Source organism: Lathyrus oleraceus, chromosome 3 (assembly GCF_024323335.1).
Source record: "Lathyrus oleraceus cultivar Zhongwan6 chromosome 3, CAAS_Psat_ZW6_1.0, whole genome shotgun sequence".
NCBI lineage: Eukaryota > Viridiplantae > Streptophyta > Magnoliopsida > Fabales > Fabaceae > Lathyrus > Lathyrus oleraceus.
The window spans coordinates 529,034,787-529,106,875 of record NC_066581.1 but is presented as its reverse complement, the minus strand read 5'-3'; the positions used below and the strand labels follow the sequence as shown (position 1 = coordinate 529,106,875).

The window sequence follows — 72,089 nt, the reverse complement described above, 5'->3', positions numbered from 1 at the left end:
TTCATTTCGAGTTTATTGATTATCACTATTGGTAACTACTTCTGTTTCTATGAAGTGATTTACTAGAATTATGATAAATTAACATGACTGTTCTACTTAATTCATTGACGTATAACTCAATTTTCTTAATAAAAACACTCTAATTCCTTAGAGGATTTTGAAGTAAAAACAAGTAAGAACGCTCGTTAATTTCTTGATAAAAAACTTATAATTATTTATTCATAAATCAATTACTAAGTTTGAACAATTATCTTGTTTCAAGTTCACAATGTTAGGGCCAGTAATCACTACGAATTTAATTTCAATTCATATGCTCGTCAACACACAAATAGAATTAAGATCAAAGATGACTGAATAATAACTAGAATATCAAATCATGAAAAATAGTACAATGCTAACTACATAGTTCAACATATCATATCAGCTTCGTCTAACAAAATCAAAAGCAAATTAGCTACTCATAGTAATACAAGTCAATATCACGAGTTTAGAAGAAAAGTACATCAAAATAAATGAAGAATTGGGTCTTCAATGGCTGAAAACTCTAAAATTCCTTGCTCAAAAGTTGCCTTGTTGCCACTTTCAGCTCCAAAATTCATAACTACTATAAAAACATGCCTCTTTTCCTTTTAAAATATCAAAAATGTGTTAGATTATCTCTCTGTCATGATCACAATCACTATCATCGCACCCATGATGCACTGGAAAAGGTAATATCATGGCCACGACGCTTTACACCGCGCCACGATAGCGCCGCGATTATTCTAGGGGCAATTGCTCGTTTTTATTCATTTTTCTTCTAAGTCCCAATATTTTTCTCTTTTCTATCTCTAATTCTATTCTTCATATTTCTTCTCTATATTCTCTCATATTTGCTCGAAAATAACTTAATTACATCGAAGATGCTCGTAAAAATTATGTAATACAGAGGGTCATCACAATCCCAAGCTTACTATGTGTCTTGTAAACATATAATTTTAATAGAAATAACATGCTTACCATTACCAATGAACTTGACGATTCTCTTTTCTCTGGTCATCACTTCCGTTCTCTGCTTAAACCTAGAGTAATTCAAAAAGTTCTTCCAACATTCAAATGTACTCAACATGTCTCTCATCTCACTTTTTTCACTCAAATTGAACAAGGTGATCATACAATCAACATACAAAAGCATTTTACCCTAAGTTTGCATAATTTCTAACAAAGTCAATCAAAGTCGTGTCTAAATACATACTTTTAAGGTGTTTCGAGGTTATAGTAGGGCTTATGTCAGGTAAGATATTTTACAGATGGTAAACTTAAACCGTTGGAGTTAGGTACATAGCTTTTCTTATGTCACGATGTTTCTTTCATAACAGTCTTCATTGGATCAACCAATACTAGAGCATATAATTTGTTGGTCCTTCTCATTTATCATTCTTTTTTTGAAGAAGTCATTTTAACTTCTTTATTTCCTATATATATTTTCTTAATATTGACCTTTTTTTCTTCTAGTACCCCAACCCTAAACTTAAACGTTGCTAAAATTTGTAAAAGGAGATATGAAATTGAGATGTGTTAAAGAAAACTAGAGTGAACTTTTGTAACCGTCATACCGCGGCCACAATGAAAAGCATCGTGTCACGATGAGGATGTATCGTGGCCACGATGGTCCTATCGCGATCACAATTTTTCCAAGGGCCATTTCATTATTTTTCCTTCAGTTTTTTTACATTCTCATCTTTTCTCTTCATTCTAGCTACAATTCTTTCGTACTACATGCTTCAAAATATTAAAATCGTCTAAAAACAAAATAACAGGAAATAAAAATGTGAATGAAATAAAAAATTTATCTAATGAGTTTCCTCCCATTAAGCGCTCCTTTAACATCATTAGCTTGAGTACTTCCCGTCTAAGGTTCTGCAAGTACCAGAGACACCTTTGTATCAGGTATTTCACCGCCAATATATGGTTTCAAATTTTGGTCATTCACTGTAAGTGTGTGTGCATCTCAAGGATTATGTATCTCTACAACACCACTTACAAACACTTTAATAATAATTAACGGACCAAACCACTTTAATTTCAACTTACCTTGAAACAACCTCGACCTAGAGTTGTAGTGCAGAACTTTCTGTCCTGGTTGAAAGCCTCATTTCATCAAGTTTTTACCATGATACCTCTTGGTTCTCTTATTGTAAATAACTTCGTTTTAATAGGCTTGAAGTCTCATTTCTTCCAACTCATCTAATTTCAGTAATTTTTCCTTCCAGCTGCTTTTTCATCAAATTTCAAGAATTTTACTACCTATTAAGCTTTATGCTCAAGCTCAACCAGTAAGTGACAAACTTTTCCATTGACCAATTTATATGCAGATAATCCTAATTTTTTTTAAAGGTTGTCATATATTCCTAAATAGCATCATCTAGCTTTGTAGACCAATCCTTTTTCAAAGTAGAAAATGTATTTTCAAGAATTTGCTCCAACTGTATATTAGATAGTTCTACTTGTCCACAAGTTTGAGGATGGTAAGGTGTGGATAATTTGTATTTTACATTATATTCTTCAAGAAGACCTTCCAAATATTTAATGCATAAGTGCACCCCCCCGTCACTGATCAAGACTCTAGGGAATCTGAACCTAGTAAAAACATTATTTTTCAAAGGTTAGAAATAATGTGGGCATCATTAGCATTACAAGAGAGCGCTTAAAACCATTTGGTCAAATAATCCACACATAAAAGAATGTAAAGATGACAGTTAGATGGTGGAAAGGTACCCATGAAGTCAATTCCCCAACAATCAAAATGTTCTACTTCCAGCATAACTATTAGGGGCATTCTGTCTCTTTTGGAGATGTTACCTATTTTTTGACATTAAAGACATTCTTGAACATATAACGTACAGTATTTAAATAAAATTGGTCATCAAAATCCACTTTGAAGTACTTTAGTTACAATTATTTCCTTACAGTGGTGGCCTCCATAGGTTGAGCCCTAACAATTCCGTATAATACTTCTTGCCTATTCACCTGCAACACACCTGTGAATCAAATCATCAAGACTAAATTTAAATAGATACGGCTCATGCAACAAAAATTGATTACCCAATTTATAAAATTGTTTCTTTTATTTCCAAGTGTAATCCTCCGAGACATTCTTTATGGCTTTGTAGTTGGGCATATCAACAAACCAATGCCGTTCGTTGATTTCCATTAAGTGCTCATTGAAAAATTCTTTAGTAATTTTCTTTTCCTTCTAATCACTTTCTTATTCTCCATCCTATATAGGTGATCAACAACTACATTTTCCACACCACTTTTGTACATAATCTCCAAGTCGAACTCTTGCAACAATAGTATCCATATGAGTAATCTCAGCTTAGAATCTCCTTTGTTAAAGAGATAATTTAATGTTGCATGGTATGTGAAAATAACCATGTTTGGACCAATTAGATATACCAAAAATTTATGAAGTCATTTTATTTCACTAGGATATTTCAAAGAGGTTTTTGCAATATTTGAGAAGTCCTTTATGAACCGTCGGTAGAAATCGACATGTCTTAGAAAACTTCTCAATCCTTTCACATTAATGGGATGGGGTAATTTTGTCAATGACCTATATTTTGGATTGATCTAATTCAATATCTTTTTATGAGATTTTGTATCCTAAAATGATACCTTCGGTCACCATAAAATGGCTTTTTTCCCAATTTAAACTAGGTTTGTTTCAGTACTTCAAAATAAAATTAAGGTGATCAAGACATTTATCAAAATCACTACCAACAACATAAAATTCATCCATAAATACTTCAATGGAGATTTCAATCATATCAGAAAATATGGAAAGCACACACCTTTGAAAAGTTGTTGGAACACTGTATAATCCAAATGACATCCTACGATAGGCGAACACTCCAAAAGGGCACGTAAAAACGGTCTTCTCTTAATCGGTAGGATCCATAACAATTCGATTGTATCTCAAATAGAAATCTAAGAAACAATATTAAGACTGACCTGTTAGCCATTTCATCATTTGAATAATGAAAGGTAACATAAAATTATCTTTCTGAGTAGTTTGATTTAACTTCTGATAATCAGTACACATATGCCAACCCGTAACCGTTGGAGTTGGAATTAACTCGTTCTTTTCATTTCGGATGACGGTCGTACTTCCCGGCTTTTGAACTACATGCACTATGGTTACCCAAGAACTATAAGAAATATGATAGATCATATAGGCTTAAGTAGCTTCAAAACCTCTTTTCTCACCACATCTTTCATGGTAGGATTTATTCTTCCTTGAGGATGAACCACCGACTTGAATTCATACTCGAGTTTAATCTTGTGCATGCAATATGTAACACCCTGAATTCAATTAATTAATTAAATTGAACAATTTAGAATTTTATTTGATTAATTGGTGTTTAAAATTATTTGTTGTGTGATTGTGGGGGTAAGTGTCCTTGAAGTAGAGGTATATAGAGAGTAAGAGCTTGACATATTTGTTTAGAAATTAATGGGAATTTTAATTAATTATTAGAATAAATAGTATTTTTTATTTGAATTAATTATGTAAATAATAAAATGATGAAGTTGGGCTATTTGTGAGATTTGGAGGAAATAAGGGGTAAAAATAGAGAAACTATTATTGAGTTAACCAAGTTTCATAATTAGACAAAGTAGTGAGGGAGTATATATTCTAAAATTAGGGAAAGATCTAGGTTTTAGAGAAAAATTCAGACACGTAGAAAAGAGGCAAGTGAGGGGAAGTGGAGCAAGCTAGGAGATTAAGGAAAGAACTCATAGAAGTTGCATAAATCATCATCAACGACTGAGAATCAGGTAAGGGTGAGAAATTGTTTCAATAATAAGGAGTGTAATGGAAGGTGTGAGACCCCAATTTTGACCCTAAGATCCCTCATGGCATCATAACATTTCATTTACATTGCCTCAAGGATCATAAGCATCTTGGTTCCCTTTGCCTTTAGGGTGGGATCCCCCTTTGTGAGTGGTTTGAGATCACCAAGCATACTTGAATTGTATATTATTTCTTTTCTCATTTTTATTCACTAACCAAAAGCACAAAAATATGCCACTAACATCTCTTGTTTGTAGCTTGAGCAGTCACAAGGTCTAAAGCTTCTAGGAGATCCTATATGCATTGATATGGCCAAGAGAAGATGAAAGCAAGAAATAAAATGGTTCCAAAAGCTCTCATCCATCAAATATGCCTCCCAAGTATCTCAATTCATCATTTTTGATCAAAGCAAATCAAGGGGTTTGAGGCTTGTTTCTCAAGGAAACCCTAATTCATTTATTCATCAACTGTGCCTTGCTCATGAAGCAATCTCAACCCATGGTCAAATACAATCAAGGGAAGTTCTTTAATTCATCATTTCATGCATATTTGAACTTATATTAGTGTCCTCAATCATCAATTCATCAAGATATGAATTTTGGACTTGAGAAGTTGATCAGTCAATTCATCTGACTATTTTTGAAATACACTGAGACCTAACATTTTATGTGTTTGTCAAATGGAGATGACCCCAAGAGAAAAAATGTTCTTAAGGACAATATTAACAACTTTCATGTTCATCAAAAATTGATTTGAAGCTTGTAAGGTCATCATCCATTCCAAGACATTATAGGTCATTTTGACTGAAACCCTAATTTTGGGTCAACTTCCCAAGGACATAACTCCTTCATTTTTCATGATTTTAATGTGAGATTTAATGAATTGGAAATCTTAATGTGTCTACTTAAAATGTTATATTGAGTAAAATTTCAAAATCTCAAAAGAAACACATGTGATAATGCAAAACATTATAGGTCACTTTGAACCAAATGCATTGAAATGTGAAAAAGTCCAACTTCAAGTGCTCATAACTTCTTCATCAAAAATCTAAATGATGCAAACTTTAAGTCCAAATTGATTGTCTTGAAAATATCTACAACTTACATGTTGAATATTTTGTCATTTGGAGCTTTCATCATTGAGACAGAAGGGCTTGAACTTTGGCCAATTTTGAAAATTCCACAAATGCATGTTTTGCACCCTACACTTCAAGCTCAATTTTCACTAATTTCCAAGGCCCAAATGGAGTTTTGATCAACATGACATTTGTTCCTTATGCAACAAGCTTTCTAACCATTATTAATAAGGTTGCATTTTGATTTTGGACATGGCATTTTCGAAGGCTTCAAGGTAATAGTGCATTTTGTGAAAATCATTTCAATTGCCATGGATGATCCATTAATACACAATCTGCACGTCCAATTCATACACGATGATGATCAGCTGCCAAAACCAAGTGGAATTGGGCCCTCCATGCGCCTGTACAGGCCCATGCATGGAGGCCCTTTCCATTCATGCAAATTTGAAATCATGCATTCAGCATTGCCTTGCCTATAAATACATTGCATATGAGCTTCATTTCAGCAACCTGAAGGCGCTCTACATGCTGTGCAACTGAAATCCCACCCTCACACCAAAGGAACTATCTCACTTTTCTCTCAAATTTCAGATCTGAATTTTGATTTCCTCGATTGAAATTTCAGATCTAAAAGTTCCTAGACCTCTTCACCTTGATCCATAGTGTGAACTGTAAGCTTTAGCACCAAGGAATTGTGAATCCAAGCTCTGCAAATCAGAGGTTTACTTTTGATTTTAATTTCTTCGAATCAAATCATATATTGCTTGTTTCTTGTTGTTGTGTTGTCTGAAGTCCTCCTCATAGAGGCAATCATTTCATGCTTTGAATTTTCAAAATCCAACAAGTTTCAGTTGAACTCCATGAAATTCAACCTCTGATTTCTCTCTCAATAGGAATCTAGAGTGAATTTGGTTGGTACAGGAGTGATGTACATCACTCCACCTTTCGTTTGGTACCTGAATCACACATTTTGGTTAACATTTATTTCTCTGTAAATTTGGACCTTCGCCGGAGTTGGCCGAAGAAGACGGTGGCGCTGGTCATCGTCTGGTCTCCAGATTTAATTTGAGCCATCCATTTTCGTTTCCAGATTTAATCCAGGTTGTCCAACATTATGACTTATTTTAATGCACTATGTGATTCAGTTGACTAGGGTGTATGGTGAGCGTGCGCTTCCTGGCCACGTGATGAGCCACGTCAATTAAAGAAAGTGCATCAGACGGTCCACGCTTTTCCTGATTTTAAATTCTGATTTTAATTTCCATTTTATTTCTTTTATTCCATTTTATTTCTAAAATTCATATCTCTCTCATTATTGGTCCAAAAATTATGGGACCAATTTCATTCTTCTCCTTTTAATTTCTATTTTCTAAAAATGATTTTTAATATTTTTTATTTTATAATTTGCTATTTTTTAGTATTTTTCTCTTTTGTGGTTATTTTTAATACATTTTAAATAGTTTTTGAGATCCAAAAAATACAAAAATATTTTCTCAACCTGTTTGAATGATGATAGATCTATGAAAAATATTCTTATCAATTTATTAATTAATTTGAGATTTATTTGAGATTTTAGTTCAAATAGGCTATTTTTATGCATTTTTAATTGATTTAAAATAGTTTCTGACTTTTAAAATTGCTAAAAAAATTTGTCAAACTTTGTTTGACCTTGTTGAACTTGGAATAATTCACTTGGACTTTCCAAAGTTGATTTGAAGTGAATTTGAAGTTTGACCTTTCTTTATTATTTTAATTCAAGTTTTATTTTAGATATTAAAAAATGCCAAAAATATTTTGTTTATTTCTTGACTTCTAATCTTCATTTTACTTCTGTTTCCTATTGTTTGACCTTGATCTTCTCTATCTTTGGTCATAGCTTGTTGTTTGTCTCATTCCGTTTCATTTAGTGCACTTTAATTCTTCATTTTCTTCTTCTTCTTCTTCTTCTTTTTCTTTTTGATCAATGAGTTAAAGATTGGTGGTTAGCATTGATTAGGGAGGTTTAATCTTCCTTGATTCAAATCTAATTCATCTTGATCATAGATCAAGTGAATGACTTTGCATTAAGGATAGATTGCTTCCTAAATCATGCAAAGGACCTAAATCAATACAAGATCATTTCTCATCTTCTTTTTGGCATGGCAAGTTGATGGAGTTTGATTCACTAATCAAGACCTCTAACTTGTGTTGTTGCCTACATTATTCTTGATCGACCTCAGATAGTTGTGACTTCTACATAAGTCCAATTACGATTGCTTAACATAGCGCTAAATTTGCCTTATGGCACACTAACTGCTAACACTAACCATTAACCATTAACATTTAATTCTTGCTCTTTACATTTATGCAATTTACTATTCTTGTACATATTATTCATTTGCTTTTTCCCTTTTGCTCATTTGAGCACATGTTTATGTTAATGCAATTTGCCTTTTGCTCACTTGAGCACATAATTGTGTATATATCATTGTGCTTGTGTTTTGTTTTGATTGTTGTGGACCAAATGTAAAGAAATGGACAAATGGACTTAGTTTCTAGGACATTCCGTATACAAAATTGGAGTAAAAGGACCTTAATGTTGAAGATGGATTAGAAGGACTAAACCTCTAAACTCACTCTTGTCCATTCTTGATTTGCTTCATAAAACTCTTTGATGTGTGTGCTTTTGTGCTAGGGAATCCTATGAGAGATCAAATTGAAGAATCATTGCCATGTTCATCCAAAGTTAAAGATACAAGAGGCATTGGGGATCTTCTAAGAGCTTGTTTGATTGTAGTGATTACTTGAGCTTACATTTATTTTGCTTGCATATTCCAAAGGATGGGAGCTACTTGAATCATCAATATGATCTCAAGAGAGGAACTCCATTTGTGGTCTTGTTTCTTATCCCTCATCTCTTGTATGATTAGGACTTTAGCCTTTCTTCTTCTTCCCTCCACTCTAACCCAAGCCAAAACTTTTTGTGCAAACATTTAACACTCGTTTTCAAACATTAGAAACCTAAGCCTTATGCTTTTGATTTTCAAACTTTCTTTTCATAACACTTATTTTGAATTGAATCCTTAAGTCAACTTTGACCATATTTTGTAAATACTTTTCATTGGTAAATACCACTCATTCAAATACCTTTTTTGTGGTTTCAATGGCCATTCTCTTAATCAAAATTTTTCATAACCTTTAGCTATTAGGTTTGAGTTATCCTTGAGGTAGATGTAATACTCACCTATATCCTTAGTGATGGACAATGAGTCTTCCATGCTTATTATAGGGTTAACCCCTCACTAGCATGTTGAAGCTATCCTCACATGGTGGATTTGTGGTTTTAGGTTGAGTTTTCTCCCTTGGATAACAAAAGACCTTAAGGCTTTTGGACCAATCAATTCACCAACTCATTTTGAGATTTTTACCCCGAACTACGAGGTTTTGATCCTAATCTTTTTTAAGATGGTACGTAGGCAATGGGTTTATCCATCCAAACACAAAATGTAAATAACTTGTATATTCTCTTCTCATCTCTTCAATCATGTTTGCACAAATAAATTTTCACAAAATACCAACCTTACAACAAATGTGAAAAGGGCTCCCTAGGAGTACCTAGGATGTTTTGGGTGCTTAAAACCTTCCCATTGCATAACCAACCCCCTTACCCCGATCTCTGACATTTTTACTAGTTTTTGATTCGATAAAACTTTTAGGTTTTTGTTCGCTTTCTAACCATTCCTTTGGATAAATAGAAGTGCGGTGGCGACTCGACTTGTATGGTTTACCTTAGATTTAGTCAATATCTCTAATGGTAACGAATACCCCGCTACAGAAAAATGGCGACTCTGCTGGTGAAATTTGCCTAGTGGGTTTTGCCTACTTTTCATATTTGTTGTATTGTTGTGTATATTGTCTTGTGACATATTTTTGTGCAATTTGGGATTACTGTATTGTATGTAATGATTGAATTGCTTGAATATTAATTCCTTGTATGCTTGGTGATCTTTGTGAGATGAGTTCTATACCCGAACTCGAGTGCACTTAGGATAGGAGAATGGCATAGTCTTGTTGACTTGTGTGGAGTTATTCCTTAGCAAGTTGACTTGCAAGCCCATTCACTTGGTGGAGGTCATGTTGGGATCAATAATGTCACACAAGTAGTTGTGGTTAGACATTACTCTTTCCAATATAGACCTTAGAAGCCAAGGACCTTAGTTTACCAAGCCCGTCTTGGCTTATTCTTAGGATGTAGTGCGAAGGTCGTTCAAGTGTAAGATTTGATATGATTGTTACGCGATACTACACTCATAAGAGTCTCTCTTGAGAATATTTTTGAAATAAGAGTAGTCGTTTATCCGATAATATCCGAAAGATGGGATGATGACTATGGGAACCTCTTGTAGAACATGATTGCCAGGTTTAACCATAGTACACTCCCTTTGGGTGGTTCTTAACCGAGACTCCATGCTCGTGACTTGCAACAAACCCTTGATTCATGGTTGATCCGTTCTTGTGTATCCTTAATATCAATGGAACTTGGGTGTTGATAAGGTGTAAACCATAATCCACCAAAATGGATGATTGATATTAAGGACGACTTGATCCATCCCATGACCTTTGTTTGGTGTGCTTTGCTTGATCCTTGAGTGTGATTGTTGCATTCATGCATTCATGCACCCATTTGCATCCATATCATCAATAATGAGAAAATTTTCAAGGAACTTAAGAGGTCTATTTGCAAATTTTCAGACATGGAAAGACAACGAAGGAATACGAAGAAGTACAGTTTCAGACAACCCGAATTGAAAGAGCTAAGGAATTTGACATCCTATGTATTAGATCCCTTGGGTTTCAAGGCTCGTTTTGGGAAGCTTTTATCTGTTATGACTACTCAACTGGACGAAGGATTGATGAGTGTATTGGTGCAGTTCTATGATCCCTTGTACCATTGCTTCACATTTCCGGATTTTCAGCTTTTGCCCACGCTTGAGGAGTATGCCTACCTTGTGGGTATACCTATTCTAGACCAGTTGCCATTCAGTGGCTTAGAGAGTGTTCCTACTTCTCAAGAGATAGCTGTTATGTTGCATATAGATGAATCTCTGGTTGATGCTCATATGACTACCAAAGGTGGAATTCAAGGTCTCCCTTCTGAGTTCCTCATTGCTTAAGCTACTATGTATGGGAAGGCCATGAGTGAGGACGCCTTTGAGGCCATATTTGTACTTCTCATCTATGGGCTAGTGTTATTCCCCAACATCGACATGTTTGTGGATGTGAACGCTATTAGGATTTTCTCTACTCTTAATCTCATTCCGAATCTGTTGGGTGACACTTTCTTTTCTTTGCATATGAGGAATGCAAAGGGTGGTGGTACCATTGTGTGTTGTTTACCTATGTTGTACAAGTGGTTTATTTCGCACTTGCCATAGACGGTCGCCTTCAAGGAGAACAAAGGATGTCTACGGTGGTCCATGAGACTTATGTCTCTCACTAATGATGATATCTTTTGGTACAACCGTGTATATGATGGTGTGCAGATTATCGACTCTTGTGGTGAATTCTCCAATGTACCTCTTCTTGGTACATGTGGTGGGATTAACTACAACCCCGTTTTGGCACGTCGTCAGCTTGGGTTCCCCCTAAAGGATAAACCTAATAACATTCTGTTAGAGGGTGTGTTCTTTCAGGAGGGTAAAGATCCCCAAGGCTTGAAGGGCAGGATGGTCCGCGCTTGGCGCAAGATCCATAGGAAAGGAAGGAAGGAGCTAGGTCCGAAGAACTGTATCGCTTTGGAACCTTAGACCCCTTGGGTTAGGAGGAGAGCTTCCGAGTACCTCATGCCTTATGAATATCCAAGACCTACATCTTTGGTTGTGGCTGGGCCTTCAACCCTCCCTGACCAAGGAGTAGAGGAGTTGAGAGACGAAGACCGTTTGCGTGCTTGGATCCGTGAACGAGAGGAGTTGCTTCAGCAGATCAAGGAGAAGGATGCTTTGATAGAGTTCCTCGAGCACCGGGTTATTGATGATCCTGATGACGCATGGACTTCTCTACTTCCTCAATCTTCCAAGTTTTGGAAGAGGAAGTATGATCAACTCGCCAAAGAGAAGGCAGACATGGAGGCAGCCTATGAGAGGGAGGTGAAGAGGCTTCGTGCATCTTATCTTCCAGTCTCCAGAGCTTTAGATGATTGCTTCTAGGGATCCGGAGGATGATCATTTTCCTTCTTTCTTGTATTGTATTTGGTTACCAAGACTGTACTTCTTTGGTGTAAAATATTTTCCAGATATTATTGACGAGATGTTTCCCTATATGTCTAAATGATTAACATTTCCAATATTCACAAATAGGACTCTAAAGTTCCTCTGATATAAAAAAATTAAATCATATGCATCGCATGCATCATGTGCATAAGCAGGTTTTGCTCCAGGCTTCTTGTTCTATGGTCTAACTCTGTGTTCTTCATTTATTTTGAAGACAAGCTGACTCACCGGTACTACACCCGAGCCAACATTTCAAGACTGATGGATCATTTGGAACAAGAGAACTGCGAGCTTAAGGAGGAAGTAGCCAGATTGACTGCCCTGATGGAGTCATTCATGGCTGCCCAGAGCCAGTCGTCTCCGACACCTTCAACTCCTCCCCAGAGGACAGTCATCTCTGAGATTGTCTCTTCAACTGTGCCTGCGGCCAGCGCACACTTTGCACCAACTGCTATGCCAGCCGGGTTTCCGTGGGGGATGCCTCCCAACTTCATGCCTGAGGGTCCTGCACCCACTTTTGCTTCTCTGCCGGCATCTAGCCTGGTCCTAGTTGTTCCTCCTCCTGTCGTGCATACTATGCCTAGAGTAGACGACACCATCTATCATTCTGAGCCGTCTAAGGGCCCATATGTCTATGAAAAGATGGATGCTATGAATGATCAATTTCTTTAGCTCCGCAAGGAATTGAAAACTCTTCGAGGGAAAGACCTTTTCGGCAAGTCTGCTACTGAACTCTGCCTGGTTCCGAACGTGAAAATCCCTGTAAAGTTCAAGGTACCTGACTTTGAAAAGTACAAGGGAAATACTTGCCCTCTCAGCCACCTGGTCATGTACGCCAGAAAGATGTCGACTCAGACCGACAATGACCAACTTCTGATTCACTACTTCTAGGACAGTTTGTCCGGTGCTGCCCTGAGATGGTATATGGGCTTGGACAGCGCGAACATCCGATCCTTCAATGACCTTGGCGAGGCCTTCATCAAGCAGTACAAGTATAACATGGATATGGCTCCTGATAGGGATCAATTGAGAGCCATGTCCCAGAAGGACAAGGAAACTTTCAAAGAATACGCCCAGAGGTGGCGAGAGGTAGCAGCACAGATTGTGCCCCCTGTAACACCTCAAAATTTGCCCTCCTCTCTTGGGACTAGCTTAACATATTGCATTTCATTTGTAGGCCATTAGGCATTGCATAATTGCATATCATGTGGCTACATTGAGCAAGTCATCCTCCTAAGTCTTGATCAGAAGATAAAGAGGTTGAGATGCAAGCTAGGATTTCATTGATTGAATTGATCATTAAATCATCTGAGGATGTGTGATCCAAATTAGGTTTTCTTGATTCTCAAGGAGATTGAGTTTCATCTTGGTTGCAATGATACATCATCATCATCATGGTCTTGTTATCACCAAGAGATCACCAAGAGATTGATCAGATACCTTGAGATTAGGGTTTTGGCCACTGGTCAACCCTAATCAGTTGTATTGGGCCAATCAGGGCTTGGCAAGGAGATGGGGTCTACAATGGATATGGGGATCATCATGTGATTGTTTTGAGATTATGGAAATTAGGGTTTCATCATTGAGCCATTTCATCAGGAGTTTGAGGCTCAACTTGATCAGTGCATAGCCAAATTCATCTATCAGTCAGAAAAGTCAACTGTGGTCAACTGTGCCTGAATTGATGGATTTGGAGGAGGGAGAGGGTTGGATACACTTCATTCATGTTGAAACAAGTTTCATTTGGCATTTCAAATATCAAGAATGAAGAAAATAAAGTCAGATGGAAACTTTCCAAAAATAGAAAGTGACTTGTAATTGAAAACTGCCAAAAATGGAAAGTTTTTCACCTCAAAATTACATGTCCAAAAATGCTTTAAATGAAATTTTGTCCAACATGAAAGTTGTAGATCTTGATCTCACCTTTCCAAAAAGTCCAAGAACACTCATTTCTCATGTGTGGTTGGCAAGATATGGTCCAATCATTTTCAGAAAATGCCTAAATTCAAAGTGGCATAACTTTTGAATGGAATGGCCAAATTGGGTGATCTTTCTTTGAGCAAACCACATTTTACATGTACTTTCATGATGCATCATCACATTTCATCACAAATCATCATGGCAAAATGGCATTTTTCAAGTGAACTATTTGAAAATTGGTGGGAAAAGTAGGCAATTTCCAAAATACATGGCATTTCCATACAAAACTCATTTTAACACATTCCAAATGACATTTAGAACTTGTTTGCCCTGGTTTTTACTGTTCCATTGGATGCATCTAGAAAAGGCCATTTTTGACATTTCACTTAAAATTGCATTTGTGCTAATTCACTCAATTTTGCTAATTGTGATTAACAAGTGGATTAAGGCATGGTATAAGATGTTAATTGTAACAGAATTGATAATGGCACTTCACATTTTCAGATCTAACCAATTTTCCCTCCAAAAACCTCCAAATTCTCTCAAAACTTTCACACACTTTTTCATCATTTTCATCAAGATTCATCATCCATAGTGTGAATTCGTGCTTGATCTATCATCTACCAGTGATTGTGTGCATCTGTTTCACAAATTCGTGGCAAAAGAGTGGAGAATTTGGACTGTTGAAAGCAAGCTCATCCATGGCAAATCGAAGGTTCTTGGATCTGAAGCATCATTGAGCTAAACTACTCATTCCATTCAACTTCCACATCATTGAACTGCTTCTGTTTTGGTGTTTTGGACATTGAGGAGCACAAATTCTCATCTGCCATCACCATAAGGTAAATTTTCGATCTCAACCATTGCTTGAATTGTGATATGGCTTAGATAGATCTCTCAACATAAAATAGCATGCAACTTGTGGTTTTGAATTTGGTTGAGAATCGAGTGAGATATCTTGATTAGAAGTTTGGATGTGAAACCTTTTTTTGCTCGATCCGGTTGATATGTTTAGAGTTAGGTCAAATGCTTGCCATATCCATGATGTACATGCTTAGACGGTTCCAACCATATATGATTTGTCCATTTTAGTGAGAAAATGTTCTTGACAATTTTCTGGAATTGTTGTTGTTGTTCTTGATCAAGAACGCGTCTCCAGTTGCGTTTGATCCGTGTTTGCCTGGCTGTGTTTAAATTTTGTGTTTCTCGCTTCCTTCAACCAATAGCATAGTGCCACCAAATTAATGAAAACGCTGTGTTTTGGTGTCGTTGTTCAGAATTACCAAATTGCCATTATTTCATTTTAATTCATTTCATTTCATTTCTTTTTTTAATTTCATTTCATTTTGATCAATGAACTTCAAAAATTCATAAGTGATTCATTTTTTGTCCAAATTTGATGAGACTTTTTGCATTATTCTCCTTGTGATGTGTAGTTTTTTATGGTGATTTTTATTATTTTTGTGCACGAGTGGAAAATAAAATTGCCTAGGGTTTGATTGAATGTGTCCAATTTGTGTATACCATGCCATTTCACTCATAAAATGATAATACTTCCATAGAAATGCTTGAAATTTTACATGCCTATTCTGGACTCTTTGCTGGTGATTTTGATATGTGGTTTGCAATTTTTGGATCCCTGGTTGATGAGATATGAATTTTTGATTAGAGGTGTGACAATTTGTGTCACACCATGCTTAGTGCAATTTCATGATTTTATTTGATGTGCTTAGGGACATTGGATTGAGTTGAATTTTTGCATGATTGAGCATATGTATGTTGAGAATACATGAGAAGTTTTATGGATTTATTGATGGCATTTCCTATTTGATTGGAATTTTTCCCCCTGTTTGGACTTTTGTTGAGTTTTTGTGACACATGTTTGTATTTGGCTTGTGAAATTCTGGTCATTAATTGGATGGATGTGAAATTTGACATGTGTATTCTAGACACATTATAGGTCATCTTGGCTTTGATCCCATTCATTTATCATGTTTTGTCACTGTTTTATGATTGGTGGAAGTTGATGCTTGTTTTGATGCTTTGTATGAGCTTGTTTGAATTTGTGTGGACTTTATGAATTTCATTGACCTACTTCCCTTGATCCAAATGAGCTGAAATTTGGTGTGCTTGACATGTTATGTGTTCTGTTTAGGCTTGAATTTTTGTGGAATTTATTGAGCTGTTTTGATATGGATTTGAGTTAAGTCATTCTGTTTGGTCCTTTGAGGTTGCAAATTGCATGTTTAGTGCTATTTTGTTCTTGAAATGATAATGATGAATGATATGAGCTTGGGACCAATTGGATTTGTTTCTAAATTGTTTGATTGTGGTTTTGGATAATTTTCACTTGCTGTTTTGGATTTTTCATCTCCTTGTGACCCTAGGCTTGTCCTAGTGGTCTAGTTTCTCATATTTGAGTTTGGCTTTTCAGGATAAGATGCAAATGCTTTAAGGAGGATGTTAATTCAAGTTGATTGAATTTGGTTAATTGTTGTGAACTAACTTGTGTGTTTTGTAGGATGCTTGGCTCACTTGCTTTGAGCTTGTGCCTGGCTCACTTGAGTTGATTGTGCTTTGCACATTGCATTGTCTGATTATACATTGTCTGTTGGTTCTTATGCTGTTTGTTTTGACTTTGTGATTGGTGTACTGACTGAATTAGATTGATTTCAGGTACTTTAGTCGCTAACAGTTCATCTTTGAACTTGCTTTGTGCTGCTGCTTGGTTGTATAAACCAATTGAGGTAGACTCTCTTGTCTCCATGTAGTCTGGAAGACCTGGCTTGTTATTTAGCCAGGCAACTGTCTGAAGTCCTCCTTAAGAGGCGATGTTTGTGATTGTTTAACTTTGTCCCCAAGCAGGAAAAGACCTTGATTAAGGCAATTGGCAGATACAAGAGGTGTGTAGTCCACCTCCTGCTATTCTGTTGAGTCATCCCTCTGCTCACACAACTGGTGTTGAGGCATTGTGGATCCTAACCCAAGATCCTTGTACAGTTGTACAGTTGAGTCAGTGTCATAAGTGTAGAAGGGTTCCCACTTTCTGGACCCACACTTCTTTGTCTGAAGCTCTCCCTGGCCAGGGATAAGAGCTGTGAGGCACACCCCTCACTCCCATTTCATCTGGCTTCACCTTGACTCTCAATGTCAAGGTTAAGAGCTAACATCACCTGACACAGTTGTGTTGCTTTTGCAACTTAACCCTTGATTGAGCCCACCTTGTCTGGATATAGTGTGTGCTAATTGCGAATGTTTGCTTTGTTTTGATTATGCTTGCATGCTTTGTTTTGCCTGTTTAGGTTTAGCTTGCTACCTGTGCAAGTTAGGATAGAAACCATAACTTAGGGATGATATGCATGATAACATCTAGGCTCGAGTCCAGCTCCCTAGTAGTGTGTCTCCCTTTGTATCTGGTTAGAATTTCTTTCCCGTTCAGGGGAACTACGTCGCCCTGATCCTCATACCAGATGAGGTACGTAGGCAGGAGACCGTGCGAGGTCTCTCCGGGCACTTTTTTTCTTTTTGCGTGTGTTTGCTTGACAGTTGCTAGGCTCGAGTGCCTGACTCCTTAGCAACTTGTTGTTTGTTTGTTCTTGTGTGCCAGGATATGGATGTAAGCCCAGCGATTGGCTGTCCGTATCCTGATTGTGTTCGTTTGGTTCAGAAGCCGATGTAAGTCCAGCGATTGGCGTTCGGGTTCCAAGTTTGCCTGTGTTTGTGTGTGTCTTGTTTGGCGTGCGTGAGCCGAACTACGGCAGCTCTGATTCTCGTTCCAGACGAGATACGTAGGCATAGGACGCGATGTCCTAGCGAGCCCTCTTCCTTTTCCCCCACCTGTGTTGTCTTCAGTGTGTGTGTGATGTTTGTTTTAGCAACCTTTTTCTATCTTTTGAGCGTGGATCCCGTCGAGTACGACGGATGCGTAGGGATGCTAATACCTTCCCTACGCATAACCGACTCCCGATCCCATTCTCTTTGGTCGCGAGACCATGCTTTTCCCAGGTTTACTCTGAGCGTTTCCTTTCCCTCTTTGGGATAAATAACGCACGGTGGCGGCTCTGTGTTGTTTTTGTTTCAGCTCGCCGGTTGTTTTTCGCGGATGCGACACCCCCTCTAGAGGAGAAAGAGATGACCAAGATCTTTCTGAAGACCTTGAGTTCTTTTTATTATGAGTGGATGATTGCCATCGCTCCTTCTGACTTCACCGAGATGGTGAATATGGGGATGCGTTTGGAAGAAGGAGTCAGGGAAGGGCGCCTGACCAAAGAAGAAGGCTCTTCTGCCAAATGGTATGGGACATTTGTGAAGAAGAAAGATGGTGAGGCACATGCTATGACCTCCCATGTGAAACCAAGAAGACCCTCAGTGAGGAGGAAGACCGTGCGTCCTGCCAGTAACCAGCATCAGGTGGCTCACATAGCACCTGTTTTCAGAGATAATCAGCAGTATCAACATCATAACAATAATCAGCAACAACAACATCCGCAATATCAATAACAGCAGCATCGTCCTCAACAGCAGGCCTACGAGCCTCGAAACAGTAATCAAGCCAGTACAACTTATGAGAGGAAAAGGGTCACCTTCAATCCTATTCCTATGACATATGCAGAATTATATCCCTCTTTGATAGAGAGGAAGTTGATTACTCCACGAGACCCACCGACTATACCTACCAACCCCCAGTGGTGGTATAAGCCCGAATTACACTGTGTTTATCATTCCGGTGCTCCCGGACATGACGTGGAAAATTGCTACCCACTGAAGACCAAGGTTCAAGACTTTGTGAGATGTGGTATTCTGTGTTTCGAGGACGTAGGTCCTAATGTGAAGAAGAACCCATTGCCCGAGCATGGGAAATCTGTCAACATGGTCCAGGGCTTCCCTGGTAAATACAAAGTCAAATATGTCAGCCATATTCGACAATCTCTGGTCGAGATGCATAGATTGCTGTGTGAGTACAGTCATTACGAGCACGACCATGACAGATGCCGAGTTTGTTCTGTTAATCAAAGAGGATGTCACAGAGTGTGCAAAGATGTTTAAGAAATGTTGGATGAAGGAGTCATTGAGATACTTCAAAACAGAAATGTTGATGAAGATGCTGATGAAGTCAATGTAATTTCTCCAGTATCCCGGATCCCTGAGCCTGTTATTATCAAGTACGATGGTAGCAAGCAAAAGGCTTCTCCTTCTTTGACCATTAAACCAGCTGGCCCTGTGCCTTATTCTTCTGAGAAAGCAGTTCCCTATCGCTACAATGCTGTAGCATTAGAGAATGGGAAAGAGGTGCCCCTGCCCTCTACATTTGTTGTTAATATTGCCGACGTCAGCGGTTTGACCCGCTGCGGTCATGTCTTCTCGGGTCCGCCGAAACCTCAAGCTGATGCTCGAAGAACTGATAATGCTGATTATGCTGAACGCCTAGTTAGGAATTCTGTGAATGCTACGAATCTGGCACTTGTTTCCAAACCTACCTCTACGTTGAAAACTCATGTCTCTGTTGGCCAAAGTGGCAATACGAAAGAAGATTGTGATGAGATGCTGAGGCTCATCAAAAGAAGTTAGTACAACGTGGTAGATCAGTTTCTACAAACAGCATCCAAGATCTCCGTACTATCCTTGCTGATGAATTCAGAACCACACCGAGAAGCTCTATAGAAGGTGTTGGATGTGGCGTATGTAGATCATGACGTCACAATTGAACAATTTGACAGTATTGTTGCAAACATCACCGCTTGTAACAATTTAAGTTTTTGTGATGCTGATCTCCCTAAGGAGGGAAGAGACCACAACTTGGCATTACACATATCTATGAGTTGCAAAGATGATGCCATGTCCAATGTGCTGGTGGACACTGGGTCATCATTGAATATGTTGCCAAAGTCCACTCTTGCAAAGCTTTCTTATCAGGGGCCTCCCATGAGGCAGAGTGGAGTGGTAGTGAAAGCTTTCGATGGGTCTCGTAAAACTGTGATTGGAGAGGTTGAGCTCCCAGTCAAAATTGGACCAAGTGATTTCCTGATCACCTTCCAGGTCATGGACATTAACCCATCGTATAGCTGTCTATTGGGCATACCATGGATTCACGAGGCAGGCGCCGTGACATCCACCCTACACCAGAAACTGAAATTTGTCAAAAATAAGAAACTGGTGGTGGTAGGGGGAGAAAAGGCTCTCCTGGTTAGCCATTTGTCTTCCTTCTCTTATATAGACGCTGAGGATGAAGTTGGAACTCCATTACAAGCTTTATCTATTGCTGAGCCTATTAAGAAAGGAACTTCTTCATTTGCTTCCTATAGAGATGCTAAGTTGGCCATTGAGCATGGTGCAACTGCTGGATTGGGGCAAATGATTAAGCTGGAAGACAACAAATCCCGGGCTGGCATAGGGTATTCTTCTGGTGTCTTGAACGAGCAAGGGTTGTTCAAGAGTGGTGGATTCATCCACACTGGTCAAGATGAGGAGGCCACTGCCATTTTGGAAAAGGATGCAGAGGATTCTGGCAACTTCGTCATCCCTGGATGGGTCTGTAATAATTGGGTCGCTGTGGATATTCCAACAGTTATCCATAAGTCAAAGTAATGTTCATTGTGTTTGAAAACCCTCCTCCCATGCCAAAAGGAGGAGTGATGACATTGTTGGATCATAAATACAATGATATTTTCATTCAATAAATTCATATTAAATGTTTGTTTTTCCATTTATTTTCACTTTTCATTTTTTGCATGAAATTGGTGATCACATAAAACCCTAAAAATAAGAATAAAATCAATATTTTCATCTGCATAATGATTTGCTTTATTTGAATTCTAAAATCTCTTTATATCCAAAATCATTATGCAGGTTGATCAAACCCATTGAACATAATGATCCAACATCATCTCCCAACTTTGAGTTCCCTGTATTTGAGGCGGAAGATGATGATGTTGAAGAGATTCCTGATGAGATTACCCGTCTACTTGAGCATGAAGAGAAGATCATTCAGTCACATCTTGAGAATCTGGAAATAATCAACTTGGGGTCTGAAGATTGTGTGCGAGAAGTGAAGATTGGGGCACTCCTGGAAGAGTCTGTTAAGAAGGGGTTGATTGAGTTTCTACGAGAATATGTCGACGTCTTTGCCTGGTCATATGAAGACATGCCTGGTTTGGATACTGATATCGTGCAACATTTCCTGCCTTTGAAGCCTGAGTGCGTGCCTGTGAAGCAGAAGCTCAGAAGAACTCATCCTGATATGGCAGTGAAGATAAAAAAGGAAGTTCATAAGCAAATTGATGCAGGGTTTCTGGTGACTTCTACATATCCTCAATGGGTGACCAATATCGTGCCTGTGCCTAAGAAAGATGGAAAAGTCCGAATGTGTGTGGACTATAGAGACTTGAACAAAGCTAGTCCTAAAGATGATTTCCCTCTACCACATATTGATATGTTGGTAGATAATACAGCTAAGTTCAATGTCTTTTCATTTATGGACGGATTTTCCGGAAATAATCAGATTAAAATGGAACCCGAGGATATGGAGAAGACAAAATTCATCACTAGGGAAGACTCAATGGGCTGTGTCCTTGGTCAGCAAGATGAACTAGGGAAGAAAGAGTATGCTATCTACTACCTGAGTAAGAAGTTCACCGATTGTGAGTCTCGATACTCGATGCTTGAGAAAACATGTTGTGCTTTGGCTTGGACTGCTAAGCGCTTACGCCAGTATATGTTGAATCATACGACGTGGTTGATATCCAAAATGGATCCAATCAAATATATCTTTGAGAAACCTGCTTTAACTGGGAGGATTGCCCGTTGGCAGATGTTGTTGTCTGAGTATGATATTGAGTATCGAGCTCAGAAGGCGATTAAGGGTAGTATCTTGGCTAACCACTTGGCACATCAACCAATTGAGGATTATCAGTCTGTCCAGTATGACTTCCCGGATGAGGAAATTATGTATTTGAAAATGAAAGATTGTGATGAGCCTACGCTCGATGAAGGGCCAGAGCCTGGTTCCCGGTGGAGCATGGTATTTGATGGCGCTGTGAATCAATATGCAATTGGTATTGGGGCAGTGATTATTACTCCTCAGGGCACACATTTTCCTTTTACAGCAAGGCTAACTTTCAAATGCACGAATAATATGGCTGAGTATGAGGCCTGTATTATCGGATTGGAAGAATGTATTGATCTTAGGATCAAACATCTTGATGTTTATGGTGATTCGGCCCTTGTTGTTAATCAGATTAAGGGTGAATGGGAGACGAATCAGCCTGGTCTCATCCCATATAGAGATTATGCGAGGAGGATTTCAACATTCTTTACTAAGGTTGACTTCCATCATATTCCTCGAGATGAGAATCGGATGGCAGACGCGCTCGCTACGCTTGCTTCGATGATTATGGTTAGACTTTGGAATGAAGTTCCCAATATCACCGTGATGCGCTTGGACAGACCAGCTCATGTATTTGCAGTAGAGGAAGTGCAAGATGATAAGCCATGGTATTATGATATCAGGTGCTTTCTTTAGAGCCAGATCTACCCGCCTGGGGCATCTGCAAAAGATAGAAAAACTTTGAGGAGATTATCAGGCAGTTTCTACCTCAACGGCGATGTGCTTTATAATAGAAATTTTGACATGGTTTTGCTCAGATGCGTGGATAGACACGAAGCAGACCTGTTAATGACTGAGGTCCATGAGGGTTCATTTGGTACTCATTCCAACGGACATGCTATGGCTAGAAAGATGTTAAGAGCATGCTACTATTGGTTGACAATGGAGTCTGACTGCTGCAAATACGTGAAGAAATGCCATAAGTGTCAGATTTATGCGGATAAGATTCATATTCCCCCGACACTTCTGAATGTGATTTCATCACCATGGCCTTTCTCCATGTGGGGAATTGACATGATTGGCATGATAGAGCCGAAAGCGTCCAACGGTCACAGATTTATTCTCGTAGCAATTGATTACTTCACCAAGTGGGTTGAAGCGACATCATATGCAAACGTGACCAGGCAAGTGGTTGTGAAGTTTATCAAGAATCAACTCATATGCCGTTATGGTGTGCTGGATAAGATCATTACCGACAATGGATCTAACTTGAACAATAAGATGGTGAAAGAGCTATGTAGCGAGTTCAAGATTGCACATCATAATTCTTCTCCTTATAGACCCAAGATGAATGGGGCTGTTGAAGTTGCTAATAAGAATATCAAGAAGATTATCCAGAAGATGGTTGTCACGTACAAAGATTGGCATGAGATGCTGCCATTTGCTTTGCATGGGTATCGTACATCTGTCCGCACTTCAACAGGGGCAACCCCTTTTTCTCTTGTTTACGGTATGGAGGTTGTACTCCCAGTAGAGGTGGAGATCCCATCAATGAGAGTCTTGATGGAAGCCAAGTTGACTGATGCTGAATGGGTTCAGAGTCATTATGACCAACTGAATTTGATAGAAGAGAAGAGATTGACTGCCATGTGCCATGGTCAGTTATATCAGCAAAGGATGAAGAAAGCCTTTGATAAGAAGGTCAAGCCTCGTGTATTATGAGAGGGTGACCTTGTGCTCAAGAAAGTCTTGTCTTTCGCGCCTGATTCCAGGGGTAAGTGGACTCCAAACTATGAAGGTCCATATGTTGTTAAGAGAGCCTTTTCAGGCGGTGCCATGATACTTACAACTATGGATGGAGAGGATTTCACTCGTCCTGTGAATTCAGATGCAGTCAAGAAATACTTCGCCTAAAAATAAAAACAGAATAGCTCGCTAAGTTGAAAACCCGAAAGGGCGGCTTAGGCAAAAATGAGCGTCTCGGTGGATTGAAAACCCGAAAGGGCGATCCAGGCAAACATTAGAGACATAAAAAAATGAATATGTATCCCGCTAGATTGAGTACCTCACCCTGGGGAAATCTAGGCAAAAATTAGGGATTTGGCAAGTAACTGCATCCTGACAAGACTTTGTTCTACAAACTGTCATCTGTCAGAGATTCTCGCTCAATCATCGTCAACTGAAGCTTCAAATACATCGGATTCAGAGTTGGTGGAGAAATGGTCATTATGTTCAATGTATCCCTTTTCCAATATATATCACCAATTTCAAATTTGTAAAAATATATGGAGTCTCGCCATTTGCAGACTACCATTCCATCAAATAAATTTGAGCCTTCATCCAATTATTTGCACTCTTATTTGTTTCTATTCAACAAATGTTTTGCATGTTTTAATTGAGAAATATCGTTGTTTTAAACAAATAAATTTTTCATAACTTGTTTTTAAACAAAGTGGACATGCACAATGATGAAAAGATACTTGGGATATCTTCAGTGCTCTCCCAAAGATGGTATGATTCCCAACAGGGTGAGACATTTGTTCATATTCCTGGCATGACGGTGTCCTTTCTTTCAGAACCTTTGTGGTTTTTTCCTCCCGAGCAGAGTGGTTGATGAAGAAGTTTATCTTCCTTCAGCGGAGTAATGATCCTTCCTCCTCTGCAGATGTGATCGCTTTGGTAGTGCAGTTATGATGGTGACCTTAGAAGCTTCTGATTGGTGGTTGTTCCCCACAGAGATCCATCCTCCCCTTTGGTAATTTCTCCAGTAGAGTTGCTTCTGCGGCGGATTTTATCTGTGTGATCCTGTCCCCAGCTAGAATGACTGATGTTCATTCTCCTGCAAAGATTTTTGTTTCCTGGTATCTCTGATCCCTAGCAGATTGGATGTTCTCCAGTGGGCCTGGCTTTCTCTCTCGAGATGTAGTACCAGATGTTTGTGCATCGATCGTTGGACCTGTTTGTGTTAGATATGTTTGTTTCGTCAGCATTCATCATACATAAACCACACATATGCATATAATTTTGACATTCAGATATTCATGTTGCATTCTTCGCCATATATCTTTGTTTGTTATCTCCTGCTAGTTGGTAATATATTTCCCAAGCAGATGTTTGTGTCTGGCCTCCCCCATGTAGAGTCAACCCCATAAGCAGAAAGTGTTTATCCTTTCTTCCATATTCCCCACTGAGTTATGTCCTCGTGGATGATGGTTGTTTCTGTTTCCTCCCAACACATATATTGGGATGGAGTTACCCCTGAGTTATATCCTCATAGGGATGAGTCTTGTTTCATCATGCCTCTCTAGTTTGTTCCTAGATTGACTTTTTGTGATTTTTCTTGCACTTCCCCGTAGTTTAGATGAAGGATTGCTCAGAAACCAGCAATTGTCCATCTTTTCCCCGACGGATTCTGTGGTTCTCTACCCTTATACCGGTAGTTGTAAACCCTATTTTTATCCCCTTGCAGAGTTAACCTCGCTTGTGTTCATCCTAACCGATGACGGTTATTCTTCCGTGGTTTTCTACCCAGTATCCGGTAGATGTAATCCCCTCCTTGACGGTTATCTTTATCCAATATTCCTTCATTTTGAGTATATCTCCCAGTAACCGGTGATATATCTCTGGGATCATTGCCTTTGTCATAGTATCCCCAACGGGTCATCTGTCATTTACCTTTTGTTGGTAATGATTGTTTCTCCTTTTGATTGGTCGTCATGGTATACCTAGTATTTGGTATCCCGATGCCATTTTCCTTCGGTCGATTTATCCTTCATTAACCCAGTAACCAGTTGTGGATAATCTTCCATGCGAGTATGTTATCTACGTTCTGACGGTAATAGATAATATATCTCATGCGCTCTTTGGTCGAAGTCTTTTGCTCTTCCCCAATCGAGTAAGATTTGTATCCTCTTTTGTGGAATCGAATGCCCATCCTGTAATCGAGTCTGCCTTTTAGCCCTCTTTTGGATGATGAGTGTCTTGGAAATATTCCCCAATTCACGCTTGGTCAATCACCTATTATATGCCCAGTAATCGGTATCCCTGGTGTTTCCTTCTTCTCTGCTCCCTATTATGACTTTTTTGTCCCCTGTGGAGTCAGTTTTTCCTGAGTTGAAATATACCTTTTTAGGTTTTCCTCAGATGATTTTGGATGTTTGATATCTCTCACCCTTATACCGGTCTTAGATATTCATTCTCCCCGAGCATGTTGTTCTTTCACCCTCATACCGGTGTTTCGACCACATGTCTCCTTGAGCTTATTACCCAGTAACCGGTAATACCTCGCCCTGGTGTTTCCCCAGAGGAGTCCTGTTTGGACATTCCTCAAACGGAGTCCCTTAGTGGATTTTCCCCATTTTGAGTCCGGATTTTCATCCGAAGTATCCTTTGTGGATAGTTCCGCTGTATTGGCATATTCCCTAATACATAAACCTTTGAGTCAGCTCGAGTCTTTCCCTTGATTTATTTTCATGGGATTCCTCTCGTGTCTCTTAGTAAGTTCTAAGTTGTGACCTGCTCACGCAATTTATCTCCTTTCTTATCCCCATAACAGTCTCAGGGTCTCTGTCCCATGGAGTGTATTACTCATGTGGATCGTCAGTTTCTCCAAATTTCTTTTCTTCTTTGTGGATACATATCTTCACAGAGTATTACCTTTTGCATACATACATCTGCATCATGAGGTCTCTTAGGGACCAAAATTCGTCCCTTTGTTATTATTTAAGCCCATTCTACCTCGTCGAGACGAAGACTTTAACCTTCACTTCTTCGGCTAGAATGACCTTAAATAGGGGCATCTCTGAGACCCCAATTTTGACCCTAAGAACCCTCATGGCATCATAACATTGCGTTTATATTGCCTCAAGGATCATAAGCATCTTGGTTCCCTTTGCCTTTAGGGTGGGATCCCACTTTGTGAGTGGTTTGAGATCACCAAGCATGCTTGAATTGTATATTATTGCTTTTCTCATTTTTATTCACTAACCAAAAGCACAAAAATATGCCACTAACATCTCTTGTTTGTAGCTTGAGCAATCACAAGGTCTAAAGCTTCTAGGAGATCCTATATGCATTGATATGGCCAAGAGAAGATGAAAGCAAGCATGACAATGGTTACCAAAGCTCTCATCCATTAAATATGCCTCCCAAGTATCTCAATTCATCATTTTTGATCAAAGCAAATCAAGGGGTTTGAGGCTTGTTTCTCAAGGAAACCCTAATTCATCTGTTCATCAACTATTCCTTGCTCATGAAGCAATCTCAACCCATGGTCAAATACAATCAAGGGAAGTTCTTTAATTCATAATTTCATGCATATTTGAACTTATATGAGTGTTCTCAATCATCAATTCATCAAGATATGAGTTTTGGACTTGAGAAGTTGATCAGTCAATTCATCTAACTATTTTTGAAATACACTGAGACCTAACTTTTTATGTGTTTGTCAAATGGAGATGACCCCAAGAGAAAAAATGTTCTTAAGGACAATACGAACAACTTTAATGTTCATCAAAAATTGATTTGAAGCTTGGAAGGTCATCATCCATTCTAAGACATTATAGGTCATTTTGATTGAAACCCTAATTTTGGGTTAACTTCCCAAGGATATAACTCCTTCATTTTTCATTATTTTAAGGTGGGACTTAATGCATTGGAAATCTTAATGTGTCTACTTCAAATGTTATGTTGAGAAAAATTACAAAATCTCAAAAGAAACACATGTGATAATGCAAAACATTATAGGTCACTTTGGACCAAATGCATTGAAATGTGAAAAAGTGAAACTTCAAGTGCCCATAACTTCTTCATCAAAACTCCAAATGATTCAAAATTTAAGTCAAAATTGTTTGTCTTGAAAAGATCTACAACTTTTATGTTGAAGAGTTTGTCATTTGGAGCTGGCATCATTGAGACAGAAGGGCTTGAACTTTGGCCAATTTTGAAAATTCCACAAATGCATGTTTTGAACCCTACACTTCAAGCTCAATTTTCACTAATTTCCAAGGCCCAAATGGAGTTTTTATCAACATGACATTTGTTCCTTATGCAACAAGCTTTCCAACCATTACTCATAAGGTTGCATTTTGATTTTGGACATGGCATTTTCGAAGGCTTCAAGGTAATAGTGCATTTTGTGAAAATCATTTCAATTGCCATGCATGATCCATTAATACACAATCTTCACGTCCAATTCATACATGATGATGATCAGCTTCCAAAACCAAGTGGAATTGGGCCCTTCATGCGCCTGTACAGGCCCATGCATGGAGGCCTTTTCCATTCATGCAAATTTGAAATCATGCATTCAGCATTGCCTTGCCTATAAATACATTGCATATGAGCTTCATTTCAGCAACCTGAAGGTGCTCTACATGTTGTGCAACTGAAATCCCACCCTCACACCAAAGGAATTATCTCACTTTTCTCTCAAATTTCAGATCTGAATTTTGATTTCCTTGATTGAAATTTCAGATCTAAAAGTTCCTAGACCTCTTCACCATGATCCATAGTGTGAACTGTAAGCTTTAGCACCAAGGAATTGTGAATCCAAGCTCTGCAAATCAGAGGTTTACTTCTGATTTTAATTTCTTCGAATCAAATCATATATTGCTTGTTTCTTGTTGTTGCTGTGTTGTCTGAAGTCCTCCTCATAGAGGCAATCATTTCATGCTTTGAATTTTCAAAATCCAACAAGTTTCAGTTGAACTCCATGAAATTCAACCTCTGATTTCTCTCTCAATAGGAATCTAGAGTGAATTTGGTTGGTACAGGAGTGATGTACATCACTCCACCTTTCGTTTGGTACCTGGATCGCGCATTTTGGTTAACATTTATTTCTCTGTAAATTTGGACCTTCGCCGGATTTAATCTGAGCCATCCATTTACGTTTCCAGATTTAATCCAGGTTGTCCAACATTATGACTTATTTTAATGCACTATGTGATTTAGTTGACTAGGGTGTATGGTGAGCGTGCGCTTCCTGGCCACGTGATGAGCCACGTCAATTAATGAAAGTACATCAGACGGTCCACGCTTTTCCTGATTTTAAATTCTGATTTTAATTTCCATTTTATTTCTAAAATTCATATCTCTCTCATTATTGGTCCAAAAATTATGGGACCAATTTCATTCTTCTCCTTTTAATTTCTACTTTCTAAAAATGATTTTTAATATATTTTATTTTATCATTTGCTATTTTTTAGTAATTTTCTCTTTTGTGGTTATTTTTAATTCATTTTAAATAGTTTTTGAGATCCAAAAAATACAAAAATATTTTCTCAACCTCTTTGAATGATGATAGATCTATGAAAAATATTCTCATCAATTTATTAATTAATTTGAGATTTATTTGAGATTTTAGTTCAATTAGGTTATTTTTATGCATTTTTAATTGATTTAAAATAGTTTCTGACTTTTAAAAATGCTAAAAAAAATTGTCAAACTTTGTTTGACCTTGTTGAACTTGGGATAATTCACTTGGACTGTCCAAAGTTGATTTGAAGTGAATTTGAAGTTTGACCTTTCTTTATTATTTTAATTCAAGTTTTATTTTAGATATTAAAAAATGTCAAAAATATTTTGTTTAGTTCTTGACTTCTAATCTTCATTTTGCTTCTGTTTCCTATTGTTTGACCTTGATCTTCTCTATCTTTGGTCACAGCTTGTTGTTTATCTTACTCCATTTCATTTAATGCACTTTAATTCTTCATTTTCTTCTCTTCTTCTTCTTCTTCTTTTTCTTTTTGATCAATGGGTTAAAGATTGGTGGTTAGCATTGATTAGGGAGGTTTAATCTTCCTTGATTCAAATCTAATTCATCTTGATCATAGATCAAGTGAATGGCTTTGCATTAAGGATAGATTGCTTCCTAAATCATGCAAAGGACCTAAATCAATACAAGATCATTTCTCATTTTCTTTTTGGCATGACAAGTTGATGGAGTTTGATTCACTAATCAAGACCTCTAACTTGTGTTGTTGCCTACATTATTATTGACCGGCCTCAGATAGTTGTGACTTCTACATAAGTCCAATTACGATTGCTTAACATAGCGCTAAATTTGCCTTATGGCACACTAACTGCTAACACTAACCATTAACCATTAACATTTAATTCTTGCTCTTTACATTTATGCAATTTACTATTCTTGTACATATTATTCATTTGCTTTTTCCCTTTTGCTCATTTGAGCACATGTTTATGTTAATGCAATTTGCCTTTTGCTCACTTGAGCACATAATTGTATATATATCATTGTGCTTGTGTTTTGTTTTGATTGTTGTGGACCAAATGCAAAGAAATGGACAAATGGACTTAGTTTCTAGGACATTCCCTATGCAAAATTGGAGTAAAAGGACCTTAATGTTGAAGATGGATTAGAAGGACCAAACCTCTAAACTCACTCTTGTCCATTCTTGATTTGCTTCATAAAACTCTTTGATGTGTGTGCTTTTGTGCTACGGAATCCTATGAGAGATCAAATTGAAGAATCATTGTCATGTTCATCCAAAGTCAAAGATACAAGAGGCATTGGGGATCTTCTAAGAGCTTGTTTGATTGTAGTGATTGCTTGAGCTTACATTTATTTTGCTTGCACATTCCAAACGATGGGAGCTACTTGGATCATCAATATGATCTCAAGAGAGGAACTCCATTTGTGGTCTTGTTTCTTATTCCTCATATCTTGTATGATTAGGACTTTAGCCTTTCTTCTTCTTCCCTCCACTCTAACCCAAGCCAAAACTTTTTGTGCAAACATTTAACACTTGTTTTTAAACATTAGAAACCTAAGCCTTATGCTTTTGATTTTCAAACTTTCTTTTCATAATAATTATTTTGAATTGAATCCTTAAGTCAACTTTGACCATATTTTGTAAATACTTTTCATTGGTAAATACCACTCATTCAAATACCTTTTTTGTGGTTTCAATGGCCACTCTCTTAATCAAAATTTTTCATAACCTTTAGCTATTAGGCTTGAGTTATCCTTGAGGTAGATGTAATACTCACCTATATCCTTAGTGATGGACAATGAGTCTTCCATGCTTATTATAGGGTTAACCCCTCACTAGCATGTTGAAGTTATCCTCACATGGTGGATTTGTGGTTTTAGGTTGAGTTTTTTCCCTTGGATAACAAAAGACCTTAAGGCTTTTGGACCAATCAATTCACCAACTCATTTTGAGATTTTTACCCCAAACTACGAGGTTTTGATCCTAATCTTTTTTAAGATGGTACGTAGGCAATGGGTTTATCCATCCAAACACAAAATGTAAATAACTTGTGTTTTCTCTTCTCATCTCTTCAATCATGTTTGCACAAACAAATTTTCACAAAATACCAACCTTACAACAAATGTGAAAAGGGCTCCCTAGGAGTACCTAGGATGTTTTGGGTGCTTAAAACCTTCCCATTGCATAACCAACCCCCTTACCCCGATCTCTGACATTTTTACTAGTTTTTGATTCGATAAAACTTTTAGGTTTTTGTTCGCTTTCTAACCATTCCTTTGGATAAATAGAAGTGCGGTGGCGACTCGACTTGTATGGTTTACCTTAGATTTAGTCAATATCTCTAATGGTAACGAATACCCCGCTACAGAAGGGTAGAATGGAGGAATCCTTAGCCTCCTTAGGATTGGGTATTCTAAATCTCAATTTATATTTTTGTGTTATAATTGTTGTTGTATGATGGAATTGGTGTGAAACTCGTGTACCCTATGTATGCATATATTTCGTTTTGATGTTGTTAATGATATTATGCCATTGATTGATGTTTGAAGGTTTTGAACTTAATTGTGTTAATGATGATTTAGAGTTGATGAATATGATGATTTTGTTCTAATATGATGTTGAATCATGAAACTATGGAGTAAATGATAAGTTAGGAAGCTATAACAATAAGAAATTGGATTTTGTTTGATGGATTTTCGTAATATAGGTTTTTGGCAGATGAAGTAGTGTTTGCATGGTTAAAAACTGATTTTTACAAAAAACAAGCACTATGTGCCGACCTATGAAGGTCATGTGTCGATCTATATAGGCCATGAGCCGACACATGCAATTAACATATCTAATAGAATGACACATGCTTAAAAAATGAGGTACATAAGCCGACATGTACAGGTTATGTGTCGACATGTATATGTTATTTTCTTACCTATATAAGTCATGAGCCGACCTGTACATGGTATATGCAGACCTGTAAAGATCATGAGCCGACCTGTACGAGTCATGTGTCGATACATAGCTTCCAGAATGTTCATTTTGCAGTGTTCAACGATTTCGGCCATAACTTTTGATCCGTATGTCCAAATGATATGTCTTTTGAAGCATTAGAAAGCTAACGCTCATATATATAACATAGTAGTGATTTGTGAGATGTTTGAAATTATTCAAGTGCCTACTTTTTCGATAAATGTATTGGTTTATGTGTTTGGTTGATGAATCGTTGCATTATTATAATATCGTGGTGTAATAATGATGATGTTATATCGATGAATGTTATGATAATGTTGTTAATGTGTTGATGAGTTACTGATGTTTATTGATGTTATTGATGTTATAACATGAATAGATTGTTGCATGATGAATGATGTGATGCATAAATGGTGAGATGTGTATGAGGATCCTTTTGGTGAACCTTGTGGTGATAATGCATGTTGTTGAGAGTCGTGAATCATGGTGTACGGGCTTCGGTCCAGTTTTGGTGTACTCTGGTCCGGTGGTATGGATCAGGAGCAACTAGCCAGTTTCAGGTGGAAATCGTTGAAGTGTTACCTATGGTGATGGTAACAAACTTTGGTGTGGTCTGGTCCTATGGTAGTGATCAGGAGCGAGTAGTCGATTTTAGGTGGGAATCAATGAAGCATTACCTATGGTGGTGGTAAATATTTGGTGTGCTCTGGTCCTATGGTGGGGATCAGGAGAGAGATGAACCCGAGTGTTCATGAATGGTACCACATGCATGTGAGTCGTTATCGTTTCATGAATTGTATAACATGAATGAAATTCAGGTGTGGAATATGACTATGTGTGATGATAGTGTTGTTGCATATGATGTTGATGATAATTTAGATGCTGTTGCATATGATCTTGATGATAATCAAGATCTTGTTGCGTATGATGTTAATGATAATCGAGATGTTGTTGTGTATCATGTTAATGATAAATGAGGTGTTGTCGTGTATGGTCCAGTTGGGATGTCTTTGAGGGAGAATGATCATGTATTGTTGAGATTTGCTTCTCACAGAGTACAGAGAAATGTGTCGGCTAGTGATATGCAAGTGGTGTATGATTCCTGATGTTTTCCTGAAGATATATGTGACTTGCCTCCAGAGCGAGAATATGAGTTCGATGGAGGTGAAGTTTTTATGTTTGTATCTACTTGGCAAGTGAGAGAGTCCGTGAAGGATGGGAAACAAGTGTTAGGGATGTTAGCTTCATTGTAAGCCAAAGGAAAGTGAGTAGTTCATGATCTTCCTACAAAGTGTGAGTTTCCAGAAGTGCTTCCTGAAGACATCAGTGATTTTTTGCTAGAACTTGGAATGGAGTTTTCTATAGGCTTAGTTCCTGGTACCAGCCATGTGTTCGTTGGCTCCTTATAGAATATATGTTTCAAAGTTGAGTGTATTTAAGAAGAAATTATAAGATCTACTTAAGAAAAAGTTTTTTCATCCGAGTTTTTCATTGTGGGGTACGCCGATGTTGCTAGTTAAGAAGACAAAATTGTGGCATGAGGTTGTGTTTCGATTATAGGCAGCTGAATAGAGTGGTGATCAAGAACAAGTATCCATTTTCGAGGATTATTGATTTGATGGATCATTTGGTAGGTGTTTATGTGCTTAGCAAGATAGATTTTCGTTCGGATTATCATCAGATCCATGTGAAGCCAGAAGTTATTCCGAAGACGGCTTTAAGAGCAAGATATGGTCACTACGAGTATTTAGTAATGTCGTTTGGTGTGTCTAATGCTCCTGAAGTGTTCATGGAATACGTGAATAGAATCTTTCATCCGTACTTAGACCAGTTCATAGTTGTGTTTATAGACGACATCCTGATATATTAGAAGTCTGATGAAGAGCATATGGAACATATGGGAATAGTATTGTAGACATTGAAAGAGAACCATATGTACTCAAAGTTGTCCAATTGCGAATTTTGGTTAAGGAAGTGAGTTTCCTTGGTCATGTGATTTTTAGTGGTGGTATATTGTGATGCTTTAAAGATGGGTCTGAGAGGTGTGTTGATGCAGAATGGTCAGGTTGTAGCCTACGCTTTTAGATAGTTGAGAGTTCATGAAAGGAATTATCCTACCCAAACCTCGAGTTAGCAGTTGTGGGTTTTGTATTGAAGATTTGGAGGAATTATCTTTTAGGTTCCAGATTGGAAGTGTTTAGTGATCACAAGATCCTTAAATATATGTTCGATCAGAAAGAGTTGAATATAAGGCATAGCAGATGGCTTGAACTTCTAAAGGATTATGATTTTAATTTGAGTTTTCGTTTGGGTAAAGCTAATGTTGTAGTCGATGCGATGAGTAGGAAGTCTTTACACATGTTGATGTTTATGGTTTATGAGTTAGAACTGATAGAGATATTTAGAGATATGAGTTTAGTTTGTGAAGAAACTCCTAACAGTGTGAAATCGGGTATGTTAAAGCTGACGAATAGTATCTTTGAAGAGATCAGAGAGGGTCAGAGATCAGATTTGTGTTTGATTCATCATCTCACATTAATCAACCAAGGTAACGAAGGTGATTTTCGAGTTGGCGAGAATGGTGTGATGAGGTTTAGGGATAAAGTTTGTGTTCCTGATGTACGTGTACTTGAGAAGGGTATTCTTGAGAGAAGGAAATAGGAGTAGTCTAAGTATTCATCCTGGTGCTACGATGATGTATCTAGATTTAAAGAGGATGCATGGTATACCTTCAAGTATTGTGTTAGATAGAGATCTGAGGTTTACATCAAGAATCTGGGAGAGTTTGCAAGATACGTTTGAGACTAAGCTAAAGTTGAGTTCCGCTTGTCATCTGCAGACGAAAGGTCAAATCGAGAGGACTATCTAGTCTTTAGAGGATTGCTAAGGGCTTTTATGCTAGAACAAGGGGGTGCTTGGGATAACTACTTGTCGTTGATTGAGTTTACCTATAATAATAGTTTCAATGATAGTATTTGGATAGCACCTTATGAGGCGTTGTATCGTAGGAGGCGTATGACTCCTTTATGTTGGTATGAGTCAGGCGGGAGTGTTGTGCTTGGACCTGAGTTCGTTCAGTAGATCACTGAGAAGATAAAGATGATCCAAGAGAATGAAAGCACTTGAGTTCCAGTAACCGGTGTTGGTCGAGTCTAGAAGTCTCGAAAGCTCACACCACGTTTTGTTTGTCCATACCAGATCTTGCAGAAGATAGGAAATGTGGCCTATCAGATTGCCGTGTCATCGCCACTTGCTAATCCTCATGATGTGTTTCATGTGTCTCAGTTGAGGAGATACATTTCGGATCCGTCTCATGTGATCCAAGTGGACGATATACAGGTGAGAGAGAACCTGATTATGGAGACATCAACCATGTGAATAGAGGACCGGGAAGTGAAGTAGTTGCATGGCAAGGAGATTGCCTTGATGAACTTAGTGTGGGTAAGACCAGCTGGTGGAAGTATAACTTGGGAGCTGGAGGGTCAGATTAGAGAGTCAGATCCGACTATGTTCCCTTCAAGTCATTTTCGAGGGTGAAAATTCTTCTAAGTGGGAGATAGTTATAACATGATGAATTTAATTAAATAATTTAATTTAATTATTTAGAACTTTATTTGATTAATTGGTGTTTTAAATTATCGGTTATGTGATTGTGGGGGTAAGTGTCCTTGAAGTAGAATTATATAGAGAGTAAGAGCTTGGTATATTTGTTTAAAAATTAATGAGAATGTTAATTATTTATTAGAATAAATAGTATTTTTGATTTGAATTAATTATTTAAATAATAAAATGATGGAGTTGGGCTATTTGTGAGAATTGGAGGAAATAAGGGGTAAAAATAGAGAAACTATTATTGAGTTTGGCAAGTTTCATAATTAGACAAAGTAGTGAGGGAGTATATATTCTGAAATTAGGGAAAAGGTTAGATTTTCAGAGAAAACATTAGACCCGTAGAAAAGGGGCAAGAGAGGGGAAGAGGAACCACCTAGGATATTGAGGAGAGAACTCATAGAATCTCCATAACTCATCATCGATTGGTGAAAATCAGGTAAGGGTGGGAAATTGTTTCAATAATAAAGGGTGTGATGGAAGGGTAGAATGAGGAACGCTTAACCTCCTGAGGATTGGGTGTTCTAAATCTCAATTCATATTTTTGTGTTATAACTGTTATTGTATGATGGAATTGGTGTGAAATTTGTGTACCCTATGTATGCATATATTTTATTTTGATGTCGTTGATGATATTATGCTATTGATTGATGTTTGAAGGATTTGAACTTAATTGTGCTAATGATGATTTAAAGATGATGAATATGATGATATTGTTGTAATGTGATGTTGATTCATGAAACTATGGCGTAAATGATGAGTTAGGAAGTTATAACAATAAGAAATTGGATTTTGCTTGATGGATTTTCATAACATAAGTTTTGGGCACATGAGGTAGTGTTTGGATGGTTAAAAACGGATTTTTGTTTACAAAAAATAATAGTATGTGCTGACCTATGAAGGTCATTTGTCGACCTGTATAGGCCATGAGTCGACACATGCAACCAATACTTCTAACAGAAAGCTACAGGCTTTAAAAATGAGGTACAAGAGCTGACCTATACAGGTTATGTGGCGACCCGTATAGGTCGTGAGCCAACCTGTACATGTTATGTGTTGGCTTGTATAGGTCATGAGCCGACATGTACATGTTATGTTCCGACCTGTAGAGGTCATGAACCGACCTTTACGAGTCATGTGTTGACACATAATCCCTGAATGTTCGTTTTGTAGTGTTCAACGAATTTTCCAATAATGTTTGAACTGTATGTCCAAATGACGTGTCATTTGAAGCGTTAGAAAGCTAACGTTCAGAAATATAATATGGTAGATATTGGTAATATGTTTAAATATTATTCATGTGCCTAATGTGTCAATAAATGTATTGGTTTATATGTTTGGTTGATGAATCGTTGCTTTGTTATATTATCGTGGTGTGATAATAATGTTGTTATATCAATGATGTTATGATAATATTGTTAAGGCGTTGATGTGTTGTTATTGTTTATTGATGTTATTGAAGTTGTAACATGAATTGATTGTTGCATTATGAATGATGTGATGCATACATGGTGAGATGTGTACGGGGATCCTTGCGGTGATAATACATGTTGTTGAGAGTCATGAATCATGGTATACGAGCTTTGGTCCAGTTTTGGTGTATTTTGGTCTGGTGGTATGGATCGGGAGTGGTATCCAGTATCAGGTGGAAACTGGTGAAGCGTTACCTATGGTAATGGTAATGAACTTTGGTATGCTTTGTTCCTATGGTGGGGATCGGGAGCGAGTAGCCGGTTTCAGGTGGAAATTAGTGAAGTGTTACCTATGGTGGTGGTAATGATTTGGTGTGCTCTAGTCGTATGATGGGGACCAGGAGCGAGATGAACCTGAGTTTTCATGAATGGTACCACAAGCATGTGATTCATTGTCGTGTCATAAGTCGCATAACATGAATGAAATGCATGCGTGCAATATGACTATGTATGATGATAATGTTGTTGAATATGATGTTGATGATAATTGAGATGTTATTGCATATGATGTTTATGATAATCAAGATGTTGTTGCGTATGATGTTAATGATAATCGAGATATTATTGTGTATGATGTTAATGATAACTGAGATGTTGTCGTGTATTATGTTGATGATGATTTGGGTGTGAGAATGTAATATGTTGTTGTGCATCATTGTGCAGATGTCGTACTCTATTCTATATTCCATGCAGTTTATTATTGAAATGAGTTCTCATCCCTTCTGTTTGGATGTTGCCTTTACATGGGCACCGTGCATATACTCGGGAGTAACATTGCTGAAGTAAGTAGAAGTCATATCATGGAGTTACTTCTTAGTTTAGCATTTTATTTAGTAACATCTTGCTCTGATCATGTAACATCGGGTTGAGAATGCTTGTTTTAATTTTATGACATGTTTATGTTGAAGTCATAAGACTAATTTGTTTATTGTGCATTTTTAAGCATGTTGAAAGGATTGGTCATAACTCTCTTATTTGTTATTAAAGTTGAAGTTTGAGACCAAATGTCATTACTTACCTTATCTTTCATAGTTGTTGATGATATTTCTGATGGGATGATACTTTAAAATGGAAGTGGGCATGCAATGACATGTTTAATTTTTTTTGTTATAACCCATGTTACAGGGCATCATTTTATTTATGATTCGTGTGACACCCTTATGATGGTGTTTTTAATTAAAATATCCAATAATTATATGTGGGGTTAAGAAGGGTGTTACATAATAGGCTGGACTTATGCCTTTCAAATCTGTAATACTCTAACAAAGTACATTCTTGTTTCCTTAGAAGACTCTAAACACATTTTCTTCTTCCAGAATAGATAAGGAAATACTAATGATGGCTAGTCGTAACAATTACTCACCCAAGAATACATATTTCAAGTGTTTCAAAAGCTTTTTCAACTCAAGATCATTTGGGATCTTTATTGAACACTTTTGCTCACTACCACCTAATTCTTCTATATTTCTCGTGGCTTTCTCAACCAGTGTAGCTATTAACTGAAGTAAACATCTGGCTACCTCTAAACCAGAATCATCTTCCACTACTTCGACTGAATTTATAATGACTCAATCCATTGGCGGTGATGTTGTTTCTTCTACAACTACCTCTTGAACAATATCCTCTATAACACCCTGAAATTTGATGAATTTATTTAATCAGATTATTCGTATTTTATTTAATTATTTAGTATGTGATACACTTTAATTAAATATATTGAGTTGTATGTGTATGTAGTGTATGGTGGGGTGTAGTGAGAGCTTTGGTGGGTAGAATAATTGAATTAATTAGAAATAATTAGAATTGATAATTGTTATTAATTAATTGATTAAAATAAATCATAAAAATAGATTTTTGGGTTAAAAATAGGAACTAAAAGAACATAAGGGAAGTGGTGAACATTTTAAAAAGAGTTAGGCCTTAGTGTAATTATCAAGAGATTAAATTAGGTTTTAAAGTTAAATAGTGATTAGTAGAGTTTTTGAATAGTTAGTACGTGAAATAGAGTTTTGGGAGAAAAAGGGAGGATATGGCTTAAAGAGGGAATAACAAACCATCACCAATTCTGAATTTTAGAAAGAAATGTAGAGGTAAGGGGGAGAAAGGACTTCTATATGGCTGTTTTGCATGAAAGGAAAGAGAAGAGAGACCCTTACTCTCTTTAAGGATTATATGAACCTTATCATGACTTATTGTTGTTGTATGATATTCTGGAAATTGATTATTAAAGGTGTGTTTGTCCAACTTTCATGATTGAATTTGCGTATGTATGATTTTGTTTATGTGTATATGTTTTCATTCCATTGTTGGAGTTGTTGAAGGTTTGAATATAAAATTGACGAATAATTTTTGTAATTCTGTAAATTAGCATGTTATAATGATGTTATTACACGTGGTATGATTTTTTTTGGGCGTGTGGGGATGATTGGGAATCGAAAATCAGTGTTCAAGGGAACTCCCATGATAGAATTTGCGTTTTTGACTTCTGGTGCAGGGTGACGGGTTACCCGTCATGCACCTTAAGACATAGACAGACGTCATCACTATGATTGGGAGACCGTCCTGGTCTATAGGCTTGGTTTTTCAAGTTGATCGTCATTATAATGAAGGTTGAAGAATTTTAAGCAAGTGAAGGGCATTACCTGGGTGACGGGTCACCCGTCATGCTGTCAAAAAGGGTGTTCTCGTCCCTGTTGCATGGTCTAAGTTGTCGGTTCATATTTTTTAGTTGTTTCTGTTGTTTAAGTGATGTATGGGCACTGTTTGGTTGTGTTGGTGTCGTTCATTAATTATTTATTATGAATTTAATTATTTGTGATTGAATTATTATTATTGATTGGTAATTTCCTTACTTACCTGTTGTCTTTTATATGTAACAATTGTATGAGATGTGTACGATGTTGTTTTATGTTGTTACATGACGAGAATATGATTAACATTTTTGTGAAATACATGATTATATGGCGATTAATTATGTATTATTGGTGTACATTATTGTTATTATTGGTGGATAGTAATTTAGAAGGGGAATTTAATATTGTGTGTCAATGCACGTAGTTTATGGTTAGAAGGGGATTGTAAGCCTTATTATTTTTGTTGAATGATTTGTATGGACATGCATCATTGTGTCGTGTCGTCGAAAGAGGCATGTTCGCTAGTTCAGAAGAGGGAGTAGAGGCTTGTTCCAAGCTCGAAAGGGGGGGGGGGGGGGGGGGGCTTGAAGCTCATAACAGGGGCTCATGGGTTCAGAAGGGGGCCCCCGGTTCTACAGAGAACCAAATGTTGAGTTGGTACCACATGGATGATGTCACGTTGTGGTATGAGACGCATTGCATATATATGTGCATATCATTATGGAATGGGTGTGAGATTATGGTGATGTTGGTTGTGTATTAAATATGTGATATTTTATGTGATTCTTTACCTTTGCATTTTTTACACCGTTTATATCGAAGTTATTTCTCATCCATTTTTCTTAATGTTGTCCACCATGGACATCTTGTAGATACTCAGGAGTAAAGTTGTTGTTATTTGTGGAAGGTGACTTGTTGGAGCTATTCTTCATTTTATTTATCATTTATCGTAATTTAGTAGATTTAGTGCTCTTATCTTGTAACATCGGAAACAAGGAAATTTGAATTGCTTTTAGTTAATGTTGAACCATGTTGTTTGAAGTTGAATGCTTTATTTAAGAAGTTTATTTGAAGTTGTTGTTATGATTTTCCGTTGCATGTTGCTAACTTGCTAATGTTTTGAAAAAATGTTGTTGGGTTTGGGTGGTGGTCGTCAGTGACACCTTAAATGTCGAATAAATATTTTTATATAACTCTCAAGATTTAGGGTGTTACATTGGTGGTATCAGAGCAGGTCAGTCCATCCGACCAAATTATTGTAATTTTGTATGTTCCCTAGTATGCGACGAGTGTGTGAACACTGTCGGTGCAATGTTTATGCTAATGTTTGTTTACTAGTGTGCAAAATATGGCAGGAGGAAGAAATGATCGAGTGATTGCTAATGCTTTGGAAGAAATGGCTCAGGCGCTACAAGGTCAGCAAAATTAGGCTGGTGATGAGTTCCATGGATTGGGAAAATTTTAGAGAAACAATATGCTAATTTTCAAGGCCATATATGATCCAGATGATGCACAGACATGGCTCAGAGAAATTGAGAAGATTTTTTGAGTGATGGCTTGCACTGAAGTTTAGAAGGTGCAATTCTTTACTCATATGTTGTCAGAAGAGGCCGAAAACATATGGGATAATGCGCGTTAGAGACTTGAAGTTGTTGGTACTGAGATTACTTGGGATGTGTTCAGGATTAAATTCTTAGAGAAGTATTTTCCTGACATGTGCGCAGTAAGAAAGAAATTGATTTCCTTGAGCTAAAGTAAGGAAATATGACAGTTGCTAGGCACCCTTACCTCCATTGTACTCAACGGGATCCTCCTCTAAGTATATGCTTATTGTATTTCTAAGAAATGTTTACTTTAATATTTATTAATTATTTAATTATTTATCTATTTATTGAAAATTATTTTATCATTTAAAAGAAATTTGATTAATCGAGAAAGGAAAATTTAAAATTGTTTTTGATTATAGTACTCGCTAGAGTCTTACAACTCCGTGTCTACGTATCCTCAAATTTATTGAAGGATCAGATCCCCATAGTTCGTCTTAAAAAATATTGGTTGATTGATTGTTTTTATCCCTTAAAAATTTCTCACGCATCGGGGACGGAGAAATATTCAATTTTGAAAATGCTTTAATGCACAAGGGCATATGACTTACAAATTGAGGTATGTTGGATTGATTTTATCCCTTTTGATTAACGGCAAAAAAAAATTGTTAATTTGATTATAAAAATAATTCATATAAAATAATTCAATATTAAAAGTTTGATTTAGAAACCCAAAGACCATATCCCTAAAAATTGTTATAGAATTTTAACGCATGTTATCCCTAAGTTATACCATGAATTATCTCTAATTATATCCCCTCATGTTCTAATTAATTAATTTATTTTTATTTTGTGTCAATTATAAAATTAATCATAATACCACATTAAATCCCTAATTATATATCTTTTGTATTTTTATCCCAAGTTGATTATACTTATCTAAATAATTTAATTATTTTTATTAATCCAACTAAATCCTAAACATGTTAATTATTCCCATTAATCTAACATATAACCCTAATTAATACACATTATTATAAAAATATGTAAATTAAAAAAATGAGTTGTCCCCTTAGATTAAATAATTAACTAGAATGTAGTCCTAATTAATACTAGATTATTTTTTTAATATATTTATTCTTGATAGAACCCAATTAATATCTTATATAAGACTAAATTGGTTAAATGATTAAATCAATAAAACTTATTCCAATTATCAATTTGAATTAAATCTAATTATCATCAATTTTAACTTATTCGTTAAAAAATAAATAAATGTTTAATTGTAGATATTTTTGTATTTTTTGGAAGCCTAATTAATTCAACCATAAATAACTGATTAATAATAAGAAAGAAGATTAGGTACTAATAATTATATATATAGAAAAAGATTTTAGTTTGATGTTAGTTTCAAATTCTGATTCAAGAATGATTGTTTGTATTGTTGTTATATTGACTATTTATGAATACCTCAGTTTAAAAGTTGAAGATGTTAGCAAGAAGATGATTCCCTTTTTTTTTAGTGTATTCAATATGGTTGACTCTTCATGACTGAATGTGTTTTTTCTTATTAGTGCGTATGAGATTTTGTGTTTATGATAAATTTGGACTTAAAAAATTAGAGGTTATTGAAAAAAAATTGATTTAGAACATTAATCATGATTTTTATATTATAAGTTATTAGTGTTTTATCATACCTAAATTTAACTATGATAAAAAATTTATCTTATAATATTTGGTTTTTTTAAGAGGAAAAAAAATAGATTTCTAATAATAATAAAAAATGATTTTCAATATTAGTTTAAATTTGTTTAAAATTGTTTATAACTTCTTATTGAAATATTTTTTTTTATGTATAATGGTAATTAATTATTAAAAAAAAATCTAATTTTGCATTAAGTGAACATTTTAAACAAAATTAAATTAAAAGATTAAGACCCTAAGCAAAGACAATGTGAATCCATAGCACCCAACAATTAAACAGCGTAAACTATCAAATAAAGGCCGAGGCAGTGAGAATAAACCAACCTACGGGGAAGAGATTGCCCCGGTGAATAAATATTTATCCTTCTTTTTTATTTCTTATTCCTCTTGCTTTCGATCCCGCCCCTTTTCGTAACTCTTCTTCTTTATCCACACATTTATTTTGAAAATATTGACGATGGTTAAGGTTTTAGGGTTTTAGTCGTTGATGTTCTTCAATGTGAAGAACAACAACTTTGGATAGATAATTTGTAAATCGTTGATGAGAAAAATATGAGAAAAATGAGTTCTATTTATAGATAAAATTAGGTTAAAAAAATCAAATGAAATTGAACTATTTATGAAAGATTTTATTTAACCTGATTCTACTTATTTCTTAGAGCTCAACATAATGAATCTAGATGAATTCATGACTTTGTGAATTAAAAAAAATGAAAAAAATGAAAACAATCTAATAATCTAATAATGATAAAAGATTTTGATTTTTTGATTTTTATGATTTTTTGAGATTTTATGCATAAAATAATAATTTTAATAAAAAAGTAATATTTAAATTTTTTTCATTAATGTTTATATTTAATTACCTTCTAAATAATATAATCTAATGAGATATAATATTCTAATTGCTAATCCTATTTATTTTTTCTAACAATTTATTTTAATAGTTATAAACCCTTTTTTAGCATAATTCTACAAATTATATTATTTTGAAAAGTCTAAATAATACCTCTAAACTAAAATCAACTCCTAAGAGGGACTAGGAAGTCAAAACGGCCCCCTTGACTTTTTGGGTCCGAAGGTTGAATATCTGATTGGTATGCTCCAGACATGTTAGCGTTAACTGAAAAATCGAAAGAAGAGGTGGTAAAAATTTAGGGTACGACAATCACCTAGATCTATTTCCCTGTAGAGCATATCAAAACAAGAAGGGTTTCTGATTTCAGCAAACTAATCAAGAGATAGAGATATATGATGTTTTAAAACTTTAGATGAAATCACCCCAACGACATATCCAAGGTTAGAGAAAAACATCCTTACCAGATTTGGATAGACCTCCCTTGGTGCATCACAGATGAAAGTTTTTAGATTTTATCCTCAAACATCTTAAAGAACTGACAATCTTAGAAGACATTTACCTCCATGAAGTAGGAATGCAAGATCTCTCTGGTGGCATACTCCCTGTTGTATCTGTTCTCTTGCTTAAAGGATGGGAAATCTTCTTAAAAATACATTGGAGCGGAAGAGCTTGCTGCTGTTCCGACTTTCTTTGGTGTCATGATGATGGATGATGACCAAAAGTAGAGCTCACACAATTTTCAAAAACACAACAATTTAAAAGCAAGAAGGAGAAGAAAAAATGCAAGATAAAATGAAGAATAGATACAAGTAGTTTACCTTTTATAGGCCATTGATAATCAAATATTATCACTTACAGTTGATTATAACAATTAATTCCATACATCACAAATAGAATATTGAGCCAAAGACTTGTACACAAGAGCATATTCCATCTCTATTTACCCAAATTGACTAAGCGTGTATTTATGATATCCATACACACACACTACAAATAATACAATTCATGACGAAGATTTCACCTCAGCCAAAGAAAATATGAGGTCAAATGACCTGAAACGCGTCATTTTTTAAAAAAGTTTCATCTTTTCCCTCAGTTTTTTAGAAAACAGCCAAGTTATATATATATATATATATATATATATATATATATATATATATATATATATATATATATATATATATATATATATATATATATATATATATATATATATATATATATATATATATATATATATATATATATATATATATATATATATATATATATATATTAGGGTTAGGGTTTCTATTCCCATTTCCTTTAAATTTATGCTTTATTTAGGACCAAAATTCCGCCTTTATTTTGTAAATCATCTTATACCTCGATTCTCTTAGAAAACTGACATTATAAGTTGATTAATATTATATTTAAATAAATTAAATACGGTTTTACCTTGGTTGATTTCCTCTATTTTTCTTACCGAGATGTTAACTCTAATTATTATTTTACTCTTTCACCAGGATGTTGTGTTTTATTCATTCACTTTTTACGCCCTAGAACTTTTCTTCAACTGAAACACCATTCTCTTCACCTAACAAACTGAAACACCATTTTCTCAACCTAACAAACTAAAACACCATCTTCATGTTCCGGGTATGTAGAACTGTCTCATGTGAATGTTGTTGTTGTTGTCGTCATTGCTGTTGTTGCCATTTTTGTTATTGTTGTTGTTGTTGTTGTTGTCATTGTTATTGTTATTGTTGTTATTGTTATTTTTGTTGTTGTTGTTTTTGTTGTTGTTTTTGTTTTTGTTATTGTCATGGTGTTTGAGACCTAGGGTATAATGTACAGTGTTGCTTTTAAGGTATTTGTAATTGTTGTAGTTTATTGTTATTGGTGTATTATTTTGGAATGTTCATTTTTATTTTAATTTCAGAAGTTGTATGTTATTATGGATTGTAGTTGGATGGGAGCCAATAGATTAAGTAAATAGTATGAGAATGAATTGATTCAATTTCTTGAATTCACGAAGAAAAAAATTTCCTAACGATAATGAGATGTTTTGGTGTATTCAATCATTGTGGTTGTGATGGAATTATTTAAAATTACTTAGAATGGGTATGGCATGGTTAAGTGACAAAAAGTTACATGTGTCACATAAAGTTGAAAATGATGAATTTGAAAATGATACCCTTGAAGACATGATTCGTGTCATTGGATTAGATGCTTTTAAGAAAACTCATGTGGTAGATAATTTGAAATGTGACATAGAAGAGTCGTTATATCCGAGATCCAAAATTTTTACAAGATTGTAAGTTGTGTTAAGACTATTTAATATCAAGGCAAGATGTGGGTGGACGGATAATAGTTTCACTGAACTGATTGAATTGTTGCAAGAAATGCTTCCAGGAGGTAACACGTTGTCGAACCCTAGTTACGAGACCAAGAAGATACTGTGTCCAATGGGTTTGGACAATGTCAAAATACATGCACGTCGTAATGATTACATATTAAATAGGAACGAGTGTGAAAACTTGAAGGAGTGCTCGAGGTGTGAGGAGTCACGCTATAAAAAGAATGACAATGATTCTGAAGACGATGATGGTGTAACTAGAAAATGTGTTTCTTTCAAGGTGATGTGGTGCCTACCGATATTTCAAAGGTTTAAGAGACTGTTTGCTAATGCAAATGGAAGAAAACCGACAGGTTTAAGATGGAATACATATGAAAAATTATGTGATGGATATATTTTCCATGTAGCTGATTCATTGCAATAGAAGAAAATTGATAAATTGTTTCCATATTTTTCCCTTGGGCCAAGGAAGCTTAGGCTTGGACTTTTCACCGACAGAATGAACCTGTTTGGTAATTTGAGTACTAATCATACTTCATGGTTTATTATTCTCGTAATTTATAATTTATCTCTATTGTTGTGCATGAAGCACAAATATATGATGTTATCAATGATGATTTTATGTCCAAAATAACTAAGGGAAATCATAAGATTTAAAAATTTTGTGGGAGGAAAGCGTTGATGTTGATGATGTGTATATATGTGATAACTTTAAGCTGCGTGTCATGTTGTTTTGCACAATCAATAACTTTCTTGCATACGATAACTTGTCCGGGTACAATGTCAAGGGACATAAAGCGTGTACAATATGTGAAGATAATACATGCTTCCACCAGTTAAAAAATGGAAAAAATATTTTTTATCTTAAGAATAAGAAATTTCTAAGACCTAATCATCCATACTATAGATTGAGGAAGACTTTTAATGGAAATCAAGAGTTTGGTATCGTTCAAATGCCCTTAGCTGGGAAGGATGTTTGTAGAAGACAACACCACATTAATGTTGTATTTGGAAAGAAACGAAAAAGGGTTAGTGGAGATTTTTTTTTGGGAAAAAGAGGTCGGTAAGCTTTGATCTTCCATATTGGTCTAGCCTCGATGTAAGACATTGTCTTGATGTCATGCATGTGGAGAAAAATGTATGTGATAGTTTGATTGGAACACTTATAAATATTAAAGGCAAGACAAGATATACTAAGAAGTCCCGTGAAAATATGGTGTTGATGGGTATACGACAAGAGTTATCCCCAAAAGATATAGGAAATAATACTTTCCCCTGCATGTCACACTCTATCTAAAAAAGAAAAAAATACGATTCTTTGCAGTGTATCAAAGTTTCCCAAGGGTACTCATCAAATATGAAGAAACTTATTTCAATGAATGATCTAAAATTATTTGGCTTAAAATATCATGATTGTCATGTACTGGTACAACAACTTCAACTAATGGTTATTCATGGCATTCTATCAAAAAATATAAGGGTAACGATTACCACATTATTCTTATTCTTCAATGCTATATGTAGTAAAGTCATTGAACCTGAAAATTTAGATGATTTGGAACATGAGGCTGCAATTATCTTTTGTCAATTAGAGATATTTTTCCCTCCATCATATTTTGACATTATAGTTCACTTAATTGTTCATCTAGTAAGGAAGATTAGACTTTGTGGTCCAGTTTATTTATCGTGGATGTATCTGATAGAGTGATACATGAATATATTTAAAGCGTATAAAAAGAATCATCATCGTCCAGAACCTTCGATCGTTGAACTGTACAACACAGAAGAATCTATTGAGTTTTGTACAACCTATTTGTCATAAGAAAACTATACAGGATTCCCAAGTCTCGTCATGATGGAAGATATGATGGAGAGGTATTCAAAGTTTAAATGTTAAAATATTTGACCGAGATGTATTTCTTCAAGCACATTTGCATATATTGAATAACCTTAGTGAAGTTCAACCTTACTTGACCATTCACAAAAGTGTTTTCAAGGATAATTTCCCTGGATGAATGAAAAACATTGTTGACAGATCATAACAAAACTTTCATAATTTGGTTTAATAAAAGGGTTTCTAAAGAGAGTAGTGCATTAGAGACAATTAAACGGATGCCACATATGCCTAAGTTTAATGTAATAACTTGAAGTGGATACGACATTACTAAATATTCATTTTACACAAAATAAAAGGATGATCGTAGTACTGTAGAAAATAGTGGGGTTATGGATGAAGTTGAATCCACGTACTTCTCTAGTTCTAAAGATAAGAATCTTGTACTAGAATCTAGAGCGTTCTTTGTGGTCATTAAGGAGATTATGAAAAAATTTATGTTACTTTTAAAGTGCCTTTATTTAATTGAAACTGGATTGACAATAACACTGGCGTAGAAACCGATGAATTAGGATTCACACGGGTTGATCTTCGAAAGGTGATTTATATGAACGAACCATTAATCATGGTCTCCCAAGAAAAATAAGTTTTTTATGTCACTGATCCTTCTAAGACAAGATGGTCAATTGTTCTTCAAGGAATATATGTTTTTGATAGTGATGAAAATCATGATTTTAATTTTGATACCCCCTCTTTCACAACACCTATACGTCTTTCATCAGAAGAAAATGATTTCGATAATGTTGTGCATGCTATTCATCGTGATCATTAAGAGGGGATATGAGAAACCTAGTAAGCAAACCTTTTATATAACTTATATTCTTTTTACTAAATATTTAATGTTGTTATAGTTGTTGATGATCTTAATTTGTTTCAAATGTGATTCAAATTATAGGTGCTTAAAAACAAGTGACAAATCACATAAGAGAACTTTTGGACGGTCTACAAGACTTTGCATTTTAGTTATTGCTTTTGTTGATTTATCATTTGGAAATGGTTATTTCATTCTAGTTTTAACTTTTTATAAAATTATAAGGTGTACATGTTTCATTTTGACTTTACAAATGGTGTAAACAATGAATATTTATGGTACAATGATTTTGTTTGAGAAATGAGCAAATTTTACAAAATATTTGTTTTTGAAATGGCCAAAATATGGTTATGTAATAATGTTTCTGTTTTAGAAATGACCAAAATATGGTTCTGTAATACAGGTTAAAACCCAAATATAGAAAATAAAAAATAAAAAAATTAAATACCAATGTTTTTTCCTCGATTATTATTTTAAACCGAGGTAGTAATGCTAATTTGTTACCTTAGTTTCTCAAGTAATCGAGAGGTAATATGGAACGCACCATCCAGTTCTGAAAATAATAAAAATGTAAAAGCTAAAGATCGAGTCGATGTGAAGAACACATTACCCTCGATTATTCCAAAATCGAAGGATAAAGTAACAAATTTTCATAATATTCTTCACTATCTTACTTATATAACCGATATTGAAGCCCTTTTTGCACACCCATAATTAATTTTGGAGGCTATTTTAATCCCCCCTGAATAAATTTTCTCTAAAGTCTCACAAACCTCTTCTAAATCTTAGCAAACATCTTAAACAAAAAAAACAGATAAAAATTAAAGATAAATTGAGGATTAGAGTGATAAGAACCAATTAACTCCCAAACTCATAAACCTATTGTTCTAAAAATCAAGCCATTTTTATTTTCTTAAACTAAAAAATTCAATCACTCTAAACTGCCCCTTCATTAATATATAAAATCAAGATAATTTTAGATTTATTAATTCATTTAAGTTGATGATGATGGGTGAGTTGGCAATGTTTATTTTAGTAGACTTCATAAGTCAATTGTGCAAGTGTATTGTAATAATATTGTAAAACTTGTTACACACTCAACAAAAAGTTATTCTAAACTTACACCATATCTACCTTATTATATAGTAGTAGGTAATGCCTTTAAATTTTTTATTCTAATGTTCATTGATAAGACTAAATTTTAATGTTTCATGACATAATGGAATATATATAAAGGTAAACTTTGTGACTTTAAACGATACAAACATATAAAACACATTTAAACTCTCGAATTCAAGGAACCAAGGCATTATAGAACATGGATAACATGCTTGTCTCAAGCTGGTTTCATCTTCATTCCTCAGTGCCTTCATCTTATGTTCAACCGCCGGAAAGTAGACCTGGCACAGCTTCTGTCATCTCCGGCAAGGCGATTCCGGTGATAGATCTTGAGGAACATGATCATGCTGAAATATTAATGCAAGTTTTGAGAGCTTCCGAGGAGTATGGATTTTTCCAGGTTATCAACCACGGAGTTTCCAAGGAGTTGATGGATGATACAATGGATATTTTCAAGAAATTTCATGGCATGTCTGAAGTAGAAAAGATAAGTGAAAGTTCAAGGGACCCTAATGGAAGTTGCATGCTCTATACAAGTCGTGAAATTAAAAACAAGGATTGTGTTCAATATTGGAGGGATACATTAAGACATTTTTGTCCACCATCTGGTGAGTTCATGGAGTTTTGGCCACAAAAGCCTGCAAGATACAGGTAATATACACAACTCATTTCTTTCGTTTCATTTTATTTTTAATTTACTTCAATAATATAATAATTTGTTTTTTTAATAAAAAAATAATATATTTATAAAGAGGTGAAAAACACCGAGACACAAAGAGTACTAAACGGATCACCTCAAAGAAAAACAAAAGATAGAAGAAAAGAAAAACCACTAAAGAGAAAAACACCGTAACAGTTAAAAAACATATGAATCTAACAAACAAAAATATCTTAGCAACGAGAAACCTTACTCATAGGATTCAAGTTTTATAACCACAATAAAAAAATCAGGGAACACCAAGAGAGATAAAAAATCAAAAACCACAATAAATTTCATAATCAAGACAAACACTCGATATGCTATTGATTTATGCTGATGATAAGATTCTGAAGGTAATTAGAGAAAGTACATGAATCCAATTCTACTCTACCTAGAAATCATTTTTGAAAAAAATATATATTTTTCCTCCACTTTATTCACAATCATTGAGACACCATTAAAGATATCATCTTTACGAACAACCTAAATAGACTAGACAACATGTCAAATCATAGAAAAACCACCCATTGACTTAGCCTGCCATCTAAAGAGAGAAAATACTCAAATAGGAGTTTATGATGGTTTAGGAATAGCCACCTGCCAACCTAACTAATTAAAGATCATATACTAGACACACAAAACTAACTCACCTAACTAATTAAAGATCATATACTAGACACACAAAACTAACTCACAAGTGACAGAGATGAGAATCTGACTCAACCAAATATTAGAAGTAATTCATATTTATTAGCTGTACTATTTTCTTAGCCCTTAAGTTTGTTAGAGGGTATTTTAGTATTTTATCCTATTCTAGTAACCCTAGTTTTAGCTTATAAATAGGGTGACAATCATTGTAACTTTTATCATGTTTTGTAACCGTCATTCTCTTAATAGAATATTTTCATTCATCATTCATTCTACCTTTGCACCAACAATTGGTATCTAGAGCTCCGGTTCGGATTCATTAGGGAAACACGGGAAACACGAGTGAACGTGAGGTCTTGTGTGTTTGATTTTGATTCTTAGATTCGTGTTGAATCTTGAACAAAATCTGATCAGAATTTTAATTATGTGGGTTGGGAAACACTGTGAGAAATCTGAGTGTACTGTGCAAGGTAGAAAGATGAACGGAAACGGCAACATGAACACCAAACTTCCAGTATTTGACGGTAAAAACTGGAATCGTTGGATGATCCAAATGCGTGTACTGTTCGGTGCTCAAGATGTTCTAGATCTTGTCACTGATGGTTATGTTCCGGTAGCAGCAGATGCGACGGATGAACAGAAAAACGCGCAGAAGGAAGTAAGGAAGAAGGATCAGAAAGCATTGTTCTTCATTCATCAATGTGTTGATGTAAATGTGTTTGAGAAGATTGCAGATTCAACGACAGCAAAGGCTGCGTGGGACACACTGGTTAGATGTTATGGTGGTGATGCATCAGTGAAGAAGGTGAAGCTTCAGTCCTTGAGAAAGCAATATGAGAATCTCAACATGAAGAATAATGAGAAAGTTTCTGAATACATCTCCAGAGTGATTCTGATCACTAATGAGATGAAAGCGTGTGGAGAAACTCTTTCTGAAGAAACAATCATGGAGAAGGTATTGAGATCCCTTACCTCTCAATTTGATTACATTGTGGTAGCAATAGAACATTCCAAAGATTTGAGCACCATGAGAATTGAAGAGCTGCAGAGCAGTCTAGAAGCGCAAGAGTTGCGTTTGACTGAAAGAACTTCTGAAAGGGAAGTAGAGCAGCAGGCTCTGAAAGCAACTTCTGATAGGAGGTATCAGAAGCAGTCAGAAGCCAGGAGAAGATCTGATGGTGGTCAGAAGTCAGAAAGCTCAACCTCTGATAGACAAAAGAATGCTCAGAAGGGAAAAGAGAAGTATGACAAGAAGAAGATCCAATGTTACTGTTGTAAGAAGTTTGGTCACTTTGCTAGAGACTGTTGGTCAAACAAGGAGAGAAAATCAGAAGAAGCAAATATAGCCAGAAGTTCTGATGACGAATCTGTGCTATTGATGGCCTCTGAATCTGATGATATGGATCTGATAGACTGGTGGTATATGGACACTGGCTGTTCAAATCATCTTACTGGAAATAAGAAATGGCTGGTTGACTTTGACTCTGAAAAGAGGACAAAGATCAGATGTGCTGATGACAAATATCTTAATGCAGAAGGTATGGGAAATGTCAGAGTGATTCTGAACAATGGGAAAACAGCATTGATTCAGAACGTGTGGTATGTACCTGGCATCAAAAGCAATCTGATGAGTGTGGGACAATTAATTGAGAAAGGTTTTTCAGTTACCATGAAGGACAATCTTCTGAAGCTGTATGACTGCAATCAGAAATTGATTATGGAGTCAGAACAGGGAAGGAATAGAACATTCAAGGTGAATGTCAGAACTGCAGACTCAGAATGTCTTAGTGCAACAAGTGCTGAGAAGGAGAGTGAGTTGTGGCACAGAAGATTTGGTCATTTGAATTTCAGAAGCTTAAAACATCTGAATTCAAAGAAGTTGGTACATGGAATTCCTTCAATTAAGAAGCCTGAAAAGTCATGCAAAGTTTGCATGGAAGGAAAACAACCACGATTGCCATTTGCGTCAGAAACTGCTCCAAGAGCAAAACATGCCTTAGGAGTTGTACATTCTGATGTGTGTGGTCCATTTCCAGTAGCATCGATTGGAGGGAATAAATACTTTGTGTTATTTGTTGATGAATTCACAAGAATGACATGGGTATCCCTTATTAAGTTTAAACACGAGGTGTTTGATGAATTCAAGAAGTTCAGAATGAAGGCTGAGAATCAGAGTGGTCAGAAGTTGAAGATTCTTAGAACTGACGGTGGAGGTGAGTATAACTCCAAAGAGTTCCAGAAGTTCTGTGAGGAGAATGGAATTGAGCATGAGGTTACTGCTCCTTATACCCCTCAACACAATGGTCTTGCTGAAAGAAGAAATCGCACTTTGCTTGATATGGTGAGAAGCATGCTAAAGGAGAAGAAACTTCCTCAGAAGCTCTGGGGAGAAGCTGTTGCCACTGCAACGTATGTACTCAACCGATGTCCTACGAAGAAGTTGAAGGAAATAGTTCCAATACAGAAGTGGACTGGAGATAAGCAAAGTGTTAGTCATCTGAAGGTGTTTGGTTCTGTTTGCTATAAACATGTTTCAGAAGTCAGAAGACAGAAGCTGGATGATAGAAGCAAAGTGATGATTCTGATAGGGTACCACAGTACAGGTGCATACAAGCTCTATTGTCCAGAAACCAACAAAATTGAATTCAGCAGAGATGTGATTGTGAAGGAATCAGAATTTTGGAATTGGGATAAGTCTCAATCTGATTTTGATGTTAGAACTTCTGAAGAAAGGTCAGAGTTAAGAATTTCTGAAGTTGGAGTAAACTCTGACGTTGATTCTGATTCTGATAGTGATTCTGACTCTGGAGAAGACTCAGAAGATGAAGGTGACTCTGATGACCCAGACTCTGATGACCCAGACTCTGATGGTAATCCAGATTCTGGTGGCAATTCAGACTCTGGAAATATGCCAGACCCTGAAGATGATCAAAGCTCTGGAGGAAGTCAACCATCTGAAGCTAGAAACTCTGAAGCTCAAGACTCTGAACAAGTTCAGAGACCACAAAGAATCAGAAACATCCCCAGAAGATATGCAGAATTTGACATGCTGCAAGACACTGAAGTAGACTCTGAAGGAGAAGTTATTCAGTGTGCCATGTTAGTAGACTCTGAACCCATAAGTACAGAAGAGGCTCTTAAGCAGAAGCTCTGGCTGAAGGCCATGAAAGAAGAACTTGATGCTATAGAGAGAAACAAGACTTGGAAGCTGACAGAACTTCCAAAAGACAAGAAAGCCATCAGCGTCAGATGGGTTTTCAAGCAGAAGTTAAAGCCAGATGGTTCAATTGGCAAACATAAAGCAAGGTTGGTAGCCAGAGGATTTCTACAGAAACCTGGGCTGGATTACTCTGAAGTGTTTGCACCTGTAGCAAGACATGAAACAATCAGAATGGTGATTGCAATAGCTGCTAACAGGAATTGGCCTCTGATGCATTTAGATGTAAAATCTGCATTTCTGAACGGTCCATTAGAAGAAGAAGTTTACGTGTCACAACCTCCTGGATTTGTGAAAAAGAATCAGGAAGGGATGGTGTACAGATTATACAAAGCTCTATATGGATTGAAACAAGCGCCCAGAGCTTGGAATCAGAAGATTGATTCATTTTTCAAGAAGCAAGGTTTTCAGAAATGTGAGATGGAGTATGGTGTCTATGTTCAGCATACTTCTGAAGGAAATATGACTCTGGTATGTTTATATGTTGATGATATACTGCTGACTGGAAGTTCTGAACAGGAGATAGCCAAGTTCAAGAAAGTTCTGATGAATGAATTCGAGATGACTGATCTAGGCAAAATGACATACTTTCTAGGGATGGAATTCAGATACTCTGAGAAAGGTATTATTTTGCATCAGCTCAAGTATGAATTAGAACTTCTGAAGAGATTTGATCTGAAGAATTGTAAGATTGCTGTCACACCTTCTGATACAAATCAGAAACTGGATTCTGACTCTGATGGAAAGGATGTGGACGCTACAACCTTCAAACAGTTGGTTGGTTCTCTGAGGTATTTGTGCAATACCAGACCTGATATTTGCTATTCAGTTGGGATGGTTAGTAGGTTCATGAGTAAACCTAAGTGGTCCCATTACCAAGCTGCTGTCAGGATTCTAAGGTATATCAAGGGAACTCTGAAGTATGGAGTATTATTTCCTTCTGGAAGAAAGGATGAGTTAGAACTTCTGAGTTATTCAGATTCTGATTGGTGTGGAGACAGAGTTGACAGAAGAAGTACGTCTGGGTACTTATTCAAATTTCTGGGAGGTCCCATTTCTTGGTGTTCCAAGAAGCAACCTGTTGTGGCGTTGTCAACTTGTGAAGCTGAATACATTGCAGGTGCTGTTACTGCATGCCAAGCTGTGTGGATTCTGAATTTACTGCAGGATCTGAAGATTAAAATAAACAAACCTCTGAAGCTGATGATTGACAACAAGTCTGCAATCAATCTTGCCAGAAACCCAGTGTTGCATGGGAGAAGCAAGCACATTGAGACCAAGTATCATTTTCTGAGACATCAAGTTCAGAGGGGAGTGTTAGAAGTTGTACACTGCAGCACTCAGAAACAGTTGGCAGATGTTCTGACGAAAGCTATCAAGACTGATCAATTTCTCAGATTAAGGGATGGAATTGGTGTTACAAGTTTTGATGGAATATGAATTAAGGGATGGTATTAGAAGTAATTCATATTTATTAGTTGTACTATTTTCTTAGCCCCTAAGTTTGTTAGAGGGTATTTTAGTATTTTATCCTATTCTAGTAACCCTAGTTTTAGCTTATAAATAGGGTGACAATCATTGTAACTTTTATCATGTTTTGTAGCCGTCATTCTCTTAATAGAATATTTCCATTCATCATTCATTCTACCTTTGCACCAACACCAAACTCCATAGTCACAAGATATCTCATCCACAATCATCCTCATCTGAACAAGTTGTGTCTAAAAGGGTGTTTCTCTTTATGAAGCTGTTAAAAAAATACCACCACCTTATAAGTGGCTCAGCTAACTCATATTAGGGTGATGGTCGAGTTCTCAACTAGATCAGAGGATAAAAAATGGATACGAAGGTGCAAGTGAGCATGGTAAGAAGAGGTAACAAATAATACACCATCTCTTGTATGATTTTACTTCTAACTATCCATATCCTAAGAGAGGGTAGAACTTTGAAGCATATAGAGAAGATTCTCAACTACATGTAACACGCACACATAGTAAAGGTTCTCCTCCATCTCAGATCCCAAACAAAATTTCCATTTTCATTCGACCAATTTCTTCCACCAACCCAACATGCCGAGTGAAAATTGAGTAAAGGTCGAAAAATTTATTCTTAAGAAAAATCGATTCATCCCAAGTATCTTTCCAAAACTTTTCTAAATTATCATCTATAAACTAATTCTTTTCCTAAGAGAAAAAAAAACTGAAATAATATATATATATATATATATATATATATATATATATATATATATATATATATATATATATATATATATATATATATATATATATATATATATATATATATATATATATATATTCACATGAATATGAAACCACATACCTGAAACTTCCGTCTCCATTTAACTAAAATTAAGTTTATTGGTGGGAGATCCCTACTCCTAACCCTTATTTATTCCGATACATTATAGAAAAATAAAATAAAATCTATTTTGGAATTAAATAAAGCATATATATAAGTGTGCGTTCTTATGTTATTTTTATTTTTTTTTAAAGTTTAAAATATTAGTAATAATTTTATTGACCATAAGATATTAAAGCTATATAGTATGGATGCAAGGATTAGGCGGCTAAATATTATTTATAAAAAATTTGCTATAGAAAAATGAGTCATTAATAAATTGTTTTATTTGTTTTGTATTCACAAATTGCAAAATAAAAAAATTATTTAATCGTTGAGGTTTAGGTTAATCTTTAATTAAATTAATAAATTATTATTGGATAGCAATCACGATAACATAAAAAATTTCAATTGGATTAAGAGATTCTTGATAGTGGAAATTGATGTGTTGACAAATACAACCTCTTTCCTTGAGATCGATTATATATTATCCTGAAAGTTGATTAAGAAAGTTATATGTCAGAATCAAACATTGTGTCTGTCACATTCTTAGTAACATCATACTAAGAAATTTATATCTAAAGTTGATTAAAAGTTGTGCCAATTTAATAATTTTTCTGAATTATTAACTAATAATTTTTCTGAATTATTAATTAAACTAATATATAATTTTTCTTAGTAACATCTTAGGAAGTGACGGTCTATTCTAAGTGGTAATAATCTGTCAAAATAAACAACGAGAGTGAAATCATTTAAAGTTTTGAATTTGATAGACATCAACGCTATTTTGAAGGTTCTTTAATTTGGATATGACAGTTAAAATAATCAACCTTAGTAAAATGATTTATTTATTTTTTAATATAATTTCTTTTATTTTACGAAATTCTCAATTTTTTAACCTGTATTTTTCTGGAACAGCAACGCACACTATTTGTGAACTATACCTATAATTGACAAATAAAATGACTCAAGAACTGTATTACATCAAAACCAAAAATTACATTAAGAATAAAAAATTATATATTATATCAACACCAATATTGTATAAAATAACATACAATTTACATATTATTACATCAAATAATATCTACAACGAAGGGAGTGTGTTTTGTCTCTTAGAGTATTAACTTTAAACACCTATAATTTCAAATAATAATACTTGTTAGTAAATAACCTTAGAAGTTATAGCATACAATAAATGATGAATAAACAATACAAAATATTTACTTGTTAATTTTTTCATGTGTCTTATTCATGATCATTACGAATAGCATGCACATCATCTATATCAATTTCTTAATATGAAGTAGGCACTTGTGTTGCGTAAGTAGGAATCAAATGAATATCAAAACTTATATCATGATTTTCATCACTATGAGGAATGTGTTTTCCTTGGAGAATAATTGACTCTCCTTTGTCATAAGGGTCAGTCACATAAAACACTTGTTTGCCTTGGGTAGCCATGATGAATAGTTTAGTCATATAAGTTATTTTGTCAAGGTCAACTCATTTGAATCTTAACTCATCAGTTTGTACACTAATGTTATTGTCAACCCACTTGCATTTAAATAAATGCACTTTGAATAAAACATAATCAAACTCTCAAATCTCCTCAATGGCCCCAAAGTACGTTATAGATGCCAATATATGATTCTTATCTTTCGAACTAACGAAATACATGGATTCAACCTCAACCCTAACCCCATTATTTTTCATTATACTATGATCATATTTTGATTTTATATAAAATGATAAATTAGTAATGTTGTATGCAATCCAAGTTACTACATTAATATTTGGCAAGTGTGACATCCTTTTAATTGTCTCATATGCACTATCATCATTAAAAATCTTTTCATCAAACCAACTTATGAAATTCTTGTTATGCTCTTTCAACAATCATTTTTCACTCATTCGGGGATATTTTTCCTTGATAAATCTTTTGTGAGTAGATAAGTAAGGTTCAACTTCGTCAACATTATTCAATATATATAAATGTGTTTGAAGAAATATATCTAGATGCATTGAAATAACATTTAAGCCTTTACCACCTCTACCTCCATATCTATCAACATGATGAGACTTTGAAATTTCTATAGACTTTGCTTCCGACAAATAGTTTGAAAAGAACTCAACAGGTTCTTCTATGATGTACCTTTCAACAATCAAAGCTTTCGTTCGATGATGATTATGCGTATATCCTTTAAAGATCTTCATGTATGGCTCTATTGGATACATCCACCTTAAATAAACTAGACCACAACATCTGATTTTTTTGACTAGATAAACAATTAAGTGAACCGTATTGTCGAAAAATGATGGAGGGAAATACATCTCTAATTTACACAATATTATAGTTACTCTCACATTTTTTGGTAGGATGCCACAGATAGCCACTGGTTGAAGTTGTTGCATCGAGACATGACAATCATGAGATTTAAATCCAATTAATTTGAGATCTTTCATTGATACAAACACCCGCATAAACTTTTCTTTTCCTTTTTAGATAGAGTGTGACATGCCAAAGACAAATAAGTTATTTTCCCTCTTTCTTATGGAGGCAACTATTGCCGTATACCCATCTCCACCATATCTGGACGGTAATTATTACTATCTTTATTCATGTCAGAAATGTTTATAAGTGCTCTAATCGAACTTTCACACACATTTTTCTCCACATACATCACTTCAAGACAATATCTTATATCGAGGCTAGACCAATATAGAAAATCAAAGAACATCGATCTCTTTTTCCAAATATTTCTCACAAAGGGCCCTTTTTAATTCTTTTCAAATACAATAGTAAGGTGTTCTTGTCATTCATAAACTTCATTCATGGTTACATGTTTAGGAGCAATTTCAAACTCGTGCTCTCCGTTAAAATCCTTTTGCAATTTACGATAAAGATGATTGGTTTTAGAAATTTCCGCTACCCAATGTAAACGGTCTTTTTTTCAAACTAAAGTTGGTGAAAATAAGTACTCTATTCACATATATGACACACTTTATGTCCTTTGACATTGTATCCAGTCAAATTACCATATGCAGGAAAATCGTCGATTATGTAAATAAACATGGCACGCTTCTTAAATTTTTCACCTGCATACATATTATCAACGTCAATGCCTTCCTCCCACAAAATTCTTAAATCTTCAATTAATAGACTTAGATAAACATCTATGTTATTCTCATGTTGTTTTGTTTCAGAAATCATCATAGATAACATGATATACTTACGGTTCATGCACAATCAAGGAGATAGATTATAAATCATGAGAAGAACATGCCACACAGTATGGTTAGTACTCAGATTACCAAAGGGGTTCATTCCATCTGTGGCAATCCCAAGCCTAAGGTTTCTTGGTTCAAGGCCAAAATATAGAAACAACGAATCAATTTTCTTCCATTGCAAATAATCATCTACATGGCAAATGTTATCGTCACATTTTCTTTCATCTGCATGCCATCTAATATTCTGTGTCATTCTCATTAGAAAAATGTCTCTTGAACCTTGGAATTATTGGAAAGTACCTTAACACTTTAGCAAGAGGACGCTTCTTGCTAACATCGTCATAGTCATCACCATTTTTGTCCTTCACCTTATAGCGTGACTTACCACACTTCAGACATTGATCCAAAATTTCATACTCTTTCCATTAGAAACAATATCTTCTTGGTCTCATAACTGCGATTCGGAAAATTATTATCTTCTGGTAACATTTGTTTCAATAAATCAAGAAATTTCGTGAAACGTTTATCCATTCACCCACCTTTTTCCTTTAGATTAAACAATTTTAACATCACAGACTATCATGTAAAACTTGTGCGCCCATTATATAAAGGCGTATCCTTACCACTACACAAAGTATAATAAATATGGGCTTTTCTGAAAGAAGATTCTCCAATATCATAGATAATATCTTCTAATCGATCATCCATATCTTCATTAATTTCATGTCTTTGTGACCTCACATTTTAATTTTTATCCACTTAATCGTGCCACTTCCATTTTGTATAATTTTGACAAATTCCATCACAGCATAGATGATGGAATATTTCTTTCTTTGATTTTTTTTATATTTCTGCAGATACACAATTCATAATAAATTATGAAATTTATATCAAAAATTTGTAGAATCATTTAATAATACAACAACACAATAAGTTATAAAACAATATTCATCTTCATATCACTCAATCAAAATAATATATAATATTCCCAACAACATAAAAACATTCTCAATATCATTTAATCACAACAACACATATATGAATGACACACTAATGCTACACACAACATACTAATATGGTTATTTGATGCATATACATATATACAACAACACTCTCACATATATACAATATACATTCACACAATATACAAGAGGTTCATATACAAACTACATAGGGTATGGTTTTGTTAACGATTTTTATTCACAACATTATAATATTTAAAAATACCAAAACCTAAAACTCAACATGAATGGTGATAAAGGTGATGAAATAGAGAATGTATTGTAAATTGAAGAAGAGATTGTGACCAAGAAACTTCCTTCGTGTGCGCTCACTTTCGCATTGTAAGATGATAAAGTTTAGAAGTATGTTTCGCTATCGCTTTCACCTATTCTTTGCTAGGGCACTTATGTTCTAAAGAAAATAACCTAAATCAGATATGTTTTAATTTTAAAGAAAAACATTTCACCACAATTGAAAATATCAACCATAGTGAAGCATATTAATTTTATGTGACATATAACCATGATTGACAAATAAACCCGTGGTGAAATTATTTTTATTTTTTATATAAATATATAAATTAATGGACATACCCTTTATTGTATAGAAAACGAAAAAAATGATGGAGTTGCGATTCAAAACTTGTACGCCTTAACATATCTCTACCATTTTTATTATTAATCGTAGTGATATGTCCGTAAAAAAATGCCGCCGCCCTCGATTAACTGATTAACCTAGATAATAACATGTTAGCATAAGTATATTTTATAGTAGTGCAAATAAATAATTATTGTGAAATATGATTTTGAATGAATTGTATAAATTTTAAAAAAATATTAACCTTAAATATAATTTTAATGATAAAACATAAATGATAATATTTTATATTTATGTACAATTTATAACTTTTTATTTAATTGTATATCTAACAATTGAATAATAGACACTGATATACACAAGTGAAAATATACAAAAGAAAAAATAAGTATTTTTTGCAACTATGTGTTAATATATGTTTTTGTTTATATATATATATATATATATATATATATATATATATATATATATATATATATATATATATATATATATATATATATATATATATATATATATATATATATATATATATCATAGGAATTAAGAAACATCGTGACAATAAATTTGTTGTGTGTGTGTGCGTGTGGGGGGGGGGGGGTGTATGTGCCCGCGTACGTGCGTGCGTGTGTGTGTGTGTGTTGTGTGTTGTGTGTGTGTATGTGCATGTGTGTGTCTGTGTTAGAGAGGGAGATTAAAAATATGAATTCATCATTCTCATTACAAGGATACCTCAAAGGTATATATACAGAAGTACAATTAATTGGGATACAAACAACTAACAGAAAAAACTGGAAAGATTGCAATTGTCTACCTCTATTCTGGGTATAAATATTCTATAACATAGTACCCGATTACAGTTTTTCTAAAAGACAATTTTCAATGCATTTGTAACCTGGTTACTAAAACACAGTACCCTGGTACATCGCTTGAATTATGTAATTTTTACAACACACAACCTTAATTCAAGTGCTATAAGTCTCTCATTCTTATTTTCTTTTTCAATATCTTGAACACTTCAATTATGACTCCTTTGGTTAGAAAATCAGCCACTTGGTCTTCACTTCTACAATATTCCAATCTCAACTATCCTTCACTAACAAGTTCTCTAAAATAGTGAAACCTCGTCTCAATATGCTTTCTTCTCCCATATGCAATAGTATTCTCATTAAGGTTTATAGTGTTAACGTTATAAACCATGAGTGTTATAATGTCACCCTCTTTGCTGCCCAATTTCATCAACAGATTCATCAACCACATGACTTGGCACACACACAATGTAGCGTTAATATACTCGACCTCACTAAAAGAGAGTGTTACTACTAATTCCTTCTTTGAACACCATGAAATTAGTGTTTCACCAAACATAATTATGATTTGACATATCTTAGAATCCTCTTTGAATTCTATTGTGACAAAAAGAATTTTGTAGCCAATAGATCTTTTGACTTATCTTAGAATCCTCTTAGCTGCGTCGAAGTAAGACACATTCGGTCTCTCCATGAATATACTCACAACACCCACATTAAACACTAAATTTGGTTGCATATTACACAAGTAATGCAAGGATCCAATCAACATCCTATACTCATCCTCATTCTTCTACAACTGCATCCTCGGTTCATCCGGAGTAATGACAATATTATAATGCTCCATTCTCGGATTTTGAAACTCAATCGATTCCAGCTCCTCCTTCATATCACAACTCTATTTTTGATCACTTAAGGCCTTCTCCATTTAAACGGGTTCAAATTCGTCCATAAGTACTAAATGGAAAAAGTCACAATATATCATTGATCTTATTATCTTGGAGATGCTCACAGTCTTGGAGTCTTGGAGGCAAACCTTTTTTCCTTGTTGATCTTCTCACATTCTCTTTAATTTGGGCTTCAACGACGGCTGCTTCTGCATTATCAAGCACTTAATAGACTATTTTCTAATTGTTGTAACTATGTACAAATTTCTGATAACTAGGTATAGTCTACTGCAACTTCTTGATTTTATCAAAAATGACATCTCGGTTGATCACGGTTCTTTTATTCACTCCATAATACAACTTGTAACCACCGGTAAAGTGATATCCTACAAGTATCATCAATTCTCCCTTATAATACAACCTCTTTCTAAGTTGTCACGATGGATGTCGATATGTTACCGAACCAAACACTCTCAAGTGATTCAAATCCGATTTAAATCCAGACTATGTTTCCTTTGGTGTTATCTTGTCAAGCTTATTTGTTGGATACATATTCAACAAATATAAAGTCGTGGACACCGCTTCTCCCCATAACTCCTTCAGAAAGTTCTTCCTTTTTAACATGCTTCTCAGCATGTTCATAATCCAACGATTCTTCCTTTAGGTAACACTGTTTAGATGCGGTGTATAGGGTGGTACTTCCTCAAGTAATATGCTCTATTGATTACAAAACCTCCCAAAGTATTCGAGACATATTCGCCTCCACCGTCCATTTTGAGAACTTTAAGTTTGTGACCGCTTTGCCTCTCAACCATGGACTTAAACTTCTTAAACACTTAGAATACCTCATCCTTTCTATTGATTAGGTATGTCCATAGCTTTATATTATGATCATCTATGAATGTGACAAAATATCTATTTCCACCAATCTAATCAACTTGCATCGGTCAACACACATATGAATACACCACCTCAAGGTGGTGGTTGGCTCTACAACCCATATCATTGCTGAATTTTCCCTTATATTGCTTCTCTTGCACACATTCTTCATAAATTTCAGCCGATATGTTGATCAATGACAGCCCTGTCACCATTTTGTTCCTTTGCAAAGGATTGAAATCTCGGAAATTGAGATGCCCAAGCCCTATAGTCCCGTATCCACTCTTCTCGACTAGAAGTTATAGCAAGACATATATGCCCTATAACCTTCAACTCAACATTAAAACTTCTATTGGGAGCCATAGGAGCCTTTAGGACCAAAACCGTGTTTGCAACCATAACGTGTAGCACCTTAATCTCCATATGAATCTTGTAACCCTTCTCAAGCAATTGACCAATACTTAGAAGGTTACACTTGATTTTAGGAATATAAAACAAATCATTTATCAAAGAATGTCCATTATCCCTTCTCTTGATAGATACATCATCGATATCTTCCGTTGCTAGAGTGGTATCATTCGTGAACTTCACTTTGTTCTTCATGCACAATTGATTGTAACAAACCAATATTTCATCCCCATCATATGCGTTAAACATCCAGAGTCCAAATACCATTGATTGATTCACTACACTGCTTCTTTCAAAGTCATAATTGTGTTTTCTTCAGCATCTAACCAGTTACTACATTTATATAACCGGTTACAACATGGTTATGCAGTGTTTTTCAAACTATTGTTGTTATCCCGCAGCCTGCTACTGTTGCATTCCCTGTCAGTGATCATGACCAAGAGTTTTTTCACATCGTCAAAATCTAGCCTTGAAACTCTAACTTCATCTTCTTGAGGTTCTTTCTTGTTGGAATTGTACTCTCTTGAAAAATGGCCAAGCTTTTGACCATTAAAGCACTACACGCTACTCTTGTCAACCATTCTTCTTCCACATCTACCTCTTAGATTGCTTCCTCTAGAGTTTTTTGATCTAGAAGCCCTACTACCACTGTTTTTACCCTTTTAAAATGTTGAATTCTTAGAACTTTGAGACTTTTTTCCATCATATTTTTCAAAATTTCCTCTACCTTTGCTCATGGGACACTTTCCCTTCGCCTTCTTATCTCTCTAATTGAAACAGATTTGTAAAGCGATCTAAACCTTTGCTTTATCAACATTTCTTTCCTCCGTTTTCTTCTTATTTTCCTTAAGAGATCTTTGTAGCTCCTTTTTTCTCATCGTTGCAACATCATTCGATTCCTCAATTGCTACGACTATGTCATCAAATCTTGCAGTCAAAGAACACAATATTTTCACAACAACACACTGATTTTTGGTAGTTTCTTCATATGCTTTTACTTGGTTCACCAACCGAGTAATTCTCATTGTGAAATCATTGATGATATCCTTATCCTCCATTTGAATCAACTCAAGTTGACGTTTAAGAGTTTGTAACCTCACAACAGTTTCCTTGTAAGCCCTTGTGTATGCCTTCTCTAAGATTTCCCCTGCTTGCTTCGATGTTTTGAAATCCCTAACTTTCTCGAAGTTATTCACATAAACACATTTATGGATTAAAAACAACGCCTTGAAATCTTTCTTCTTTTCTCCCTTATGTTATGCTCACTGTGCATCAGTTGCACATTCTCCAAGAGAATTCACACCGTTCTTGATCACATCAAGAACATCTTGGTAGCCAAATAAAACCTTCATTTTTTTCCACCATTTGTCATAATTTTTTTCATCAGGGATGGGTAAGTTTATACAGATTCTTTCATTGGATATAAAATCCATGTTTCACACTAGGTGTTTAGTGGATTGAACCGGGATCTTGATGTAAAATGTTAGAACTTGGAAACACAAGGTTGGTGAAAATCAGATAATTGAGTGTGGATATATATATATATATATATATATATATATATATATATATATATATATATATATATATATATATATATATATATATATATATAGAGAGAGAGAGAGAGAGAGAGAGAGAGAGAGAGAGAGAGAGAGAGAGTATAATTGAGGGTGAAAACATGCATTCAACATTCTCATTACAATGATACCTCAAAGGTATATATACAATAATACAATTAATTGGGATGCAAGCATCTAATAGAAGAAAAAAATACTAAAATATGTTGCCTTTAACCCGGATACAATTTTCTGTTACCCAGGTACACGTATTCTAAAATAAATTCTCAATACAGCGGTACCCAAATGCCAAAATACAGTACCCGATTTCAATTGTTCTAAAAGACAATTTTCAATGTTGTGGTATCCCGATTACAAAAATGCAGTACTCGGATACAACACTTGCATTATGTGTTTTTCACAACAATTATGACACAATTATAAGAGAATGTATGAATTTCATGTTTTATATTTAAATGTTGTTAGTGAAATGGAATACCCATCAAATTATTCACCATTTATAATTTGGCATCGGAGCATTAAGCTTGAATTATCCTTTCAAAACAATTATGACATCTGTCACGAACACATTTCCATAATAATTTATGTCAAGTTGAACATAGACAACTAGCATCTATGGAAGTCATTAGTCCTTCGATAATTATAGGCTTAAAAATTCATGTCTATATGTTGGGGGGGGGGGGAGAGTGATCAAATCAGTTCATCACATTATATGAAACAACAAATAAAACTAACCTTGAATATAAGGATTGAATTGTTTGAGATTAAGCATTCCTATGATGGATAATAAATTACATGACAACAATGTGAATCATCAAAGGAAATCCGGGATGAAGTTCAAAATCTTGCAGAAGCACATACAAAGTCAACAAAAAGTTACCTAAAATAAGAATTTGACAACACTATTAAAGTAGATATTAAAATGGAGCAATATCTAACGAAGATGAGGACTCTTATGTACAAGCTGAAACTTACAGGGTCACCTATTTTAAACTCTAACATGATGACCCAAACTTTGAATGGTCTAGATGTTGACTATAATCTAGTGGAAGTCAAGTTTGGTGATCAAATAAATCTTAGTTGGGTTGATTTACAAGCATAATTTATAGCCTTTGAAATAAGATTTGATGAACTTAATAACCTTAATGGTGTTGACAATAATTCATCTGCAAAACATTGCTAGCAAGCTTGAGAATATAGGAAAAAAATATGGAACACGAGGAAATTGGAGATATTCTACCTTTAAATCCATGAGAAGTGGTAGAGAAATATATAATAAAATTGGCCTACACACTATTGCACAATGCTTCTATCGATTTGAGTAGTCATATACATGATCAAGTATATACGAGGGGAGTGTAAAACAACGAACTCACAATTCCTTCATAGAATCACTTTATCATAGCCAAGACTACATGTGGTTATTTGATAATGGGGTGCATTCATGTCACACACTGAATTGGTAATCATTAAAATAACATTAAGAACTCCTTACTTGATGGTATAAGTGTGTTGTTCCTTTTCATGAGTGATTCTTTTTTATAATTTTCTACCTCCCCTTCAACGAATTTAAAGAAAATGTTTTAAACCATCTGATAATTACTCGTTCATAACTATATCTGGTGAACTGGATTTATATCAAAGTCTTTCCATATTGGTGCAAATACAAGAAAGTTGTGCCATCTTTAACACTCTTCTTTCATATATTTAAAGCCTAATGGAGTTTTGGTGATACAACCCAGGGTCAGGGTTTGATCTTCCTTAGGCATAATACCAAGATATTTGAGGTTTATTTAGAGAGCTTGAATTACTTCAAGGATCAAAACTATCTAGTTATCCCCATTACCTAGGTGACTTGTGATAGCTTTTGCAACATATATTTTGAGTTGCCTTATCAATGTTTATATAAATTCTCCAAGTTATGGCACCAAAGACATTTTTTTGTAGATGCTCAGTCTTATGTCTATACATTGGATGACTTTTCGTAGGAAGAAACCTATATGACGAGGAAATTGGTAGCCTTATTCGTAGATATGGGCTATGTTGACAACATTGTTCCTTCACGGGCGGAGCCAAGGACACAAAAGAAGTGACTCATAGAGACACGTTTGTTACTGGATTAGTTTTGAGGGAGGATGGGAAGGTCATTTTCAATGGGTAATAAGGGAGACTTCCTCTTTTCATTTTAGCTTGTTATATGATAATGATTGTTTTTTCTTAATTAATATTTTATTTGGAGATAAGATGAAAGGCTCTAAAATGATGCTTCAAATGAAGAGGACGCCTAGGGTTTCCCCTTGCATGTGGTCGTTGATTTTAGGCAAACTACTTGCATAATCTTGCATACAAGGTCACATGTCGGTGTGAACGCGGTAAACCTTTTTGTCCCAATTCAAGGGAAAGTTTGAGATTCTCTGGATCGACTTATGGTAGAAAGTGTTATATACTCGCCGCCGATTGTAACTGGAGGAGTTCCATTAGTAGGAATGTTTATGGGGTATCTCACGAGGAAGGATCATTTTAAGACATTAGATGCCCGAGCAAGACTCCGAAAGGTTGGGTCTTGGTATATGTCCAACGCCGAACATGATAGTACTGTGACATTTATTTTTGGATTGTCCTGTCCCGCAAGCGGTGTAATAGTTGTTGTAAATGAATTCCATGATTATTTCTTCATGGATTTTTCTCATTTTGTTAACTTACCAATGGTTTTAGCTATTTCTTTGAAAATTTTATAATATCTGAGGTTTCTCCCAAAGGTTTTGTTGGACATTTCTGTGAACCATATTCGACCAATGGTTGAGACCCTTTCCATGCCCCCAAGTTTGAATTTGTTTTGAGGTCGATGTAATGGGGACTCACCTATGCCTATAGAGTGGCTATTTTCCAAGAAGGGATGAGAAGCTCCCTTAAGAGTCAACACATAGAGCTCACATTTCACAACTCTCTGGATGTGGTAATAATTCAACCTATTGTCAACATGTTCAACATATTTGTATGGATTTTTAGTATTGTCATTACTTTTTAGCTTTGAGGGCTTCTCAAAAGACCTTAGAGTTCTGTTGTCAAGAATATGTATGGAGACGGCGCTCCTCTTCCGCTCAAAGGTTAGCATCTTCATTGTACCTTTCCCTTTTCTGAGAGTGGTGTGCTAGAGGGCTACGTGGAAGGAAAACCTCATGTAGATCGTGATTGTCACTTCTCCATTCGAATTCAGATAGGGGAATATGATATCTTCTGCTTTGGTTACGACTCGGCCACCTCTGAACTGCTCTATGTTGTGATGTTGCAAAGCGGTCTTGCACGTATTATTGGTTTTCGAAGGGGAGCATTGCATGTTGTTTTCGATTGTGAGTATTTGGTCCATTATGATTTGAGAGTTTTGGTGTTGTACCAAGTTGTAGAAATTATTCAATAGGTCGACAACTCCTTGCATGATTAGGTTGGCTTGTAGTTAGTGAATATTCAAGAGCATCTTTTATCCATGTACTAACGGTTGCAAAGGAGATTGCTTGAAGGTTGGCCTTGGAAAAACTTTTGCTTAAGTTGAAAGAATAAAGAGGCTTTGAATATTCCCCCAATAAATTCTTGGAGGAATAATATCTTCATGTGCAAAACAGACGAAGAGATCACTAGAACTGGATTGTTATCTACTAGAAGAGGAGGTGGAGCTTTGTTAACTTCAGCTAGAACTGAATTGTTCTAACTAGAAATGGATTCTCATCTGGACTACTCAATACCATACAACTTCACAAAATAAAATGAAAAAAATATAATAATACAAGAAAGACATCCAGATAACCAAGGGAAAACACAGTTGCTACAATGTAAAATCCATTATAAATATACTCAATATAGATAGATGATGATAAAAAAAACTATTCTCACTACAAGAAAAAAAATCTAGATCTATGGGATTTTAACACATTTTTAGTGTATATATGACATAAACATAATCTTTTTTTAATATAAAAAAACTAATACATAAAAATAACTTATTTTATGATAAATATACATTCATTATATAAGAAAAAAAACAAAGGAAGAGAATGAAACTCATTTTTACTTATTCTTCACTACAAAATTTAACAATTTTTGTTATGACACTTTTTCAGCGAAGTAGTTGAGAGATACACACAAGAACTGAGAGTCTTAGGGATCAAAATTTTGGAACTTCTATGTGAAGGGTTAGGACTTGACCCAAAATATTGCTATGCTGAATTTAGTGAAAAACCACTATTGCTAGCTCATCACTATCCACCTTGTCCTGAGCCAAGTTTAACCTTGGGAGCTCCCAAGCATCGAGATCCTAACCTTGTCACGATTCTTTTTCAAGATAAAGATATAAATTCTCTTCAAGTTTTCAAGGATGGCGAATGGATTCTTGTTGAGACAATTCCTTATGCTTTTGTGGTTAACATTGGACTTCTTATGCAGGTATATATACACATATTTCTAGCTATCATCTTAATATTTTTTTCTAGTTTCTTTGATTGTTTATCATTTATGCTAACATTAATTTGCATTCACTAGATCATTAGTAATGGAAGGCTTATCGGAGCTGAGCATCGAGTTGTGACAAATTCAAAAACTGCGAGGACAACTATCGCATACTTCATCCGCCCAACAAACGAAAATATTATAGAACCTGCAAAGTCTTTGACATGTTCAGATTCTCCTCCAATATACAAGTCCATCACGTTTGAAGAGTTTTTGAGATTTTTCATGAGCAAAGGTCCTGATATTGAACCTTACTTGCTCTTATAATCTTTCCATGAAGTAATTATTATCCATTTAGTTAATCTATTTCAAAGTTTGTTAGCAATTAGTTTTGATTATCTTATTGATTTAGTTATGTAACTACTATTGAGCTTCCTATATAACCTCAAATACTTATGCAACTTTCTCTTTAAATTCTTTTATCTCTTACAAGTTTATTCAAATTAGACATGTTACTCAACCAATCAGAAGATTAGTATATGTTTTTTCATCGAACGTTCCTTTGTTGTCTCATGTAAGATTGTCACACTTTATGGCATAAATTTGGCTAGCATATGTTTGCTTATGATAGAGTATTGTAATTTTATGTAAAACCATGTTTTGATCATTAACGAATAAGAAAAAAAGTATTTTTGAACTTCAAATTTGGCTAGCATATGGTATTGAAGCTAGCGGAAATATACCCGAACGTATCGCACACTCGAACATACAACAGAGTCACCATTGAACTTTATTTATCCCCTAAGGGAAGGGAAAACAGTGATAAAACCCGGGGAAAAGAGATATACTGGGTAAGGAAGTCGGTTATGCAAGGGGAAAGTATTAGCACCCCAAACATCCATGGTACTCCATGGGAACCATTTTGATTATTCTCGCTCGAATAGGTGTTAACTAAAGATTAATCGCAAAGAATGGGGAAAGAAGAGAAATAGATAAAGTGCTCGGTGAGGATTGGGCCCCTCATGCCTACGTATCCTCATAGTGCAATGAGAAATTCAGAGCTCCGTAGTTCAGAAAACTAATGGGGGAGGTGAGTAGAAGAGTGATCAAAGGTATGGTTTTAACCAAAGGATTAGGTTATTTGAACTCCAAATGAAGGGGTGAAAATGTGAACCCAAGAGTAAAACTGGTATGAATCAACACGTGAGGGCCTACAACATTGTATTGGAATAACCGAAAAGAAAGG

General features: G+C 35.3%; 2 protein-coding genes across 2 annotated transcripts; both read left to right on the top strand.

Annotated features, from left to right (window-relative positions):
- The first annotated feature begins 32,907 nt into the window (after positions 1–32,907).
- On the top strand, positions 32,908–35,185 carry LOC127131984 (uncharacterized). Its single transcript, XM_051060855.1, has 4 exons — positions 32,908–33,059; positions 33,665–33,902; positions 34,340–34,742; positions 34,944–35,185. The coding sequence occupies exons 1-4, from the start codon at positions 32,908–32,910 to the stop codon at positions 35,183–35,185; spliced, it is 1,035 nt and encodes a 344-aa protein (XP_050916812.1).
- Positions 35,186–50,220: 15,035 nt separating this feature from the next.
- LOC127128704 (protein DOWNY MILDEW RESISTANCE 6) lies at positions 50,221–71,317 on the top strand. Its single transcript, XM_051058081.1, has 3 exons — positions 50,221–50,735; positions 70,519–70,840; positions 70,937–71,317. Exons 1-3 carry the CDS (start codon positions 50,284–50,286, stop codon positions 71,168–71,170), a joined length of 1,008 nt encoding a protein of 335 aa, XP_050914038.1. The 5' UTR covers positions 50,221–50,283; the 3' UTR covers positions 71,171–71,317.
- Positions 71,318–72,089: the final 772 nt, after the last annotated feature.

Bases quoted from the DNA above. Each gene is read 5' to 3' on its own strand.
- LOC127131984 (XM_051060855.1), top strand. From the start codon at position 32,908: ATGAATGAAATTCAGGTGTGGAATATGACTATGTGTGATGATAGTGTT. The intron at 33,060-33,664 runs GTATCATGTTAA...TTTCGATTATAG, and splicing joins GATAATCGAGATGTTGTTGT to GCAGCTGAATAGAGTGGTGA. The intron at 34,743-34,943 runs GTATTCTTGAGA...TGTCATCTGCAG, and splicing joins TGTACGTGTACTTGAGAAGG to ACGAAAGGTCAAATCGAGAG.
- LOC127128704 (XM_051058081.1), top strand. From the start codon at position 50,284: ATGGATAACATGCTTGTCTCAAGCTGGTTTCATCTTCATTCCTCAGTG. The intron at 50,736-70,518 runs GTAATATACACA...ACACTTTTTCAG, and splicing joins CAAAAGCCTGCAAGATACAG to CGAAGTAGTTGAGAGATACA. The intron at 70,841-70,936 runs GTATATATACAC...TGCATTCACTAG, and splicing joins ACATTGGACTTCTTATGCAG to ATCATTAGTAATGGAAGGCT.